Genomic DNA, 60,948 nt, shown 5'->3' with positions numbered 1-60,948 from the left:
TTTTTTTTTGGGGGGGTTGCAACCCCCCCAACCCCTCCCCTCTAGATCCGCTTCTGATATCATGTCAAAATCTATCACAAAATTGGATTTTTGTATAAAAAATGTCAAAATGTTTGCTCTCTCGCTTCGCTTCGCTCGCAACTTTGTTCTTTTTTAGATAAATTTTGCCTGATACGCAATGTCTGGCCCTCTAAAAATCGTCGCCTCATTACACCATTACGCCTGTTCATACCATGATATGACTGGGAAATTTTTGGCTCTTGCCCCCCCCCCCCCCCCCTGGTCACCGTTTTATTTTATTTTATTTCATTGATTTAATTCCTCATTCAAGTTGCCATTCAGTAAAATCCATGGTTAAAGCATTTTTTTGAAAACCTAGAGGTACATAGAAAGATTTTAAGAGAATTTTCAAACTGTACTTGAGCAAACTGAACTCAGTCTCTTCATTTTTTTATTGATTTGCATTTGTACCTGAAAATTAATGATACAATACTTTTCAAATAATAGAAGATATACATTTCGATGATGGATGATTTAAGTGAAACAAACATTTTTTTTCCAGAATAATTACTCATTATTAAGTAACACTATAGCGCATTTTATTTCGATGACTGATTATTGTGAAAAAAAATCTTTGAAATTTTTCAGATTAAGTACTGTTATTCTTTTTATATATTTCTTGTTCATATCCTTCTGAAGTTAACGTTATTGATGACATATCCGTATCACCCTCAGTTTATTTTAAAAGACAAAAACAACCTTTTTTAATGCTCGCTAACTACGCCAACCGCCGCATTTTCTCCCATAATTACAATCCCTTGAAAGACGAATTGATAATCATTCTGTTTCTTCAGACTATGAAAAATTTGCTCACTCGCTTTGCTCTCTCGCATTTGCATGCTATCTCGGCTGTGATCAAATCAAATAAATTGCTGGGCTTAATGAGGAGGTCTTTTGTAAATTTGGATGAAGATACAGTGAAGCTTATGTTTAAGGGTCTAATAACAAGGGCGGATCCAGCTTTCGCCAATAGGGGGGGTGGGCCGAAAAATATTTTCATCAACATTTTTCTCGATTGGCCGCTATAATCTGATTTTTTTGTTTGGGGGGGGGGGGGGTTCAGGGGGTAGTGCTAACTAGAGACTGAAGTTTTAAGTATATGTTAGTTTTTATTGTTATAAACAAGATAAGGTATCTCATGAGGTCTTAATATATAATGCGAGCGCGAAGCGCGAGCTCAAATTCTTTGATATTTTATGTCCTTAGACCTGAAGATTCTGAGGAGATTTTACAATCATGAAAAAGTTAAGTATCCAACTAAACAATGCGAGCGCGAAGCGCGAGCCGAAATCTTATCATAGTAACGTGAAAAGGGACTCAATTAGGACTGTTTTTAGTGATTAATGAAGATGATACAAGTACCACCAATTAAAAAATGAGAGTGCGAAGCGCGAGCTCAAAATTTTTGATATTCCGACCTGAAAACTAGACAGTCTAAGCGCGTTTTTATTTAAATACAGAAAAAGCTGTGTGTCTCAAACAATTAAATGCGAGCGCGAAGCACAAGCTCAATTTTTTTATATACTGACATGATAAAGGAGCATTTTGACAAATTTTGGTAAGAATTTCCAAAGAGGATAGGTAACTCACAAATCAAACAATGCGAGCGCGCAGCGCGAGCTGAAAATTTTGATATAAACTTGTGCAAATATAAATTTGTGTAAAACAAACAAAATAATTAAAGCTTGATGTGCGAGCTAAAATATTGTGTGCAAATTGATTTCAGATCTGGATATATAAGTGTCATTTAATCCTCTTGAATGGGATTCATTGGCATTGGCAATGCGAGCACGAAGCGCGAGCGAAATTTTTTATATAAAGTTCTCTTTCCAATTCTTCCCCTCACCCTTTTCTTGTTCCCTTTCGGGGTCGGGCCGGCCGTTACGAGGTTGTAAATTACACATCCTGGGTATGATACCTCTTTCCTACTTTTCTTTAGTGTTTTTCCTATAGTACACTTTTTCTGCAGGTTGTCAACAAAAAGGGGGGACCGGGGCCGGCTCGGCCCCCTCCTGGATCCGCGCCTGAATAAGACCGTTATTAGAATATGGCCATTCAGTTTGGTCACCTTTTAGAATAGGTGATCAGCAGCGAAGAGCTACCAAGCTAATCTCTGGACTGAGAAACTTGTCCTATTCAGAGCGACTGCAACACCTGAAACTACCATCTCTTCTACATAGACGTAGAAGAGGAGATATGATAGATGTTTATAAGTTTATGCATGATGGGTATCTATGACACTAGCATAGATCTACTTGTACGAAGTAAGGGAGGACTAGAGGCCATTCACAGAAACTTGAGAAGCAGACTAGTATGCAAGGCTTGATGTTAGGAAGTTCTTCTTTTCAAATCGAGTTATTAGTTCTTGGAACAGTCTACCAGAAAATGTGGTTTCAGCACCTTCTGTATATTCGGATGTTGTTTGAAGGTTTGCATGGTGGTATGTACAATCGCTGATGTGGTTTACGGTACACCATGTGAAGTGTTATAGAAACAGTGGATAGAAGAAGAGAAGAAATGGATAGGCGAGAAAGTGGAGATTTGAGAGTAGAGTATTCTTTCTTGAAAGTAGTCCTGAAAAGGACTGTAAACCAGGAAAGATTGATGAGTTGAGAACAGCTTGAGTAGTAGAGTAGAGATGATGAGTAGTAGAGTCTCTCTACTACTCATCATCTCTACTCGCCGACTCAAGCCAGCATCTCCTCATTAGCTCTACTACTCAAGCTGTTCTCAACTCATCAATCTTTCCTGGTTTACAGTCCTTTTCAGGACTACTTTCAAGAAAGAATACTCTACTCTCAAATCTCCACTTTCTCGCCTATCCATTTCTTCTCTTCTTCTATCCACTGTTTCTATAACACTTCACATGGTGTACCGTAAACCACATCAGCGATTCTGTATATTCCTTTAAGAATCGACCTGATAGTCACTGGAAGGATATTGCTTTTGTTTACGACTTTGAGTAATGGACTTTATATCTTGCCACATGCAACTACTTGCCACATTCTACTACTTGCCACATGCAACTAATTGAAACTAATAGTGTGGAGCATACTGTTTATTCCCTTGGATCGATGAACAGGCAAAGCATCGTTGGATAAACGTAAAAGTAAGTGATCTGGCAAAACCGTGTAAGTCATTTTTTTGTGTTTTTCTGTTTCTTATAATTTTGAATGTTCTCTTTCATCTGGCAAAATTTCAAGTTCTAACTCTAACCACTTTTTTTAGATTTGAAAACCAGTTTTTGTAAAGTTGTCTAAAAAATCAGAAGATTTAAAAGGCAGAACTACGTAAATCGACTTACAAAAGTAGTTTTTCAATTTTTGACGATAATGAAAAGGCAAAACTACGTAAGTCTATTAACATAGTTTTATTAGAACAATATCTTCGAAAGTACAAGTTGATTATCAGGCAAAACTACGTATCTCCCACATTTCTGCATTGAAACGGTCGGGAGAACCGCATTACGCGCAGTTATAGCTAATGATGCTTAGCGCAATAAGGAATCGCCATTTAAACTTCTCACAGTCACTGTGGTGCCATCGAATCATATTATGTAGGGTATCATTTAAGAGAATTAAATGATCTATTCATTGGTATCAATCACACATTAATATTCACTAAAACGGAGGAGGGATAATCGATCAAAGTCAGATTTCCAAACTTTTTTGAGGAGTTTAGAATGACAGCCGATAATTTGTTAACGCACTTATACATTAAAACAAAGGAGGCCCTTTCAAGAACTTTTCCTTATTCATGTTATTTAGCGAGGGTCAGTGGCGTACCTAGGATTTTTCACAGGGGGGGGGGGCAAAACTGTCCGCCAAAAAATTTGACAAGCAAAAAAAAAAAAAAAAAAAAAAGGTCTTCAATCACAAATGAAGGATTTCGTACCAGAAAAAAAATTTGACAAGCAAAATAATAATAATAATAATAATAAAAAAAAAGCTTCAAGCTCGTCAGGGGGGGGGGGGCAATAAAGGTCTTCAAGCTCGTCAGGGGGGCAAAAAAGGTCTTTCAAGCTCGTCAGGGGGGGGCAGGGATACGTCCTTTGCATGGGTTGTGGCTCGTCAGGGGGGGCAGACTGCCCCCTCTGCCCCCCCCCCCCCGTAGGTACGCTAGTGGTGTCGGTGTCACAGGGCAGTTTTGAGCCTCCCTTTTGGCTGGGATCTTTTAACTTAAGTGTATGTTCCACGTACCCACAGACTTTTATAAACTTGTTAACAGAATACCAATCACACAAATAATTAGGTTTTAGAAAACCTTTATTATAGTAAACTATTCTAACAAGGATGACAGGTTATAAACAAAGTATAAACATATGAAGATATTGACAGATTTATACGATTCAATGATTAATGATTATATGCTTAGCTATTTCTTCTTCTTCTCTGATTCCTGTTTTCTTTGCTTGAGTGTCCTGACGATGAATATCTGTCTGACATCAGCTCCTGTCTCTGGATAGACTGTATAGACCAATGATTATGTCCCGTCTCTTTAACCCAAGTTACAGATCATAAATCCTAAAAACCCTGTCAACTTAGATATAAACCAATTCCTAGTGAATTGTTCAAACCCCAATCATTTATAAATATGTCAAGTTGAATTCTTTGACAGGTTAAACATCACACAAAGAATATATTCATTCTTTTCCAAAATATGTTTTATCGCATCCATCAATATTTTATAATTGATGATGGTATTATCTATCAACCTTTCATACGATACTTACACAATATAATTGACATTATAAATCATGAATATACAACTTAGTAACAATGAATGCAATCACAACAATATTCAGCCAAGTAAAACTCAGAATGTTATGTTATACTCATTATACAATCACAATAGATAATATTCATAATAAGTACAGGTAATACTAAAATAATGTTAACTCACAACCCCTCGTTGGTGTTTACCGATTTATAAAGATTTCAATGTTATCAATGTGGAATCCCAAGATCCGGACTATCAGGCTCTTCTTAACAGCACCTTGTTGTATTCACCGAGAGCTGAATATGGTATTCAGATGAAAACTCGTAAAACTTTTGTGCAGCATCTCAAACAAGTAATATCTCTGTTGAATAATCAGCAGCTTCTGATTTAGACTAAAAAATTAGTCTTATTTATAATGATTTCTTCACATAGACCTAATGGTCAAGAGTTGTGGAACTCTAATATTCTTGGAAAGTATTCTCAGGTATATGCCCCTCTAAATATTATTGGCTAATGCCTGGTCACTTTGTCCATTGAATTTGATTGGTCAAGAACTTTTACTACCACTTCCACCAGAAGGAGTTGGAAACAAGACTCTATTCTTTCTGGGAAATGTCTGCACGTCTTGGGTCAAAGTTTACAATTCTACCCTATTCAACCTGGATCTTCTCCTTTTAGAGGCATAAGGCTCCCTTTTCAGGGATATTCCCAAGAAATCTAACTGACCGGTAGTATGACGTATGACCATCGTCATGATTACTTGGAAAACGTTCACCGGAAGTTCTCTTCTTCTTATGAATTTTATTCATACCTTAGGTAAGTTCTATATCTACATTATACTGTACTTACATTGATGGTACATATCGGAATTACCAATACTTAATATAAATTAAAAATGAAACAGTAATTTATCTTAAACTGCAATGACATGCATTTGAAAAAAAAAACATTTCATGTAGCATACAATAGAACAATCTGGTTATTACATAACAGTTATACAATAATTAATACACAATTATAATTAAACTTAACATCACATGATACATACAATAAATACAGTCATCTCTTTAAAGAGGGCCATTTCAGTTCTATAATGGACAAGTCCACCCCAACAAAAAGTTGATTTGAAAAAAAGAAGAAAAATCCAACAAGCAAAACACTGAAAATTTCATTAAAATCGGATGTAAAATAAGGAAGTTATGACATTTTAAAGTTTCGCTTCAATTTCACAAAACAGTATGCACACTCTGGTCGGTATGCAAATTGGCAGACTGATGACGTCATCCACTCACTATTTCTTTTGTATTTTATTATATGAAACATGAAATATTCTAATTTTCTCCTTCTTGTCAAATGAAACAAGTATTTATTTCTCCCTGAACAAGTGGAATTACCATAATTTTAAGAGATTATGGTTAAGTTAAGTTGGTCCTTATTGTCAAATCTGTAAAAATTGAAATATTGTATTATTCAAGCAATAAAAAACAAAAGAAATGATGAGTGATGGACATCATTGATTATCTCGTTTGCATATCGCTGAGTTGTGCATTTAACTGTTTTGTGAAAAATAAGCGGAACTTAAAAATTCCATACCTTTCTTATTTTACATCCGATTTCGATGAAATTTGCAACGTTGTGTTTGTTTGAGTTTTCTCTATCGATTCAAATAAACAATTTTCTGGGGTGGACTTGACCTTTAAAAACGATTTCGGACAGTGTCTATCATGTACGATTTGATACCACGTACGCTGCACTTTTATGTAATGCTTGAAATCTCTATAACATTTTAACATGTTTTGAACACTTATTTCCAAACACAATATATACAAGATAGTGATCACTGAAGGATGTCGTGTATACACCTGACATACTGTGTTTATCTGGATCAGTACACAATATTAAATCTTTTGTTGTTGTTTCAGAAGAACATATTACCCTTGTGGGCAGTGGCGTACCGTGGGTCACGGCATGGGGGGGGGGCACCAGCAAAAATTTTGGGTCACTTAGAGAGCGCGCGAAGCGCGTTCAGATGCAAGGTATACTGACATAATAGAGACATTTTAAGGACAGTGCCATTAAACGGATATGTATCTCACTGATCACATAATTCGAGCGCGAAGCGCGAGCTTAAATTTTTTGAAATTCAGACCTAAAAAATGACGTTATAAGCAAATTTTTGTAATCATAATACATACCTGTCTAGCTAAACAAACAATGTGAGCGCGAAGCGCGAGCTGAATTTTATGTATATATTGACCCCAAACATGCAGGGACATTTTTTAAGGACTATATTTTAGGAATCCATTAAGAGTATACATATCTCACCATAGTCATCTAATGCGAGTGCCAAGCGTTTGCTGATTTTGTTAGAATAATATACATCTAAACACATGAAGCACTTATAGACATTGTAATCGTGATGAGCATACGTATCTCACTCATCAAATATTGCGAGCGCGAAGCGTGAGCTGAAAATTTAGAAAATTCAGATCTGAAGAGGGACATTTTAAGGCTTGTTTGTAGGAATTCACGAAGATCATACGTATTTCACTAACCAAATGATGCGAGCGCGAATCGCGAGCTGAAATTTTTGTATATATTGACCCCAAACAGGGATATGATAAGGACTATTTTATGAGGAATCCATTAAGAGTACACATATCTCACCATAATCATCTAATGCGAGTGCCAAGCGCATGCTGATTTTGTTAGAATTACATCTAAATACAGGAAATTCAGACCTATAGAGGGGCATTCTAAGGCCTGCTGGTAGGAATTCACAAAGACCATGCGTATTTCACTAACCAAATGATGCGAGCGCGAAGCGCAAGCTGAAAATTTTTTATATTCAGATCAGAAAAAGGGACATTTTAAGGACTGATTTTAGGATTTCATGAAGAGCAGGTATCTCATCAATCCTTTCTCTCCCTTTCTCCCTCTTTTTCTCCCTTTCTCCGTTTTTTTTTTGGCCAGCCAATTGGGGGGGGGGGGCACGTGCCCCCCATGCCCCCCGTAGTTACGCCACTGCTTGTTGGTATGTCAATAAGTTGATGAAATGATAGCCAATACAATAAAGTACCGAAGTGTGACGTCAGTTGCCATGGTGTCATGGCGGGCTGGTTCTGAACAGAGTCGCAGCTGACGATCGTCTGTACACATTTGTATGACTTTGGCTCGTCTGAAAAATAGGTTGCAAGCTATCAAATTCCGATAGCAGCCATTTTCTTCTAAGATAAACACTCGCTTTCATTCGGCGGGTTAATTTGTTTAGAACCAGGCCGCCATGACACCATGGCAACTGATTGCTTCGGTACTCTATAAATATACCCATGCAATTGGAAACAACATGAGAGTTAAAGCTCAACTGGAAATTTTGTCCCTCAAAGATATTGTCCACCAATATTACAATTACAGGAAAAAGATCTGCTGTGACCCTGCATGTTTCAATTATTGATGAAGACGATGACGACGATGATGTCTAAATGAGGTCCGGATTCATTCACGACAGTTTTCGTAGATGCCCTTAGATTCCAAAGTTAGTTGGATAACGTTATGGATGAACTTATATTGAGCCTGGAAAAGGGAACATAAATCAAATTGGCAAAAGTCATACATGAGTTACAAGCCTTCAAAGTGCATGGAACAATTAAAATCAATAGGCATAGCTTCCCTTTGCATTGGATATATAAAATGGTTACATGGTCTAAAATTAAAATTAATAAGATGATTGCATTTTATTATTTATTATATCTATTTGAAAGCCACTGGAAGCAAATTTTCTATGTAATGCCTGCACTCATCACATGGACAGTAAATTATCTTGTATCTTGTCTTGTTTGTTTCATGGTTTAAATAGTGACGAATATCTTGATAACAATATCAATTAGAATGCTGGCATAGACAAGTTAAATGATACTATTATTTGAGTCTGCAAGTCGCTTAAAACAGAGTGCCTGCATCTGGTCTAAATAAAAAAAAACAAGAGGAACGCCTCTGGCAATCTCGCCTGCATTACGCAATTCGATATAGCAGCAGTGCTTCCTTTGAAAAACAGCTAATGAATAATTATTCACAGAAGAAAACATCAATAAGATAATAAAATAGTATGTCCATTGAAACAAAATGACATTTGACCATGATCATGTGACCTAAGGATTGTGCAAAACTATCATTCATACTTGATTACCCTTATGTCGATGTTTCATGAGCAAGTACCATAAACTTCCTAAGTTATGAAGCCAATTCAACATATACTCCCAACACGGCCAGAGTTCATTGACCTTTAAATGACAATTTGACCTTGGCCATGTTCCTGAAACACACACAGGGTATTCAGGGATACATTGCTCCTCTTATGCCCAAGTTTCATGAACTAAATCCATAGACTTTTAAAGTTATGACGACAATTCAACAAATACCCCCAACATTACCAAAGTTTGTTGACCCTAAATGATCTTTGACCTTGGTCATGTGACCTGAAATTAGCACAGGATGTTCAAGGATACATGGTTGCTCTTATGTCCAAGTTTCATGATCCATAATCTTTTAAAGTTATGATGACAGTTCCTCAAATAACCCCAACATGGCTAGAGTTTGTTGACCCTAAGTGACCTTTGACCTTAATAATGTGACGTGAAATTAGCACAGGATGTTCAAGGATACTTGATTGCTCTTATGTCCAAGTTTCATGAACTAGATCCATAAAATTTCAAAGTTATGATTACAATTCCTCAAATACTCCCAATATGGCCAAAGTTCGTTGACCCTAGGTGACCTTTGACCTTGGTCATGTAACCTGAAACTCGCACATGATATTCAGGGATACATGGTTGCTCTTCTATCCAAGTTCCATGAACTAGATCCATAAACTTTAAAAGTTATGATGACAATTCCCCAATAACCCCAACATGGCCAAAGTTTGTTGACCCTAAGTGACCTTAATCATGTGACGTGAAACTCAGGCAGGATATTTCGTGATACACTATTACCCATATGTCTACGTTTTATGAACTAGGTCTATATACTTTTGATGACAACGTTTCAAAAACTTAACCTTGGTTAAGATTTCGATAATGATTCCGCCAACATGGTCTAAATCCATTGACCCTAAATTACCTTTGACCTTGGTAATGTGACCTGAAACACAAACAGAATGTTCAGTAATACTTGATTACCCTTATGTCCAAGTTTCATGAACTAGGTCCATATACTTTCTAAGATTTGATGACATTTCAAAAACCTAACCTTGGTTAAGATTTCGATGTTGACGACACCGCCGTCGCCGCCGTCGGAAAAGCGGCGCCTATAGTCTCGCTCTGCTATGCAGGCGAGACAAAAATGGTAGCACACACAAGAAACAAGTGGAGCGGAATTTTAACATTTTGGAATGGCATGCATGGTGTCGCATGAAAGAATTTTGCACACGGAAAGCAGATCTATAGGGCCTGTAACACAAAGCTTAGCTATTAATGATTGTAGAACAGTTTCCTACGTTCGATTCTATTGACTATGATGTACAATCAATCTTAAAAATCGAGTCTGTGATTAATCGTTAAGTTTTGTGTTACCGGACCCTAATGTCGCGTCCTAGAGGTTTGCGAAAAATCGCTAGTCTCACCTGCATTACGTGATTCAATATAGCAGCAGTGCTGACTTTGAAAACTACCATGAAATAATTATTCACAAAAAACACCATTCATATAATGATACAATACTACGTTCATTGACCCTGAATGACATTTGACCTTGACCATGTGACCTAAGACTTGTCAGTGATACTTGATTACCCCTGTTCACAATTCAGAAACTATATCCATAAACACTGAAAGTTATGACAGCAGTTTAATAATTACCTCCAACATGGCCAAAGTTCATTGACCTTAATGACCTTTGACCTTGGTCATGTGACCTGAAATTTGCACAGAATGTTCAGTGATACTTGAATACTCTTATTCCCACGTTTTATGAACTAAACCAATACAATGTCAGAGTTATGATGGTAATTCAACAAATACCCCCAAAATGGCCAAGGTTCACTGACCTGAAATGGCCATTGACCTAAGTCATGAGACCTGAAACTCGCACAGGATGTTTAGTGATACCTGATTACTCTTATGTCTAAATTTTATGAATCAGATTCATAAACTTTTAAAGTTATGATGATAATTCAACAAATACCCCCAACTTTGCCAAAGTTCAATGACCCTAAATGACCTCTGACCTTGGTCATGTCACTTAGAACTCAGGCAGGATATTCAGTAATATTTTATTACCCTTATGCACAGGTAAAAAAAAGGTAACCAACATAAATTTTAGGGGGTCCGTCCCCCACCTCAAATTTAGGGGGTAGGGGGACTATAAAACGTTGCCGTTTTCCCAATAAATGACATTGAATTTAAAAAAAAAAACATATTCAGGTTCAGTGCAATGATCACCGGAATGATCATCATGATGGGGTGTCAAAATTTCATGCGCTGTTCAGATAAGTATTATGAAGGTTGTTTTCCATCAAGCGCTCACATTTTACTCCCGAACTGGCAAGATCCCTCAGACAGCAATACCTTCAATCCGAAATAAGTTGGTCAAAAGCTTTCGCCGGTATCGCCATGTCATAATTCCTTTTCATTCGATGGCGCGTATTGGGTCATGACTGGAGCAGTCGTCCGTCCACAATGCTTCTTCTTCGCCATTTCAAGTCCGATTTCATTTCTGCTTGCTTTATATGATAGTACTAGGTGGGGGATTCAAAACTTCTACACAGAATTTTGAAACTCATTAAATATGCTAATTTATGCGCATTTTTCAAAATTCACAAAAAATGCTTCTTCTTCTTTATTTGTCGACCGATTTTGAATTTTTTGCTTATATCTGGTAGTGCTTAATGGGATTTACCAAACTTCCACACAGAATTTTGAAATTTTGACTAGAACAATTTTTATGCTAATTTATGCGACATTAATTTATGCATATTTCTAAAAATTCACATAAAATGCTTCTTCTTTATTTGTTGACTGATTTTGATTTTTTTTCTTTCATCTTTTAGATCTTCATGAGGTTCACCAAACTTCTACACAGAATTTTTAAATTTGGAGAAGAAAATTATTTATGCTAATTTATGCGAAATTCATAAATCACTTTATTTGTTGACTGAATTTAAAAATGCTTCTTCGTCATTTCAAGTCTGATTTCAATTCTGTTTGCTTTATTTGATAGCATTAGGTTGGGGGATTCAAAAGTTCTACACAGAATTTTGAAACTCATTAAATATGCTAATTCATGCATATTTTTACAAATTCACATGAAATGCTTCTTCGTAATTGTTGACCGATTTTGATTTTTTTTCTTCCATCTGGTAGAACTTTATGAGGTTCACCAAACTATTACAAAGAATTTCGAAATTTTCGGTAGAAAAATATTAATGCTTACTTATGCAAAATTTATTCATAAATCACAAAAAAATGTTTTTTCTTCTTCATTTGTTGATCAATTTCAATTTTGTTGCTTTATATGATAGCCTGAGGTGGTGATACAAAATTTCAACACAGAATTTGAAACTCATTAAATATTCTTATTTATTCATATATTTTCAAAACTCACAACAAATACTTATTTATTTGTTGATTGATTTTCATTATTTTTGTTCCATCTGAGAGCTACATGAGGTTCACCAAGGTTCTACACCATGTACACAGAGTTTTAGAAATTTTGACCAGAAAATTATTTATGCTTAATTTATATGAAATTTATTCATAGATCATTAAAAATGCTTCTATGTCATTTCTTCATCAATTTCAATTCTATTTCCTCAATTTATGTCACCAATATAATTCACTAGTGTCAACTGGGCTGAAATTAAAATTGTGTTAAATTTCGTTGTGAGATGCCGGATGAGCTCCAGATCATTGATGTGCTATTTCTTTACATGCACCTGCAACGTTGATGGTAGTTTGGTAGTATTTTCAAAATTTACTGACGTAGCAAATTTAAAGAAAACTACATCATATTCCAGTTCAGAGCAGGTGATAGTGAAATAACATTGTCAAGATATCGATTACTTTTCGAAATATAGGAGCGTCCGTAAAAATAGACACACGTGATGCATTGACACACTGCCACATTGAAGCCCCCCCAAAAAAAAAAAATTCCGAAAGCAAAACATGCAAATATCAAAGTGAAGAATTGAATGGGTACGCCAATCTCTTACCAACGTTGCAACTGCGCCAGGTCGAATTGCCCTCAGTGCCTTACATTCTTCAAAGACGTCAATCAGTTTCTCAACCTTCAGTCGCTCCAAGACAGACGAGAGAGCACAGAATGTCCCTGTAGCCCCTTCACCATCCCTAAAGCAATTGACAGAACCATGGAGATTGAAATATTACCATGCGGTAATAAAACTTGCGGATCCATTGCAGTGCCACGGACAGTGCACCAGCTGCACTAGTGCAAAATCACCTGTATTGTCATGACCAATTGGACTCGGTCTTTACAGTTTATGCATTTACTTCAATAAATATGGGTAAAAGAACACAACTACTGCTCCTTACAGTATTTGAAGATGTCGAAACCAGGAATCGAATATCCAATTAGATGGAAAAAAGGTAAAATTCTGAAGGAAAACAAATCAGCAAGGGGAGTGGATGCATGCATACGCGTGGGTAAGTCGGTGGTGTATTGTGTGACGTCATCAATGAGACTGTTTCTGACCACGCTTTAACTGTATTCAGAGGCCTGAGAAGGGTCTCTAAAATTGCATTTTCGCTTTTCCATGACATCTATAAGACTTTTTAGTGACATAATTATTTGTGTATAACAAGACAAGACCATTCCATGCATGTAACTTGCCTATAATTTGGCCTATCACTTATAGTGAATTTTCTTCGGATGGCAACTTAAGTCGAAGTGACAAAATAATGCGCTTGCCACTGGTGTGTCCACATTCTCATACATTTAATCAAGAAGTCAATGATTGTAGACAATATAGGCCCTATGTAATAGAATTTTCACATGTAATAATTTTTCCCGGTGTAAGCCTGTTAGGGAGCTTATTTCTTTTTTCTTTTATCAGTATCTCACTCTCACATGTAGTTCCTTTCTCGGTTTTGTTGTCTCCCATTAAAAACAAAACTTATTGATAGCCACCGAACACACTATGTCCTTACGTGCAATGAACTAGGATTGGTGCATCCTCAGCATTGGTGTCATTCCATGCCGTTGCCCTACGATGAAGCTCCATGAAAGAGATTGCAGAAGCACATACTTCAGATGCCATCGGCCATGTCGTAAGCTGGAGTTGGTACACAGTGTGAACTAGAGACTGCAATGGACAATCATGAGAATAATTACACCCTAAAAACTTAAAGGGGAATGAAACCTTTGGAATAAGTAAGCTTGTGTCGAAACAGAAAAATCAAAGAAAGAGATCAACGAAAGTTTGAAAAAAATCGGACAAACAATGAGGAAGTTATGAGCATATGAATATTGCAATAGCTAATGCTATGCAGATCCTCCCATTGGCAATGCGACAAGGATGTGTGATGTCACATGTGAACAACTTTCCCTTTGATGGACTATAAAATACCCCCAAAATGTCTCTTCTTTCTTTTTCTTATGGTGATACAAACTCTTTATCCATGATGCATTCTTTAAAAATCTGTATTACATTCTTCCTATAGAAAGAACATATGATCTACTGATAGATTTTATAAAAGAGGCAATTTAAGTGAAATAAATACTTAAGTAATGGGGAAAGTTGTTCACAGGTGACATCACACATCTTTGTCACATTGCTAATGTGAGGATCTCCATAGCATTAGTGATCGCAATATTCAAATGCTCATAAACTTCTCATTATTTGTCCAATTTTTCTCAAACTTTCGTTGATCTGTTTCTTTGATTTTTCTGTTTTCACACAAGCTATCTTGTTATTAAGGTTTCATTCTCCTTTAACAAATACATACGATTACGGAGAATGTCTTTTTGAATACTTTCAAAAAAAATCTTAAAGTTTATTTGTTGTCATATTAATTTTATTCAATTTAGATTTTAGCCTATATTAATTTTGAATTCTACCTGAGAGAGAGATGGGGGTAGGGGGGGTGGGATAGGGGATTGGGGACAGGGGGCAGGTGGTGATAGGGGGGTGGGGGCAGGTGGGATAGGGGGGCAAGACGTTGAATTCAAATACATGCGCCATCTAATATTGTTATCATTATTATATTTGTATTTTGTTAACTTTTGGACTCCTGCCATTTACAAGCTTTTTTAAAAAAGCTTTCTACAGGTGTTCCATTTTCCATTTATTTTTATTACTTACAATATTAATTTACTATGCTTATGTATTTGATCTATTTTTGTATATACATGTGTATTTCAAATGTACATATTTTGTTGTTTTTTAATGGAAAAGAATAAATGAATTGAATTGAATTGAATTGAATACAACAAAAAATGAAAACTATGTAAAAATAATTCATAATGTCACTGATTTTGAATTCATTCATTCCCAACAGAAAATTCAAAGTGATTACAATGATTACATAGTATGGAACAGCTGTAACAGGAATACATACAAAGATTATTAATTAAATTCCATAAAGAGGGAATGAAGCACGATTTCGCGGTTCAGCGGCGTACCCAGGATTTTCCAAAAGGGGGGCCAATTTTTTGTTGGAGGATATTTCGTCCGCGAAAAAATTTGGCAAGCAAAAAAGAAAAAAAAAGGTCTTCAACCACAAATAATAAAGGATTTCGTACCAGAAAAAAATTGACAAGCACAAAAAAAAATCGTACCAGAAAAAAAATGACAAGCAAAAAAAAAGTCTTCAAGTTCAAAAGAGGGGGCACACGTCGGTTTTCTTTGCATATTTACATTACAAATTTTTGATTTTGCTTCTCAAAGGGGGGGGGGAACGTCCCCTGGATCAGTTGTGACTCATCAGGGGGGCAGGGGTACGTCCCCTGCATGAGTTGTGACTCGTCAGGGGGGGGGGGGCAGTCTGCCCCCCTGCCCCCCCTTAGGTACCCTAGTGTCGCGGTTTCTAAATAAGTTTTGTTGAAGTCATGAAGTGTCACATATGTTATTCGAAATCTGTTGGCCCTACAGCGCAACTATCTAACATGACAGTGTATGTTCTAGCAAAACCATACAAACATAATTGAAAATCCCTGCATTATACATCATTAGTGTGCATTCGATCTGCGACGGGGAGCACTCGGTACCGGGAAGTCAACAGACCGTGGCCATACCATACTCGAGCTACGTTTCCATTCTGTTCTTATTTAAAGCCTTTTCGTTCGCGCTATCGACAGGTACGGCGCCTTACGTTACGTCAGAGGGTTGTAGGACAATTACCGCCAGGACAACTACTCCCGGACAAATTATTCCCGGACAATTACCCCCTGAGGAAAACTACCCCCGAGGAATTTTACCCTCTGGACATATACCCTAGGACAATTCCCCCCGGAAATCCCCCTCCTCTCTGGTATCGATGTTAGAAGCCAAGCTGGACCCTTACTAAGTCTTGGCCGGTGGCACAGGTTTTCGAAATATTTTCTACTTTATCTTATCTTAATAACTTTCTCTTTCTCTTTTATATTGCTCTTTCACCTATCCTCTCTCTCTCTCTCTCTCCCATTTTCTTCTTTTTTTTCCTTGCTTTTTCCTATTTTTCTTTCTTTTCATCCCCTTTTCTTCCTTTTTTTTGTTCAGCGGCGCCTTCTACGGCATAATAATGGGGGGGGGGGTTGCTTGCGCCCAAAACCTCCAGTTTGGCTTCGCATATCTGCAGATGGAGCTCACTTTTAACAGCTTATGGCGTTGGTTTGATTCCAACATACTTGATACCTTGAGTATTTCTTCCCCGGGGGGGGGGGGGTAATTGTTCCTGGGGGTAATTGTTCCTGGGGGTAATTGTCCGGGGGTAATTGTCCGGGGGTAATTGTCTGGGGGCAATTGTCCATGGGGGTAATTGTCCAGGGGGGTAATTGTCGGGGGGGGGGGGTAATTGTCCAGGGGGGGTAATTGTCCGGGGGTAATTGTCCGGGGGTAATTGTCTGGGGGCAATTGTCCAGGGGGGTAATTGTCTGGGGGCAATTGTCCAGGGGGGTAATTGTCCAGGGGGGTAATTGTCCAGGGGGGTAATTGTCTGGGGGTGATTGTCCGGGGGTAATTGTCCTCGGGGGCAATTGTCCTTGTGGGGTAATTGTCCATGGATAGTTGTCCACAGGTAATTTTCCAAGGGGTAGTTGTCCTGATACGACGTGGGTCTAGTGCACAGAAATTGCCGCTCTGCGTTGCAGATCGGAGCGGACGCTATTTTGCTCGATGACGGTCTCGGATTACGCGGTTCGGAGAGACTTTTAGGAGTTCCGCATGCGCAGATCGTTTTTCGCCCCAATTTACCGTCAGTGATTTCTCCCGTCGCAGGTCTAAAGCACGCTAATAACACATCGTAAATATAAAATCTGTGGAAATTCGAGCTAGTATGGGGCTACCTACCTTGGATGAAGTGTTTTGAAGTTCCATAGACCTACATGATAATCCATCATAATGTTTCTCATTGACGAATGTGATAATGAAAGGACCGTATGTGACTTCACTTTGAGATGCGTCTGGCCAGTATTTCGCCATTGACTAGAGAAAGAAAATAGATTTTAATCCGAAGTTTATTCATAAATAACAGGCTTATATGTATCTGAAAATATACATTAACTCATATAAAATAGGTGGATCTTTATATCAAATATCTTAGGCCTATGCTAATATCCTGGAAAATATTAAATCAAACAAAACGTCCATGATAAAATACATGTAAATCTCCACCTTGCATTTTATTGCATTTCAATTGTATTTCATAAGTAAATGAAATTATGACCTAAGCCTTCATCGACCAAAGTATGTCTTACACTACAAAACACATACTTTTTTTACATTTCAATGTGAATGTTGTGAATATGGTCATTAATTATACATCAAAATGTATTTGAAAGGGAAATATACCAAGCTGAAAACTTACTGAAATGTAGCTCTTTACCTATTTTACCTGACAAATATCCCAACAATTGGAAATAAGTTTACCAAAGAACAGAGCATTTTGTAATGGCATTCTGCGTATGAATGAGGTCATTTGAGATAGCCTTTTAAATTCACTCACATAATTGTGATCTGATGACTATTCAAACATTAAAAAAAAATCTTTCAACATCTACTGAAGAGCAACAAACTGTTCCCACTGGTTGGTATCTGGCAGTTGCCATGGCAACCCGGATAGCCAATGTTCCAAATGTGGACAATGAAACAGACGATTTCCAAGTTTGATCAATGACGTGCTATTCTAGTCACCGGGTCTATGCCTCGTCCTCGTTTCTATCCTAGAATTGTGACAACCACCTAATATCATGTCAGGAAAGCTTACGCAACACCCATTTGAAAAGTGTTTGAGCTTATCCTAAAAATTAGAAAACTTGTTAACTAGCTAACTGCATATTGGCCTAGGGCTTATTATCTCGAGTAGGCCTATGTGATGATACGTACCTGATCCTCTGAGGCCATACCATTGAGCATGACAATGGTAGAAATCTTGTAATCAAAGATCAATCGCCAGAAGTCAGCAACAGTATCTGGGAGAGGGGTCTGGGTACCAATGAACATGTCCTTCTTGGTGTATCCCTATACAAGTGCAAGATTTATTTGTTGTATCATAACAATTATCTAAGACAGTGAATCAAAATTGAATTTGCTGTAAAAGAATTAAAGGAAACAATTGATATTCATACGGTCTACCAAAAGTTGTTCTAATTCCTAGATAGTAAAATACCACATGGACTAAACACATTCGGTCTATTATTAATTTTGTATAACTGTTGATTGGTCTACACTACACGTGGTCTGATATCCATTTAGCCTAATTCTCATCGGCCTGTATTTAACTTTTTTGTTTACATATTATGTTCCTTATATTTACAGTGCTCATTTTAAGTTTTTGATGGCGAAGAAAACTAACTTATTCATCTTTCACAAACAGTTAAGACAGTGTAAGAATGGTTTTAGAGTCAAATTAGCTGATGCATTGAACCTCTACTGTTAAGGATTTATGCAGCTATATTGGTGATGGTTTATGATTTTTTTATCGTTCCGCTCGCCGACCTTTACCCTCAAGTCTTGCGCATCTTTTGAGACCACATTTTGAATAATAAAAGCTGATCTTATAACGTTCACAAAATTCATTATCCCGAATGAATAGCGCAGACTTCTTTGCAAACTGCCTTGATTTTGGTTTGAAATAATGATGACAATTGGTGACATAATTGGGTCCGTGAACAAACTTGACAGATCAATTTAAGTCATAAACTTACTGGAAGGAAAGATGCGTTTATATAGTTACTACCATCCTCCACCTCTGTAATAAGAAACGGTCGATGTTTGTCCACTGATAAAAAACAAGAAAATAATGTGTGTACTGTTACAACTGTTTATTTCTAAGCTAGACCATGTAGACCTTATATTTCGAGAAAAAAAACATCAGCAGTTACAAGACACTGAATGTTTGCTCATTTTGTTTTACATGCTTTGTTTGTTGGTTCATTTACTTTGTCGCGTATCGTTGTAAAAAATGATTCTTTGAAGAATAAAGTTACTTGCTTGCCAATTTAACAAATGATTGAATGAATCATTGAACTTAATTACCATCCACCGGCAAATTTTCCTTTCGCTGGTGGATAACAAACACAAACATAACTTGTCTTCATATAGGGGGTCATGATGTTGAACCAAGTGCAAATATTTTGTTTCTTGGGTTATATATCGATGAGCACCTATCCTGGAAAAATCATCTAGATGCTGTCTGCACAAAGGTGTCTCGCAGTGTAGGTGTTATTTATAGGTTAAAATCAATTTTACCTGAAATGATACTGATAACAATATACAATAGTATTGTTCTACCTTATCTGACATATTGTAATGTTGCCTGGGGAAACACTTTTAAGTCTTATCTTGATAAATTGAGAGTATTGCAGAAAAGGGCGATACGACTTATAACAAATTCTAATTATAGACATCCAAGTACTCCGTTATTTCTTCGTCTGAAAATGCTACCACTTATAGTGAACTTGTGTCGTTCAATTGTGCATTGTTCATGTTCAAACTACAATCGATACCCCAAGAATGTACTTTAAAAAAATTATTTCTTCAGAATTCACAAATACATATTTATAATACACGTCAAAACGATCTTATTCGTCAGCCATTTGCGAGAACAAATGTCACTCTGACCTCCTTTCATATATCATGTATTAAAGAGTGGAACAATTTACCTGTTGATATAAAAAATAGTAAAACTCTTTTCATGATCAAAAGATTATCCAAAACTTACTTTCTTGACAGATTATGATTATTTTCCTTCAATATGTATTTTAAGTTGATGTATTTGCATTTAAGTTGATGACCTACTCAGAATTTATGTTTAGTATGTGCATATGTGGGTGAATGTGGTTGTGTGTGGGTGTGTGTGTGTGTGTATATATGTGTGTCTGTAACAGTTTCCATTCTATTTTTAGCATCTTAACCTTATATATATTTTTTTTGTCTCTCCTTTTGTATCTTGTAGATTAGTATATATCCTATGTTGTATGTTAATAATCATAAGTATTTCAGGGCCCTACTCACAAGCTTTGCTTTTAAAGGGGTCCTAAAACCAATTCGTCTATGCTATAATCTAATTGATGTATGTTTATGTACTCATTTACATTGTATGTATATCCATTCTGATTATGATGTGATGTTTGTTTGGTTTTGAATAAATAAACTTGAACTTGAACAAACGAATACAAAGGAAATTAAATTTACAATGAGATGGCAAATATCACACATTAACATGTCAGCAGAAATAATCAACTTAATTCAAAAACAGGTTAAATGTCTTATTACAATAATTATATCTTCGACGATTAATCAATTTTACAAAAAAAAATCAACAATGTTTACTATGAAAGTGGATTCCTGACAGGCATTCGGTCATACTGAGATATATGTCTTGTTTACGAAGAGAAATAAGTTATGAACGCATACAGGGGAGGGGTGCATTGATGGGGGGGGGGGGGGGGCAAAAAGACCCCAAGTAAAGGCGGGGTCATATTTTTTTCTCAATCGAAATATAGGAGTGTTATAAATTCTTAAACGAAGACCTCCCATTCTTAATACTTTTCTTAATTATTTCTTCTATTTTATCTCTCTTTTCCCCGTCAGAAAGAACACATAATCAACACTGTGTGTTAATCTAGTCAACACAATCCACTCCATAAACACAGTATGTACCGGCACTGAATTAATGTGTGACATCAATGACAGGATACTCTTAATTTTCTTATCATTAATGGAATTATCCTTTAAATTTGATTTTGATTTTATTTGATATGGATACAATCCGTTTTAAGGGTTTCATTCTCCTTTAAAGGGGAATCCAACCCAAATAAAAACTTGTTTTTATAAGGAAAAGAAAAATCAGACAAATCGATAGGTGAAAGTTTGAACAATATTGGACAAACAAGAAAATTATGATTTTTTAAAAGTTGTAAATATTGGTAATCACTATACCCATGGATACTTCAAATTGGCCGCATAAGGGATGTCATAGTGATGTAAGGCAAGGACTACTATTCCATGTACCTATTATGTACATATTATGGCTAAAATGTCTTTTTCCCAAAAGTTTTATTTCAAATTATATTTTTCTTTCAAGAGGACATAAAACAATATACTACCTGGGTTATATTTAGATTACTGCCCCAGGGGAATGGGTACTTAGGAGAAAACCACAAATCCCTGATAATAAATTAAATGGCCTATGGGAAAGTTGTCCTTGCCCTTTGTCAAAATTTACTTACCCAGTTGCCAATTTGAAATCTACATATTATTAGTGATCTCAATTTTAAAGCAGCTATAACTTTCTTATCGCTTGTCCGAATTTCTTTCAAACTTTCACCATTCTGTTTAATTTATTTTTCTGCTTCCCAACACAACATTTTATAGCCAAGGCTGGATTCCCCTTTAAGAAAACTATTTTCTAACAGAAATTCAGATAGAATGTGTATAATCATATCCAAATTTTATAAGGTAATAGAATTAACAACCATAAAGAGCCATTAACATGAGTAGCACAGCAATATATCCCAAAAAGTCACACAGTGTGACCACACTGTTTCACACTCTGGCCACACTGCATTCACATGGTCATTCCATTGCAATTAATTGGAACACGTTTTTAAACAATGCTACACAATGTGTCAACGCACTCGTCAACACTCTTAATACTTACAGACTATAGTATCTTAACCATCGTGAAATAGTGACGAACTTTATCGTATTGGAACTACCTTTTCTACGACAATTCGTCTTCTTATGTAATGTTAAATGGATTCTGTACAGATTTAATATAGGATGAGGGTGTTGTAAAGGGGGCCAATTTTCTCCCTATCTCTTTTTGATTACGAGTGAGATATTATGGATTTTGATAAGGCACTCTAGAGATATTAGAAATTATAGGTGTGATCCACACTTTGTTCCATCGAGCGGAAACAGTAGTCACGGAACAATAAGAAATCGTTGTAGAGAAGACAACTGTCTCTAAGGCTCTTTCGAAGTGTGTTTATCCCAATTGGGTTATTGATAGAGTTCGCAACTCGACGATCAACAAAAAGTCTTCAGTTAGAACGTCATCAACTATGAAAAGATAAGTCGTTCTGCCATACATCAAGGGTCTATCTCGCGCTAAAACGGAACTTTCGTAAACATGGATTTAGAGTGTGCTTCAAACCAACTAGAACTTTGAAACAGTTCCTTGTAGTCAGCGGCGTAACAGGGGTCGGTGGCCAGGGGGGGGGGGGGGGGGGGCAAGAGCCAAAAATTTCCCGGTCATATCATGGAACAGGCAATGGCGTCATAAGGCAAAAATTTTGAGGGCGCGATATGGCGTATAGGGGAAATATATCTATATATAAGCGAGCGAGCGAGCAAAAAATTTTGACATTTTTATTGCAAAAATCAAATTTTGTGATAGATTTTGACATAATGTTAAAAAGATGCTATCATATTTCACCCTCCTCTCTTTCCTTTTTTCTCTCTTTTTTTGTACGCCACGGTGAACAGGATTTTTGTTATGATTGTGAGCATCAGGGCGAAGTTCTATATGCTCTAGGGGGCCGAGTATGGCGCTTCTGGCAAGAAGTAGCTTAATATAGGTCCCGAGCGAGCGAAGCGAGCGAGATAAAAAAAATCACCTTTTCATGAGAATCTAACATGAAGATAGATTTTAACGTGATATTTAGAAAAATATAATACACTTTCCTTTCTTTCATCATTTTTTTTGTTTGGTTGTAGAACTTTCGGGGGCCATGGTCCAAACTCATCTATATAACAGTGCTTTATGGGTGGGGTCCAGGGCAGAGCTCCGGAAACTCTAGATATCAAAGCCATTTTGAACCTTACAGATGGCCACTTATTTAAATCAAATTGCGTGTATATTTATATAGCTTTAACACAACACATGAATTCAATGCAGTTGTGTATCGTAATCATCCAAATATTGTGAGGGGCACACCATAGCAAATGTGTGAACAATTGTAAAAAGTCGCCAGCGAGCGAAGCGAGCCAGAAAAAAAATGGCCTGTTAAAATGAAATTCTAATTATGTGATAGATTTTTACATCATTATAGCAAATATCATGTCATATATTTTGTTTCATTCATCTCATTTCACTGCCTCCTTTATTTTCTTTTATTTCCCCTTGGCTGTGGAACCACCCCCCGATACGCCAGTGCTTCAACGTAAAGCTTAATGCAGGAAGGGTCCATATAGGGGCCCGTTATAGAACCCATTAAAGGTTACAAATTAAGAGCCCCCACTGCACGGGGTCTTGACTCTTAATTTTCGTAATAGGTCCATGATTGGACAGAGCCTTTTATGATAGACTTTCATACGACATTATGCTATATACCATCCATTTTCTTCCCGCTCGTTATCTCAATCCTCGGCAGCCCGATAGTGTACGTTATCTTGTCCCTATTCTTTAATTTCCAATTTAGATTCTGGCTAATTTCATTCTGCATTTATTTCCCGCTTTTGTTTGCCTTTTTGTCATCTTTAATTTATTTCCCTGTCTTACTAATCATGTTAATGTATTTGTATATCGGGGCGAATTGTTCTTTCTCACTTGTTCTTTTTTCCTTCCTTTTCCCGTTATCTTCCGTTTTCCCTTTTTATGTTTTTTCTTAGTTTTCTTTTCCCTCTTCCTTTCCCTTTCCCCTTCCCCTTTTTTCTTTCCCTTCCCTTTCCTTTCTTCCCCCCTTTTTTTTCTTTTTCCCGTTTTTTTATATTTATTTCCCGGTGAGCTCCACCAGGGGGGGGGGGGCAGCTTGCACCCCTGCCCCCCCCCCGCCTGTTACGCCACTGCTTGTAGTCCCCAAAGACAAGACTGAAAATAAGAACTTTACTGGTGTAATATATAGGATTCCTTGCCAAGAATAACTTCGAGTGGTGTGTGAAAAGAATCACACAGAGGGGATACTGAATGTTCCCTGAAGACTAGATTTTTCGAGCATCGTCACGCGAGCTCCTTGTCGTCGGAACGTTCTCAGCACCATCATATTGAACTGCAGGGACATACCGTGGATGTCGACAAGGTGGAGATCTTAGAGAGAGAGAGGATAGATGGTTTGAGAGAGGAGTGAAGGAAGCCATCTACATATGGGCTCCAACCTTCGCTGAATCGTGATGGGGGCCGATACAAACTTTCAAGAGTTTATGACCCAATTTTTCGCCGCTACGTCACTTCCGGTGAAGACCAGACGGGGTATATCCCTGAAGAAGACTAAAGTGTGCAGTCGAAAATTTGGAGGTAAATGATTCATATGTTCAAAAAGATTATTCTCCAAAACTTTAATTTTCTCTTGTATATCCGTGCGAGAAATTAAGGGTAGTGTCACACAGTGTGTTCACATAGTGGACTATGTGAATATGTGATTCAGATTCAACATGCTCAGATTTAATAGTATAAAGATATGTTTACACTCTGGCTACCTTGAAAGTGTGACTGTTCACAGTATGTTGACATAGTGGACTATGTGATTCACACTGTCAACTTGAACAGCGTTAAGTTATGTTCACACTGTGGCCACCAGTGCGTCTATCCACAGCATGTCGATTATGTGAGGATGTCATTTACATGGTTAAAATGCTCAAACTCACTGTCGACAGTGAGAGTGCTCACAGTGTGTTCACATAATAGATTATGTGAAAATTGAGATTCACACTGCTAAAATGCTCACATTCAACAGTGTGAAGATATTTCCACACTATATGGAAACCTCCATAGTGTGACTGTTCACAATGTGTTCACATAGTAGACTATGTGAAAATTGTGATTCATACTGTTAGAATGCTCACATTCAACAGTGTGAAGATATGTCCACACTATGGAAATATCCACAGTGTGACTGTTCAGTGTGTTCACACAATGGGCTGTATGAAGATGTGATTCACATTGTTAGAATGCTCACATTCAACAGTGTGAAGATATGTCCACACTATGGAAATCTCCACAGTGTGACTGTTCAGTGTGTTCACACAATGGGCTGTATGAAGATGTGATTCACATTGTTAGAATGCTCACATTCAACAGTGTGAAGATATTTCCACACTATATGGAAACCTCCATAGTGTGACTGTTCACAATGTGTTCACATAGTAGAATATGTGAAAATTGTGATTCATACTGTTAGAATGCTCACATTCAACAGTGTGAAGATATGTCCACACTGTGGAAATCTCCACAGTGTGTTCACACAATGGGCTGTATGAAGATGTGATTCACATTGTTAGAATGCTCACATTCAACAGTGTGAAGATATGTCCACACTGTGGAAATCTCCACAGTGTGACTGTTCACAGTGTGTTCACACAATGGGCTGTATGAAGATGTGATTCACATTGTTAAAATGCTCACATTCAAGAGTGTGAAGATATGTCCACACTGTGGAAATCTCCACAGTTCGACTGTTCACAGTGTGTTCACACAATGGGCTGTATGAAGATGTGATGCACATTGTTAAAATGCTCAAATTCAACAATGTGAGGATCATTTCACACTTTGTTCCTTCTAGCAGGATGGGGTTATATTACTATAGGAGAATGGTGTTGCTCGACAACTTCTGTCATGTCTGTGGAATAACCCAAAATTGAAATGAATGGAAAGGGTGTTTGCTTCATGTCTTGGAATTTACGAGGGATACGTTTTGCTAATTACATTCTTCAAACAGATGGTTCTTTTCTTTCATACTTTGAATTACAGCGTAAGTTTCACATCGAAGCAAACTACCCTCAATAGGTCTTTGTGATGCAATGAGGTCAGGCTTTGATATTAGTACTCCTTGTTTATGCAGCCACATAACCCATCATTCCTGAAGCTTTGCACCTTCTAATGAAAAAAATATATTGTTCACATATATATCAATCTTTATCTGAAATATAAAACAGTAAAAAAAAAGCAAAGCATCATAGAGTGGAAAGGTATTTTGGATTTTAACACGAGGTATGGAGTTCATATTCCATTAAAAAAACAAAGGACATTAAGCTCAGATGATTAGAAAGAAATTAATTAGTTGATAAAAATGTATTTTTGTAATAACGATTGCTCTCAGCCTTATTTTAAAATGAGAAAATACATACATGTATGTAACACTAATCTTAAGGAAATGAAATTAAAAAGTGGTTTTTAATATTTCAGGACAATTTTTGATGGTGGGGGCTTTGTAGATTTGAATCAGTGATAGGTCAATACGCTATCACGTGACAATAGCTGCAAGGATCGCATTGGTAATATTCTAGGTTTTGGCATCGCCTCAGAGAATATAACTGCGTTGCATTATAAACTGCGACGTTATATTCACTAAGGTGACGTCACTCACTGCTAATAAGTTGCGTGATCAGGGGTCCGTTGCAGAAAGAGTTGCGTTTAAACGCAAGTCAAAAAATCAATCGCAAGTCCCAAATGCGCGCTGTTGATTGGTTGAAAATCAAGTTGCGCATGATTTTTAGAGTTGCGATTGATTGCAACTCTTTCTGCAACGGGCCCAAGGTAGTTTACTTATATACGCGCTTGTGTTTACGAGTCGATTGCATTTAGACCGCGCTTGCTGTATTTTTCCAAAAAAATTCTGTTATATCATTTGATTGGATTGGATCAAAGCTACAGTAAGCATTTCGAATTAATCATGAAATAAGGTGATGAATGCAGTCTCTGATGGCGAATCTACAAAGACTATATAATATAACAGATATTGCCTGGTCTATTTTTTTTATAAACAACATTTCAAATCCCCTCCCAAGATTTCCCTTTCGGGAGAATATTTTCCCTCAGCGATGCGCGCTTCGGGCAAAATATAATCCCTTGGGAAAAAATATAACTCCGTCGGGGAAATGAAATGTTATATTCACACTCTGGGTAGGCAATTTCTGCACAATATGCCTATCTCATGTATGTTTTTTTTTTTTAATTCTAATGTGTAAAATCTTTCCTTGAAATCCTTGCCTCAAACTATGTAAATTATGCCAATGTTAGTAACGATTTTTAACATTCAGTTTTCATATTCTTTGGTCATTAAACAAAATGTGTATGCAGATGAATTTATATTTATATGATATAATTATCTTTTGAAATTTGTTTTTAAAATGATGAACCCTGTGGAAGAGAGAGAGCAACTATGTCAACACATTGTGATGAAAATCATGTTTCATTCTATGGTTAAGTCACTGTGTGTAATTATTCACAATAAATCACAGCCCCTCACGTGTAATGAGCTATAACATAGACCGGTTAAATAAAAAATGATATAACAGGACTAACTTGGTATCTTGTCAATGTGTCTGTTCTTAGGGACATTCAACGGGTTGGTGGCATCCTTCTGTTCATCTTCCCTTGGAATGGTGTTAAATAAATGAAGGATCTACAGGAAACAAACAGAATATAAAAAGAACGAAATACTCCTTTGTCATATGTGACGAAGAGGCCACCGGAGACCTTCAACTTCGACATATTTTTTCGTTTGTTTTACATCAAAATGAAACTTGGATAAAAAAAGTCCAAATTTGTTTTTAGTAGCGTTCATGGTTTAGCATTATGTTAGACCTAGTTAAGTCTGTATCTCTTTAAAGTTGGGATTGAATAAAATGGGCTACTGCGAACGTAGAATATATGCGAGAAGTGTGCAGTAAAGCTGTTCATTAAATTACAAACGACTTAACGCACGGCTGGAAAATGTTCTTAAGCGCTAACTGATCTGCATAGGGGTAAATACTTTAGCACAAAAAATACCAACAGTAATATATAAAGTCATTCGTAACTTATGAACAGCGCACCAGGAATGAAATATACTGCAAAAAGACGAAACTTTAATTTTTGAAGATTCTAATCTTTGTTTAATCGCTGTATGCAGCAATTTTTGTTAAGCTAGCTCCCCTCAAACTGCACAAGGCTATATCATTGGATTGGATTTCAATCACATTTTAATCCTGACTATATATTTGTTAATGGTACCTCATTATATAAATGGAAATAAAAAAAAAATGAAATGAAATATAATATTCACAGGAAAAAGGTTTTAAGAGAGTAATTGATTTCTCTAAATACCTTTCTCATAAATTTATGAGTAAGGTAACAAAATCGAAGATAACTTACTTGGAATTGCTCTTGTAGCACAGTACATCCTTTAACAGGATCAGGAGTTAGGAGGTATGGGTATCGCTTGAGGTAAAGCTCTTCAGCTATGCTGGTATCCCCGCAGACAAAGGTTTCTAACAAGGCTTTGTAGATGAACTGATATTGTTCCTGGAATTACACAGGGCATTGTTTCAAATGGGCAAGTAGTAGCTTTAGTAAATCATTTTATTAAGACTGATATGTGAACATGACTGTCATTTGAATATCACCAAATTCTTTGTTCATAAACCGGGAATGGGGGCTCAGTGGTAAAGTTCACGACCCATAAACTGGAGGTCATGGGGTGGATCTGCAAGACAGACCCATACCAATCTTGTAGGCAAGTGCCTGAGCTTTTGTCTTTAATTATTTACTATTAATATACATCTTGATACTGTATTTTGTGAATCACCGATGAGCAATAACTTGTGATGATTAGCATATATATCCCCCGGATATATCCTTTTGTATTTTTGGGACATTGATTCCGATGCAGTCTCAATATAAAAACTGCCGTACTTTGGCAAAAGGAAGCGAGTTACAAAAGTGTCATTTGTTGTAAATGAGCAATGTGTATTCGTCATTTACACTGGCATCAATGCAATATAACAGCAGCATATTTCTTCAATATCTTTCCATAGAACGATCATTTCTTCACCAAATTTTGCCTGAATGTGCAACATACAAAGGGTGTTTTAGAAACAACAATTATGCTCCTTGAGCACTCTACAGAATGGATTTTGCGCTTGACAAGTCACATTATAATTATTATTATTAACTCAAATTTGACTGATGTTGCACTTGCTTCCTTTTGCCAAAAATGGGCAGAATAATTAACAGACAAGACATTTTGTATTAACATCGTCAGTCAGACTCACAGCTACTTGAACCATCTTAATCCGATTATTCCTCATGCTTGTGATGAAATTGTAGACATCTATGGCATTCTCTGCCTCAGCCTGATCCAACATTGCGTCTAGTGTGATGAAGGTTCCTGTGCGTCCACCAGTACTGTAAAAGGATGAAATAAAGCACTTTATTGATCTACTTAGATCAGTAGAGCTACATTAAATAGAGTTTACCTTTAAATACATAGGTTAAAATCCAAGACTCTTATGCATGATGTATGTCATATTGTTCATAGGAAGAAAAGGGGAAAAATAAAAATCTAATTCGCGCAGACTTTTTTAAGATATCTGTGACTGAAAATTATTTAATCTCCTGGGTAGCCTAATAGTATCATATGTAATATGTGGAATAGTATTGGGAATGTGTTACCATGCAGTTACTTTAATCATGTTAATTTTTACCTGTCTTAAGCACTATAGTCATTTTATGTTTAAGTTTTTTAGGACTTCATGTTTACAACATATCGCAGATGCAGGTGACGTATCAGACCTTGCATCACATATTTGTGGACATTAGACAAAATGGGTCATATGGAATATAGACCAGGTGGTTGATGGATGAATTGGACGTACTGTAGACCAGTCGCAACTGACCCTTTGGAACAGTTTAACGACCGCAGTGACGTTTATCTTATGTTTCATAAGATATTTTATATGAATCTTTGTCATTTGATGAACCATCTTCTCAAACCCATGATAAGTGATCACAGGTCACCACCAGTTATTAGTGTTTGGCCACGTGTGCAAGCACAACCAATTATTGTGGGGGCGTCGTGGTCCAGTAATTATGATTCTCTTCTGGGATGTGGGTTCAATTCCCAGCCAGTGCGTGTTTTCCTTCAGCAAGATATTTACCCACAATGTGCTGCACTCAACCCAGGTGAGGTGAATTGGGACCCGGTGGGAAGAAATTCCTTGAATTGCTTCAGCGCCTGTATGGCAGCACAGCTGAAGCAGGTGTAATAATAGCAGCACTTTGTATCCTCAGGCAAAAGCGCTTAATAAATCCAGCTATTATTATTATTTCATTATTATTATTATCATATCATTAGCTTGGTTAGGATCCGCTTTGAAATCTTGTAGTGTGTATAGAAAGTATTACCTGCAATGAACAACGATTGGTCCAGAACTACTGGTGTGGTGTTGGTTGACTAACTTGATGAAGTTCATAAGAGGTGTGGTGTACTTGGGTACACCCATGTCAGGCCATGAAGTATAGTGGTATTGGACAACTTCACGGATGTTATTATCAATCTGCAAATAATATTCACTTTTATTTTTGCTATGAATTAATAATAGTTTCCATCACTCACGATTCGTGCCACGGTTGAAACCGTAGCATAGATTGTAGAGTAATGGTCGTGATCGTATCAGATCTTATCAGATCTCCAAATGATAATTGTGGCATTTCGTTTTGATTGTAGAAACAAAAATGAACGGATGTATTTTTTTTGTGTGATTTCTAAAATGCAAATCATAATGGATCGAACGACTGGAATGAGGCATCAACGCACATAAACTTTGTCTCTTTTATGAGGATTTTCTAATTTCACTTATAGACTTGCACCTCACTTTAATCTTAAGAACAATCAAGAATTTTGCAATTCTTTGAGAGAAAGTTCGTGTAACATGTAATAGAAAATATTTCTTTGTGACAAAAGTCATTAAACTACTAAAATAACAAAGAAGATAAGATATATTTTGTTTACAGCAACAAATATCAATTAATAATACTCACCTTTAGATTATATTTCCTGACCGTGTAATGTGTGTCTACTTCAGTACTATCTAATGCAACAACAATCTTTCCATACACCATTTTTCTGTCTGGCCAGTACTTTTCACACTTTTTCTATAAGAATATAGAAATATACAGCAGAATTCGATATAAAAAATGTTATTATATCAAGATTACAGCATTACTATGGTTTACAATTATTATGCACATTATAATAATTATGGTCTCACACACAAAATATAACCCTCACCCACGTGCCAAATATCAGCCTCACATTCACTAACTCTTTCATCGCCACACGCACATGCACTACACAGTAACACCAATATACATCCCCATATCGTAACTCCAGTGCACAAATACTCACACACCCACACACCCAGGAAACAGCCCCTTCACTCTTTGCAACATGCAGACATCAGTATGTGAAGCACAGATATAGGCTTTTTAATATTGTATGAATTACATGTATCTTAACTACATGCAACACAAGTCATGTTAAAGATTGTCACATATGAAATAATTATGAGTTTCTCTGTTAATTTCATGGAAAATAGTTGATGATTTGCATATTTTCGTTTCCACTAGTAAATTTTCGTATGAACTATTTACATTGAGTAGCAATAACATTGATTAACCTGAATTTAAATAATTGAAATGTAGGGGGGGGTATTTTTCCTGTATTGTAATGCTGATTGAAATCTAGATGAATTAACGTTACTTCCCTACATTGTACTTATGTACCATCATCTTTTTTCCATGTATTCACTTCTGATTATTTTGCATGTTCTATTTGTTTTTCCTTATGTAATTTGCTTGTTTGTTATATTGTAAATATTTGTTTACAGGACCCCCTGGAAAACAGTACATGGCTACTGATGGGGCTACCCTGTATAAATAAAACGAAATAAATAAATAAAAAAACCCTCTCACACAAAGTAACATTCCTCCTGTGGATTATTGCGTAACTGCAATGGAATGGATTTGTTTCTACTTCAATGCATGCATTAGATGAATTAAAACTTCTCGAATGAAAAATAGGACAAAATAACCTTATCATTCTCTATCAAGTTGGTGAGCATGACAATCTTCCCACAGTCCTCCTCCCATACCATTCGCCAGAAATCCTGAACCGATGCCGCGTTGGGTCCTGCATGTACAATATTTATGTTATCATGTTCAAGGCAATATAATAAATTCAGCAATACTATCATATTGCTAAGATAAAATTTTGAAACAATATTAACCCTGATAAGACTGGGGGCTGATTCAGCCCCCACCCTCCCCACCCCGACCCCTCGAAATTTTCGTTATAAATCGGCAACGCGAAAAAAAATCGTGTCGCGGCAATTCCTGACCTTTTCTATCAAGTCTAGCGCAACTTTTATTTTAATACCAAATTTGCGATGCGAGGTACATGTTTCCGAAATTACACAACATTTCGTAAGTGCATGCAGATCAAAACTTACTCAAAAACGTGAATTTGTGTACAAATCCAATGCAAATAATGTTTCTAGCCAAATTAATTTATGCCTCATTATTACTACTTTTACTGATTAAACTCTTTTTGTTTATGGTCAGAAAAAAGTCCCCAACGATTTCATTAAAACACAATAACAACAACAAAAAATACATAAACTAACAAAAAATAATAAAATATATCAGAGAATTGTGATAAAAAAGTTTTTTATAATACATTTGATCAGAATATTATAAAATGTCAGTGAATAAATATAGTACTTTAGTCCTTAGTAAACTAGAGCAATGTTCATTTTAGGCATAAATTAGCCTAATTTATTCGTAATGAGCTCTTTGGAAGAATTTGATTGTACAGATTTACTAGATTATGCCTTGGGTAACGCGCTTGTTGATTTTAGTTGCAATCGCGCCGAGAATGTAAGTAGATGGGGAGGGGGGTAATTCAGCCCACCGTCTTCATTATAGGCATCAAATTTAGCCCAGTCTTTTTGGTGTGAGACTGGACCTGTCTAAAAGAACAAGAGAAACTGAAGGGGTGACTATCAAACGAAAAAATCTTTATGACTTTTGGTCAATAATATTTTTATTCTATAATCCCCTTTTCCTTGCAAATATTTAGATCTGAATACTGTGAATATCATTACATCACAGTCAATAAGACATGTTCCCTTTCTGCAATAAGACTTTCCTCTTTCTAGCTGGTATAGATGAACTTAATTTATATTTTGTCTCATTGTCAGAAACATGAAATTACACTGTAACATCTGGGGATTGTTTCATGGCAGTTTTCCGCGGTGGAAATTTGTTATGCTTTGACGATAACCGTACAACTACAAAGTGAGAAGTTTGTATCGATTTTGATGACAATACTGTTGTGTAGTCTACTGCTGTGGTATTACCAGAAGACTTATACTCAGTTTTCTTGCACCTTTCATTGATAAATTTAAAGTAGATACGAACCAAAAGCGCCATCTCGAGTCCTCAACTACTCATATCTGGCCAGTTTCCTGATGCATAATGCTAGTGCAGTCTAGTAATATAGACCCACTTGAATGATATCATGCTTATTGACTACTCAATACATTTATACCGCAATAAGTATGTTACCAAGTAGCAAAAAACAATAACTTTTCCTCTTAAAACATTTTCGTTTCTCTATACGAATACAATAATAGGTCAATTTATTCTCTGTAGATATCTGAAAAACGTATATTTTAAGACTATGTATTTATAACACACAGTCAATGAGAGACCACACACAGTTCACTTCCCCTTTAAAAGTACAATTTTGTCCTGTACTTGTTGTGAACGCAATTTATGATATAATTACCTTGGGCAGCAATGTACTTTCTGGAATAATTGTATCCCTGTAAAATAAATCAAATGTGTGATGAAACAGTAAAGCGGTATACATAAAACTACATCAATTTCATGGATAAAAATATGACCCCTGTCTAGCTTTAGTGGAAAATTACATAGAAGGAATAGTGACACAAATTATTGGATAAACACAGTGTATGCAATATACATGCAATCATGATCGATTTCCTTCGTAGATTTTAGTTCTTATACACACACACACCCTCACCCACATTCTTTTCAACATAATTTATTTTTTTCAAAGATTTCATAATAAATCAAAAACATAAACTCAAGGTAAATAATTACAGTCTATAAAACGTCATTTTGTGCTTAAAAAAGACTACAAAAAATATACCAACGACTGAAGAAATGATGGTGGAGTGAAATGCTTAAAATATACTATTATACCATGATACCAAACCCACAAACACACATATAACAGGCCGGAATTCGCTTTTGTCTGCTTGAATAAATCCTCTTTTTTATCGTTATCATGCTCTTACTTGATAACAATAATGATTTTAAAAATGGTAACATTTTGTATAAGATGGTTTAGCAGAAAGTGCAGATAAAATGAAAATCATAAATAACGCAAAACCTAATGAGATATAAATCATCGTAGCAAGACATTTATGAAAAACATTACGAAACATGAGATAATAACATAACTTGCAGTATACATAGATTTGAAATGTGTATTTTAGTATATATACTCACGTCAATGAAGTTCGCATTGATATAGTCTGAATGCGGATCGTTATCAAGGAGGGGCAATTTGACTCTAGAGTGGTCATCTAAAAAGATAAAGAATGCAATCTTGATGATATAAAGCAAAATATGGGAATGAACTGGAAGCCTAAGTAATTTCAGTAGGATAGAGGCAGAGGCGTTGATCCTGGGGGCAGGGGGGGGGGGGATTGCCCAACCAAAGAAAATATTGGGGGGGGGGGCAAATATATCGTTTGCCCCCCCCCCCAATAATTCCGCATGTGCAAAAATAAAATAAAAAAATTGAAATATTACACAGAAATCAGCAAGCGAGATTTACATACACAACTCGTTATTTATTTAAAATCGTGCTCAAAATGTTCGCTTTTCAGATTGTAATATAAAAACTTTCAGCTCGCGCTTCGCGCTCGCATCATTTCTGTAGCAAAAACCCATACTTTTCATGATAAAATAGGTGAATAGAATGTCCCGTTTTCAGTTCTAAACCCCAAAAGAACACCCGCTTCGATTTGCGATAATCTTTTGTTGGATATATATCTTGTTCTTCATTAAAAACGTCCATTAAACTGTCATTTGCTCAGATAGAAATATCAAGATTTTCAGCTCGCGCTTCGCGCTCGTATCTATTATTTTTTTAGATACCAAATACCAAATATGCTTAGAATATCAAGCTTTCACGTCAGAATATAAAGAAATTTCAGCTCGCTCTCGGCACTCGCATTATCTGTGTAGTGAGATGTGTATCCAACTCATGAGTTACTACAAACAATCCTAAACAGGTACCTTTTCCCGTTTTCAGGTCAGGATACTAAAAAATTTCAGCTCGCGCTTCGCGCTCGCATTAATTTGTTGGTGAGGTATGTGTCTCTTTCTCCGAGTGAGTCATATATATATAGGCCTATGTGTGTGGGGGTGTGTGTGTTTGTTTTGTGTTATCGAGCGCCTTTTGAACGTTGATTCATGATTTTGCCCCCCCCCCCATCTGAAAAATGGATCGACGCCCCTGGACAGAGGTAATTGATTTATATTGTCAGGTATGAGTAACTATTCTTGCCGCAGACTTTTGGATAGCTTGTACTTTTTTCATTTATCGTTATGGTAAACCAAAAAAGGGGTGTGTGTGGGAGATTATATATGAATTCTATGGAACTTTGGTAAGGTAAAATAACTGTAGGTATTTGTGAAAGAGGTAAGGATATGGAGTGTAATCACGTTGCTCTATATTGAATGCTTTCGATATCCATACATGTTATAGCAGTTTAAGTATTTGGAATATCAAAGTATGTTACCTTCGCGTTCATGGCTACCGTTCTCAAATGAAAGACACAATGTAAATAAAAATTATAGGCCTATTTACAGGCAATGATGTTCCGGTATCTGTTCTTCTGTGTGTTTCCGGTCCTTTTCGCCACGTTCCAAGGGTGCAACTGCCCAGCCGGAATGGTCTTGTGTTGAAAAAAAAAAGTGGAAAACAACACTGATGAAGTTATAATTTTTTCATAGATTAAAAATCATTTCTACCACTACATTTAGAACTCTTTTGAAGCACTTCATTACAAATTGTAGACCGGAATAAATGACACAGGTAATGATAATAATGTTACGTTTAAATATGCCAAATTGAATCTCCCTATAAGGATAGGATTAGCTCTGCTTTACCGAGGAAAAATATAATGTGATAGATATGTGAAATATTTATTTGAAACAGTGGTAATTAACAGTATTATTTTAAAATAATGTTTTTATATGGCTAAGAAAAACTTCATTATAATTCTAAAACAAAAATCTGAAACATTTCTTGTATTGAGAGAGGTACATGTAAGGGTTACAGGGTGGTGAATAAAAAGAGGAGAACAACAAAACTTGCTTGGAAATCTTCCTTAAAACCAGACTCTGAATTAGTCTTCTTTGTCACATATGTGATAAGTTGGTCGAGAACGATGGGCGTATGTGTGTTTTCGACAGACGGCATGTTAGCGTAGGTTCCCACTTCTGGCACTGCATCAATATCCTCATACAAGGCCTCAGAGGAAGGGGTAGAGGGAAGTGCATCATGTGAACCTACAAAGAGATTATTCAAATAGGAAATTCACGCCAAAAAGTTGATTTAAATAAAGTGAGAAAAAATAAGATAAACGCTGAAAATAGAATTTAGGATAAGAAAAAGGTTTACAATGCAAAGTTTCGATTAATGTCACAAAACAGTTATTTGCATATCGGGATGCAATGAAAAAACGATGACGTCACATACTTATTTTTTATTTTGTGTTTCATTTATATAAAATAATAATAATACATACAATATTTATAGCGTCTTTTCCGTTTTAAATTAATGCTGAAGGCACTTAGAAAACAAAACAGCAAAAAATAAATATAAGTACAAGAAATGGCACGTTTTTTAAATATATGAAATATTTCAATTTTCTCCTCATTATAATGTGATGTTGATTCTTCCTTGAAAATGTTGATTTGACGTCATTGTAACCTACTATGATTCAATCAAGAGCTTCCTTGATATAAAATCTTAAAATTTTAATATTATGTAATTCTTATCATGAGATAGAATACTGATATTTCCAGCATTTATTTTTATTCGAATCAATTTTCTGTTGATGTGGACATCCCTTTTAAAGGGACTAGACAATCAATGATCACGACAACGTCATACTCCTCTGTTTCAAGCAATTAAAGGTCAAGTCCACCCCAGATAAATTTTTATTTGAATAAATAGAAAAAAATCAAATTAGCATAACGCTGAAAATTTCATCAAAATCGGATGTAAAATAAGAAAGTTATGACATTTTTAAAGTTTCGCTTATTTTTCACAAAACATTGATATGCACATCTCAGTGACATGCAAATGAGACGGTCGATGATGTCCCTCACTCACTATTTCTTTTGTTTTCTATTGTTTGAAATATACAATATTTAATTTTTTACAGATTTGACAATAAGGACCAACTTGACTGAGCCATATAGTATTAAACAATGCTAATTCCACATGTTCATGGAGGAATTAATCATTGTTTTACTTGACAAAGAGGAGAAATTTAAATTATTTCATATTTCATGTAATGAAATAAAAAATGAATAGTGAGTGGATGATGTCATCAGTCTCCTCATTTGCATCCAGACCAGGATGTAAGTATAACTGATTTGTGAAATTAAGCGAAACTTTAAAATGTCATAACTTTCTTATTTTACATCTGATTTTTATGAAATTTTCAGTTATATATGCTTGTTGGATTTTTCTCTTTTTATTCAAATGAACTTTTTGTTTGGGTGGACTTGTCCTTCAAGTATTGAGGCCTATTGAAAGACAGATTCAAACTTGGGTGAACGTTTACTGACATATACCAATGAAAAGGATTGAGTGATATCGTTCGCCAGGTATGACCCCAGAAAATACAATATAAAATTTGAAGAAAAATATTAAAAAACGCTGCCACGATAGCCTTGAAAACCGATATAGGTTGTTTCCAATGATACCTTTCACATATTCAATAATGCCGAAATCTATGTCAAAAGAGATTCTCATCAGTCTTATAATTGCTATATAAAGATGAATGATTTAATCACTGATTTAATGAAAAAAGTATGTACAATCAAGGGTCACTGTCACTATATGATTGCAAAGTTGCATAAACTGAACTTTGTGAAATAAAAAACTCTGAAATCTAAGCTAAAAACTGGTCACACTGAAGATCGCCAATCACATATATAGGCACATGACATGCATGAGAGACGGTGTATCATTATTGCTGGCTAGAATGCCATGTTTATTTTGCTAATTTCTCAGCAATTATATCAATTCATTTATAATCCTTTGTCACGTAATATTTGTTATAAAGGCACTTTAGTGGTCATTTTGTTGTATTATGTACGCACTCATTTTTATATTGTTACAAGTGGGATTTATATCTAAACTGTCATTCATATGTCATTTGCAATCGACGAGATATCATCTCTTTGATTATGTTGACACTGATTCTACGTATTGGCACATCAATGTATATTCTCATGAACCATCTTTCAAGGGTTTACATGAAAGTGGAAAATCACTAAAGGATTTCTTCATATAAATGGCTTGCTGATGGCAAAATTACACAAGCTCGTGTTCATTACTTCTTTCTCTTCATATTTTGAAAACCAGGTAAATGTAAAACTTGTGAACTTACGTTGACTTTGAATATGTTTCAGTGGCATGTACTCATCTGACCTGAATTAAAAAAAATAAATAATAGACAAGACCAATATGGGGAGAATTTGAGTTCAAGGAGCATTTTGGGGTAAAAGTTGGGAACCGGTCTATTTCACCTAATTTGAATGTGCTGAATTTGATAAGACCGGTCCCCAAGCCAATTTTTCATGTTTTAACCACCTAATTTGCATAAACAAAACGGCTGCCAAATTGACCATTTATAATCTTATTTCTACAATATTCTTTTATAATATTCGCTTTCACCGAAATGGATACTGCAAAATCCTCCATACATAACATGTACCATTCGGGAAAATTTGTTATTTCTGTTTGCGGCTAATTAATTAAGCAAATTTATGCATATTTTGCAATATTATGCTATAATTTGATAATTACACCTAAAATGTTTATTATTTTGGGTACAAATAGCATTTGTATCATTATGATAATTGTTTGGCCCTTAAATATAATATTCAAGTCAATTTTTATATGTATCTTATTGTTCTTTGATATTTATTTTGTGTTCTTGTATTTTCTGCCATTTACTTTGTATATGTATGATATGAGATCTTTAAATATCTAATATCAATGGCAGACAAATATTAAGCTTCAATTATTGAATCATTTGAAAAAATTATTTTGCCACAACTGTTATTGTATTCAGGAACAAATACACACACATGCTCCCACACCCACACCTGTATATAGAAAGTAATATACTTGCAAGGTATAGTAGACATGCCCATTATAAAAACATTGATGCTGATACTATAATCATGACAATTACCAAATTCAACATGTTCAATGAACCCGTAAGAAAAAAAGAGTTTAGAAGTTGGAAAACCTGTAATCATGCTGAACTTAAATTTCTTGAAATAGATATATTAAAATGTTTTATAACAGATCTGTAGTTTATCAATCGGATATAAGTATCAGTACATTGTTAACATCCTTGCAGCAAAATTATATCTTTGATTCAGCTCCATCAGAACTGCAATCATGGCAGTTAACCAAAGAATAATTTGTAATAAATGCAAAGGGTCTGTATTACTGGATCACTTACTAATTTTTTTTGGTCATTACCGATTTATTTATTTATTTGGCAACGATACATTTCCCCCAAGTCGACCATCAAAGTGATAACTGAAAACCACAGCTTCTATCCAATCCTTGCCTCGGAAGATTCTTTGGCGAACGTTACTGAATACAGAAGAGGAAATGATAAAAACAAGGGGCTAAACACAGATTAGCTCCATGGTTAAAACATGGGCAAAACAAGAAGGTTTCCAGCCCGTCACTGCCCAATGCAGAACAAATTTTCACAGTGTGTCCTATGGTTAAAAAGGTAAACCAGCATAGAGACAGTTGAAGAAGTCCAGAGGTTATGCGGTCATGGATGATATTTTCCGCACCACCTCATGTAAGACAATGTCTGATCTCAGCAATTCTGTGGAGCAGGTAATATGCAGATTGGCAGACATGTGATGTGTGTTTCTTAATGCTCATTGTTCTATCAAAGACTACGCCAAGAGATCTAGCCTTGCATACTGGAGATATATAGCTTCCTCACCTATTAAGACTGGAGTTGTAGTCATAATAATTACGCATATATGGAGATGACAGAACAAGATACTTCGCTTTTTATTGTTAAGCTTCAGGAAGTTGACCTTCATCCAACATCGAATCCTCAATGGCAGCACCAACAACAGCATCTGCACGAACCTCTGTATCTTTAACTTTTGGATCAAAAGTGAGTATACAGCTGGATGTCATCAGCATAGAAGTGTATACCAAGACCATGTTGCCACATTATAGAGCCAAGAGGAGTGATGTACAGTTTGAAGAACAAGGGACCAAGGACAGACTCCCAAATGAACTCCATATCAAAGGGTAGTCACAGGAGACTGCATGCCAGTGATGAATACAGCTTCATACAGCTGTTGGCAAGGTAAGAGGAAAGCCATTGGAGTGCAGAATCATAAATTCGAAAACAGATTGTCAGTCCCCCAAGAAGAATGACATGTTCACTGGTACCAAAACCGGTTGACAAGTCAAACATAACTTAGGCAACTGCTTTCCTCATGGAAAGAGAAATCCTGGCTCTACAATCGAAGAAATTCTCGACCTAGACTTTGATGGTGATATCTCAGACTCGCATGCAGCCTATTAGAGCTGGGTAAGCTATTGGATGCTGTTGGGTTTAATACCGATCAAAAGAAGTGGATTAACAATCACCTACAGGAACGCCAAACATGTCAGGAACCCACCATCCTCTGAAAGATATCTTCGTTATCAATTTGAAATAGTCTATCTTATGAAGATATGAAGATGTGTGACTATTAGAAGTTCGATAAATGGCCTAGAAGACATTACACAATTCACTGCGGTATTGAAAATGTGCACTCCGATCATTTTAACACCTGAAACAAGATCTGGTAAGACAGCAGATTCTCTCAAGACAAAAGTTTAGGTTCAGGATTTTGCAGTATTCATGTCTGTGAAAGCGAATATAATTAAAGAACATTGTCGAAATAATATTCTGAATTGTCAATTTGGCAGCCATTTTGTTTATGCAAATTAGGTGGTCAAAACATGAGAAATTAGCTTGGGAATTGATCTTATCAGATTCAGCATATTTGAATTGTGTGAAATAGTCCGGTTTCCAACTTTTACCCCAAAATGCTTCTAAAAGTTTATAAATGCCTCTTCTTCCAAAATGGGTCTAGTCTATAAAAAAGATCAGTATCTATATCTGAAATTCATCTGCACTTACGTACACACGCTGTATAAAAAGAAGGAATCTGGTACTTGAGTGGCTGTATACAAGGGCGGTGAAATAAAGGGGATGCAGGGGGTCGGGGTCAACCACCACTTACGATTTTTCAAGGAGTGAAAAGGGGGAAAGAGGATATAACTTAAGGAGAGAAAATTATGAATACTAGGAAAAAAGGAGAATCTTAGAAATAGAGACGCATAATTCATAAACCTCTGTATAACCCGTGGACCATAAAGGTAACACGGCATTTGCATTTACAACAATTGCTCCTCCACTAATTTCTTTCAAAAAGAAAGATGAGGGTTACAGTTGTGATAAGATTTTTCGTTCAGAAACATGCGAGGATTGGGATTTGAATCTCGGATATTTTTGGCTTAATGTGTGCATTTTTGCAATATGAGTAATTGTTGCAGGAAACCTGATAAAATAGAAATAAAAACGTCACCAAAATGTTGTCTTGTTCAACCCTATGAAATAATTTCGGCGCCGCCCATGGTTACATTGACCACTTCGTTCAACAACAAATTCGCAGCACTGTTTTATTTTGCACCCAATTGATTACCAGCTAGGAATAAGGAATTCTCATCGTCACCAACACACATTTGGTACTGCCTAATGATCATTTGTACCAAGTGTGAACACAATTTAAGCAGAAATAAAGAAATGAGAGCAAATTAAACAAACACTCATTAAATTGTACTTATTTTCAAATAAAAAAAAGATCTTTCATGATCGAAACACTCATTTGACCTTTTTGACCTCTAGATGACTTTACCATATTGTATTACCTAAGGATAATGACTCTTGAAATATAAATCCAAACAATAGATGGACTTACCTGTCTCGGTTCCCGTTTCGGTTATCAGGTACGACATAAATTGGCGTGTTTTCACGTATTCCAAAAGAGGCCGACAATCTACTGAAAACTGATGTTTGCCTTCTCCTGTTGGAAATAAATGAATGGCAACACGTTTTTCTTTTTTTGCCCAGTCATTGGTGATGTTTCGTTGGTGATATATCCCAACACACTTTTATATCAGAGCTCTTTGCAATTACGTATCAACAGCATTAGGCTATTAGGGCATTTGAGCAACCAATACGCTAACTTTGCAGCCACGACGGTGACCTTATAGATCTGTGGTTCGTGAGTAAAATTCAAGTTGCTACTATGGGAGCGAAATGGTTGATATGGGACGATTTTTCGCAACCGTCTTGATCCCAATGGGTTTCTGTCGTATAGAGCTCGAGAGCGCATCTGTACTGTATGAGCAATAGCCAATCAGACGACTATAGGCCTAGATAGATTTTTACACTCTGTATAGGCCTTAAAAATGAATTCTTGATTTTCCCATAAAACGTATAGACATAAAAAGGCAATCTTTAGAATACCGATTTGTGAAAATCATAGCGGTGTTACATCTCGGAGTGAAATGACAAAATCCAGAATACGACCCCAGGATTATCCGTGTTCTGTCCAATGAAGATGTAAAAGCCCCTTTATTACGAGAAAAGAGGAGAAATCATCCATCAATGGAGACCTTAATTATTTGCTTACTCTTTTCTCATTTGGTACTGCTGGTCAATTTGCTTTGAAAAGAGGCTCATGAGAATTTAAGTAGAGCTAGCAGTGCATCAGAATTATTAGGAGAAAGTGGAGGTATCCCGAACACCTTTTTAATCTGTGGCGGCCGCACAGAAGCGTTGTTCCCGACCTTTCGTTGCAGAACGCGAACGCTAATTTACACGTTAGTTGATTTTGGAAGAGACTTTTGGGCCCGTCGTCATGGTCGTAAAACTCTGTCCTGCAATGCAAATTGTGTGACATGAGATTTTTTTTCGTTTCGCATCTGCAACGGAAACATTTAATATGCGTTTCGTGTGCAAAATTCTGGTTGCTACTATGGTAACAGCGATATATCCGATCTAGGACGACTTTCCAAAGCCAGAAGCTTAGCCGAATTCCTAATAATCTAACAATAAAAGGCCCAGCAGAAGCTATCAGTGGGGCTAATGTTAATACAAATCACAAACAGTGCCAAGGGCACCAATAGTGACGACGTTAGGGATGTTGATTAGTGCCAAGATATGATCCTTTTCACCAAGATTTTTTTCTTCCAAGATATATCATTTTTTTAGGTGTTTGAAGACATTTTTTATGAATAGACCCTACATTAGAACGAAGAACAATAGCTGATGAAATTTATCGCATGATGATCATCATTGGAAAATACTCTGAGCATGATCATGAGCATGATGAGTGAAGTCTGTGAAGAGCATTTTCAAACAAAAGAAACTGATGAAAAGTGGGATTGCATTTTTTTTTACAGAATCTCCATCGTAATATCATGATAGGCTAATTTTCTTGATCTTTTTAAAGCTTATTTGATATTTTTTTAAATTAAATTAGTAAATATATATTTACTTCCTGCTGTCATTTCATGTTTAAGATGTAATAATAAGGAAATTTTGTAGGCCTATGTAATAAAGAATTACATTCCTTTACCCTTTCGTAGACAAGATGTTAAACTTGTAGGATGTGCAAATAATCATAACTAAATCTTAAGTTAAATCTAGATCACTATACGCACAAATTATATATTTTGCCTAACTTTAATCCCCTAACAACAGCTTTCTGTGCCTTCTGTGCGGTCATTCTACCCATGTTGTTAGGAGCTGATTTGTTAATGAATAATACTATACAGATTGTGATGTCAAGCGTTGATCCCAGATGTAAATAATGCATTACTTTGACATTAGCCATCGCGGCGACATTACCGGTTGTAACAGGGCCCTTTTAGCGCAGTGTTAGCGCAGTGTTACGCTAAACGTTTCTGTGCGGCCGATACAGAGCAATAGCAAGATTCAAAGTGAGCCTTATTCCAAGACTAGTACATAATTTGAAAAAACACACCATATATTGACCGTAACAACGTCTTTATCCAACATCCAGCATTTATAAGTTATGATACAAAATGCAGATTTTCGTGATTACCCCGCACTCCCGAGCCACGGGGGTAATCTCGAACGCCATTTGTGGAAACGTAAAAAAGTAATATGTCACTTGCATTCTTTTCGATTATTCTTTGATCGGAAGAGAAAAGTCAACAGATCCGTTGCTGCACCACAAATTGTCGTCCCGCATGCAGCACAATTTGTGGTGCAACATCCGTGCACAGGAAGTCAGACACCATTCTTCTTTAGGGTTATCATGTCGCGAGAGCGCCACGTCACCCCTCCTTTAGACGGGCCAATATACGACCAAAAATACCGATTACCCGGGACAAATTGCAACAAATGATTTTCAACGGTTTCTTGTACTATTTGACCTCAGGAATAACATACTAAAAATCTACCAAAATCCGCATCCGGGAAAGTGGTTATTTTTAAGATGGCCGCCATTCACTGAACAAGTGGAATGCCTCTGGCCGTCTCACCTGCATCACGCGATTCAATATAGCAGCAGTGCTGATTTTGAAAACTACTATAACTCGCACAAGATGTTCAGTGATACTTGGTTACTCTTATTTCCACGTTTTATGAACTAGACCAATACACTTATAGAGATATGATGGCAATTCAATAAATACCCCCAACGTGGCCAAAGTTCTTTGACCTTACATGACCTTTGACCTTGATCATGTGACCTGAAACTCGCACAGGATGTTCAGTGATACTTGATTACTATTATGTCCAAGTTTTATGAACTAGACCAACACACTTATAGAGATATGATGGCAATTCAACAAATACCCCCAACGTGGCCAAAGTTCTTTGACCTTACATGACCTTTGACCTTGATCGTGTGACCTGAAACTCGCACAGGATGTTCAGTGATACTTGATTACTATTATGTCCAAGTTTTATGAACTAGACCAACACACTTTCAAATTTATGGCTGTAATTCAACAAATACCCCAATTTGGCCAAAGTTCATTGACCCTAAATGACCTTTGACCTTGATCATGTGACCTGAAACTTGCACAGGATGTTCAGTAATACTTGATTACTATTATGTCCGAGTTTCATGAATCAGATCCATAAACTTTCAAAGTTATGATGGTAATTCAACAGATACCCCCAATTCGGCCAAAGTTCATTGACCCTAAATGACCTTTGACCTTGGTCATGTGACGTGAAACTCATGCAGGATGTTCAGTGATACTTGATAAACCTTATGTATAAGTTTCATGAACTAGGTCCATATATTTTCTAAGTTATGATGACATTTCAAAAACTTAACCTTAGGTTAAGATTTTGATGTTGATTCCCCCAACATGGTCTAAGTTCATTGACCCTAAATGACCTTTGACCTTGGTCATGTGACATGAAACTCAGGCAGGATGTTCAGTAATACTTGATTAACCTTATGGCCAAGTTTCATGAACTAGGTCCATATACTTTCTAAGTTATGCTGTCATTTCAAAAACTTAACCTCAGGTTAAGATTTGGTGTTGACGCCGCCGCCGCCGTCGCCGTCGCCGTCGCCGCCGCCGTCGGAAAAGCGGCGCCTATAGTCTCACTCTGCTATGCAGGTGAGACAAAAATGGATACAACTGACTCATTATCCAACCTAGAATCCTATTTCGGTTCATATTCCATGGTCTAGGGGGTAAAAAATTGTTGATACATGCAAGAGTGAATTATAAGCCCTCTATAGTGTACCTGGCAAATCCAAGATGGCGCCCAAAATGGCTGCCGTAGGCTAAAAATCCACAATTCATCTAAGTGGTTTTAATTTGTTTTTTATTCAATAGTTTAAAGGGTGAAGTAGTACATTGGAACAAGTCTATACCATGGTTGAATGGCTCAAATAATACATTAGGACAATTAAGTTACACGAAAAGTCAGTGGTCTGGTATGTGCAAAAATCCGCGATGGATAAAAAAAATGATTCTGAAATGTCTGCTAATACTTAAAGCAGGCATAGCTCATTCCATTTTTGGCCAGGGAGATGTGATTTTGATGTCGAAACCACTGGTTTCAAGGGTCAAATATTATATTAGGATAAGTTACAAGGACAGTAAGTGATCTGATATGTCCAAAAATCGAAGATGGCTTCCAAAACTTGATCTAAAAAATTGGCTGCTGATACTTTAATTGGATATAGTTAATTTCATATCGGCCTGGGAGATGTGATTTTGGTGTCTAGACCAATGGTTTCAAGGGCCAATTTATACATTAGGGCAAGTTACGAGGGCAGTCTGTGGCCTGGTTTGTCAAAAAATCTAAGTAGGCTTCCAAAAATTGATTCTAAATTGACTGCTGTTACTTATAGCGGACATGGCTTATTTAATATCGGCCTGGGAGATGCGATTCTGGTGTCTAAACCACTGGTTTCAAGGGTCAAAATAATACATTAGGACAAGTTTTAAGGACAGTCAGTGATCTGGTATGACCAAAAATCAAATATGGCTTCCAAAAATTGATTCTAAAATGGCTGCTGATACTTAAAAGTGGCATAGCTCATTTTATATCCGCCTGTGAGATATGATTTCGGTGTCTAAACTATGCTTTCAAGGGTCAAATTACATATTAGGACAGGTTACAATGACAGTCAGTGATCTTGTATGTCCAAAATTTCAAGATGGCTTCCAAAAATGGAGTAAAAAAATATCTGACGTTACTCATGAAAGGACATAGTTTGTTCAATATCTGTCTGGGGAATATGAGTTTGGTGTCTAAACCATGGTTTAAAGGGTCAAGTAATACACTAGGGTAAGTTACAAGACCAGTCAGTTGTCTGTATGTTAAAAAATCCAAGATGACTATAAAAAAGCATGGGGTGTAAATTGACTGTTGTTACGTAAAAGTATACATAGTTTATTAGAAATACACTTTGGAGGTATGATTTTGCTGTCTACACTAGAGTTTAAAGGGTCAAGTAATACATTGGGTTAAGTTGAAAGGATAGTCAGGTGTCAGGTATGTCAAAAAATCGAAGATGGCTCCAAAAATGGGGGTCTTAAATGACTGTTGTTACTTAAAAGTAGATATAGAACAGCACAAATACACCTTGGGGATATTATTTTGGTGTCTACATTAGGGTTTCAAGGGTCAAAAATACTTTGGGATTGGTTACCATGATAAGCAGTTATCCATTTTGCCTTAAAATCCAAGTTGGCTTTAAAAAAGTGTTCTAAAGTGACTGCTGTTACTTAAAAATTGACATAGTTCATACAATATCCACCTGTGAGAAGTAATTTTGGTGCCTACACTTTAATGCATGGGGATAAGTTATCATATTGTTTCATGAGTTGGTAACAGCACCCATTTGATGAAATTTTAGAATCCGCCATGGATTTTTTTTGACAAAATGGAATACTAACTATCCTTGTTACTTGTCCGAATGTATTATTTTACCCTTCATACCACAATTTAAACACCAACATTATGGCTTAAAGATAGATGTTGTAGAACTCTGACCATTATTGAGTGATATGAGTCGTTTTAGATGCCTTAAAAAAAAAACCTCATAGATATTTAGGCAAACTGGACAACTGCATATCAATGTAACCAGTCCAAAAGTATTATTTTAACCGTAGTGTGGACACCGAAATTATGTCTCCTTGGTAGATTTTAAATGAATTATGTCCATTTTTAAGTAACAGCAGTCATTTTAGACTCCGATTTTTTGGAAGCCGTCTTGGATTTTCGACATACTGGACCACTGACTGTCCTTGTAACTGATTTTCTTACTCTTAAAACCATGGTATAGATATCAAAATCACATGCTCTTGACGGATATTACATGAACGATGTCCATTTGTAAATACAAGCGGCTAATTTATACTATTTTTAAAGCCACTGTGGACTTTTGGACATACTTGACCACCCATCCTCCTTGTAACTTATCCCTAATGTATTATTTGACCATTGAAACCATAGTCTAGGCAGAAAAATCATATTCCCGGATATTGAACAAACTATGTTTTTTTTTTTTTTTAAGAAGCAACAACATTTTTTTACTCCATTTTGGGAAGCCATCTTGGATTTTTGAACATACTGGACCACTGACTGTCCTTGTAACTTGTCCCATTGTATTATTTGACCATTGAAACCATGGTCTAGACACCAAAATCATATCTCCTATGTGGATATGACATGAGCTATGTGAGTATTAACAGCCATTTTAAACTCAATTTTGGAAGCCATCTTGGATTTTTGGACACACCAGACCTCTGGCTGTCCTTGTAACTTGTCCCGATGTACTACTTTACCATTAAAACCACCGAATAAAAAACAAATTAAAGCCACTTAAGTAAGAAATATATATATTTTTTTTTTTTAGGCTACGGCAGCCATTTTGGGCGCCATCTTGGATTTTCCTTGTACCCTGGGGAGCGTTTTATCAACATTTTTGTCCGACATGTTGTCAGATCTGACAACTTTCCTTGATTTTGATTGGCTGATAAGAAATTTAACTATGGTAACTGTCGGATAAAATGGGACTTGTCGGATAAAACGTCTGAAAAATCCTTTCATGAAACGCTCCCCTGGAGTGCTAATATTCACTCTAACTTGTATCAATAAATTTGTTTACCCTCTGGACCATGGAATATGAACCCAAATAGGATTCTAGGGTGGATAATGAGTGAGTTATATCCATTTTCAGTGAATGGCGGCGGCTTGGACGCCATCTTGAAAATAACTACTTTCCCATATGCGGATTTTGGTAGATTTTTAGTATGTTTTTCCCGGTGAGGTCAAAAACTGCCAGAAACTGTTGAAAAATCATTTGTTTCAATTTGCTCCGGGTCAAACCATATATTGACCCGTCTACTTGTAGATATCCGGACCTTTCGCATTTTCTCTCTACAACGCACCAATTCCTTTGAAAATGCAAGTCAAATCACAATAGAGAGCTGAGACGCTTTTGTCGAAAGTTGATGGACCGAGACAGCATCGGAATCTCTTGACTCTGGACAACGACATATTTGCTATTGTTCTTTCGCGGCAAATCATAGGATTATCTGCTGTCCCAGCCAACAACCTTCGACAAAAGAATCGATCATTGTGATTTTAATTGCATTTTCAAAGGAATCGATGCGTTGGAGTGAGTTTCCGCGTAGTAAAAGCGAAAACTACCTATATTGAGGTGTCCGGGATTGTTCAGGATTCCCCCACTACGAAGCTTGAACAAGATATACAAAATCTACATCCACATGAATTCATTATCAATATACGTGATTTATGATGCATAAATCACTCTGCATAATCCAAAGGAATGCGAGTAGCTGTATTTTTTAAGCATGATTTTTTTTAAACTAGTACTTCAGGCCTATTTACCCGTAATGAAGCAAAGGGGTTTGTGCGAAAATACCTCATTTGTACATATTTTCTGTACCTGCAAAAAAATACACCGACTATCATTAGAGTCAGAACAGCACCAGTCAATGTTATTCCCAGAACCATTGGAAGCACTTGGACACCTGCTGAGCAAGAAATATATTAAGCATGTGTAAAAAATAATTTATGGTTTAAAAATATCACAGTTCAGTCATCATCGTATTTATCTTGAAACAATATAGCATAGTAAAGAAACCAACAGTATTTCACCTACTGTTCATCTTATGCTTCTCAATTTCTTTCTTTTTTGTCTACCGTTGGCATTTGATTGCTTGCCTGTTTGGTTTATTTGACTCTGCTTTTGTGAGAAGTACAAATATAGCACACAAAAATAGGACAAGATTTACAATTTTTCACAATAGATAAGTAAAGTGACACAAATATCGAAATGAACTTCGAGAAATACAACCGAAAGGGTAGAATTTAATAAACTAAATATGTATTACTTTACCAGCATTACCTAATTGCCAAAAAAGGACAAGCAATACTATTCCTGAAGGCTTGGCAGCCTAAAATTTTTACTTTTAGGCTAACCTCTTAAACAAGGAACAGATAGTTTAGATACTTGAAAAAACAACCTACGAATGCTCTTTAAATTAGAATAGCATACTCATGAAAATTAAGAATATAAGATGTAAACAAGATTATATGTTTCACGATGGCACTATTGAATAACTATGGGCAATGATGAAACTGCAGAATCTTATCCAAAGTACGATATAATTAAGTGCGAATTATTTTCATAATGCAATTTGCGAGTATTAGATGAATGGGTTGATGAATGAATGTATATTTTCGTATCGCGGGCAGTGTTCCATCATATAAAGCTTTTCGTAAGTTATGCTCAAAGATCTGAAGATACGACTGCTAAACGATCGTCTACGTTCGCGGAGTGAGGATGGAGCGGGGATGGCCACACCCTTTCGAGAAAACCGGGGGAGCTTTTCTCGAAAGGGTGGGTTGAAGGTGGGGAGTCAAAATAACGCACCTTTTCGAGACAACCGGGGGAGCTTTATACGAAAGGCAGTACTGAGTAGTCTCTTGTACCAGATGTTTATTTGTGTGTATGTGTAAATTTGTGTGAGGGTGTGGAGGCCGCATATGGGGTGAGGTTGTGTGTGGGTGGGGGTGAGTGTGGGAGCATGTGTGTCATTTTGGAACACTTCGACAGACATTTGCATTAAAGATCAAGTCCACCCCAGAAAAATGTTGATTTGAATCAATAGAGAAAAATCAGACAAGCATAATGCTGAAAATTTCATCAAAATCGGATGTAAAATAAGAAAGTTATGACATTTTAAAGTTTCGTTTATTTTTCACAAAAAATTGATATGCACAACTCAGTGACATGCAAATGAGACAGTCGATGATGTCCCTCACTCACTATTTCTTTTGTTTTTATTGTTCGAATAATATAATGTTTCATTTTTTACAGATTGGACAATGAGGACCGACTTGACTGAACCATATAAATCCCCCAAAAAAGTTTGGAAATCTGTGTTTGGCCATTAATTTCTCCCAACTCCCAATTCTACACAATGCATATTTGACATCATTCAAAAGATCATTTAATTTTCTTTTAAATGATACTATGCTTGTTATGATCATGCCATCATGAAAAGAGCAGGATTCAAAAGTGTTGGATGAGGTCTGAATTTAAAAGCTGCAAAACGAGCACAAAGTTTGGAAATCTGAATTTGGCCATTAATTTCTCCCAACTCCCAATTCTACACAATGCATATTTGACATCATTCAAAAGATCATTTAATTTTCTTTTAAATGATACTATGCTTGTTATGATCATGCCATCATGAAAAGAGCAGGATTCAAAAGTGTTGGATGAGGTCTGAATTGAAAAGCTGCAAAACGAGCAGAAACAGTGATGAAGGGTCAATACAGAACATGATTCTTTTGTCTGTGTCAATAGAGATGAAAATCCATTCAAATCAAGCCCCTGTTTCTTCATTTTTTGTCTCATCTGCATAGCAGAGTGAGACTATAGGCGCCGCTTTTCCGACGGCGGCGGCGGCGTCAACACCAAATCTTAACCGAAGGTTAAGTTTTTGAAATGACAGCATAACTTAAAGAGTATATAGACCAAGTTCATGAAACTTGGCCAAGTATTACTGAACATCCTGCATGAGTTTCACGTCACATGACTAAGGTCAAAGGTCATTTAGGGTCAATGAACTTTTGCCAAATTGGGGGTATTTGTTGAATTACCATCATAACTTTGAAAGTATATTGGTCTAGTTCATAAAACTTGGACATAAGAGTAATCGAGTATCACTGAACATCCTGTGGGCATTTCAGGTCACATGACCAAGGTCAAAGGTCAATGAACTTTGGCCGTAATGGGGGTATCTGTTGAATTACGATCATAACTTTGAAAGGTTATGGATCTGATTCATGAAACTTTGACATAATAGTAATCAAGTATCACTGAACATCCTGTGCAAGTTTCAGGTCACATGATTAAGGTCAACGGTCATTTAGGGTCAATGAACTTTGGCCAAATTGGGGGTATTTGTTGAATTACCATCATAACTCTGTAAGTATATTGGTCTAGTTCATAAACCTGGACATAAGAGTCGTCAAGTATCACTGAACATCTCATGCGAGTTTCAGGTCACATGACCAAAGTTAAAGGTCATTTAAGGTCATTGAACTTTGGCCATTTTAGAGGTAATTATTAGATTGCTGTCATAACTTTCAAAGTTTATAGATATAGTGTATAAAATGTGGATATAGGGGTAATCAAGTATCACTGACAAGTTTAAGGTCACATGATCAAGGTCCAATGTCAATGAACGTAGTATTGTATCATTATATGAATGGTGTTTTTTGTGAATAATTATTCAAATGGTGTTTTTCAAAGTCAGTACTGCTGCTATATTGAATCGCGTGATGCAGGTGAGACCGCCAGAGGCATTCCACTTGTTATGTTTTGTTGTGGTTTATGTTGTGATGGTTCTGTGAGATAACATGGTTTGAGTCGTGGTTTGAAAAACCCATGCATGTTTGTTTGTTTGTTGTGTGTTTGCTTGTGCAGAGGTGTGTTTGATTCCATGTTAATGTTGATGTTAAGGTGCATGAAAACAAAAGAAACCGCTGAGAACTAACTGAGTGACTTTCAATATTGTGCCATTTTCCATCTTTTTTTAATTTTGACCTTGCCCCACATTTCAAGGCACTGGACCTCCATGTGAACCATAATCATATCATGTAGGGTATCATCTTAAAGAGAATTAAATGAGCTATTCATTGTTATTAAATACACATTGATGTTTACTAAAACCGAGGAGGGATTATCGATCAAAATCAAAAGAAACCACTGAGAAACTCAGAGAAACTCAAACGGAAAAATAAACAGTGACTTTCAATAATGTGTCATGATTTTGCAACTTTTGAATTTGGACTTTGCCCCACATTTCAAGACACTGCACCTCCATGTGAACCATAATCATATCATGTAGGGTATCATTTTAAAGAGGATTAAACAATATATTCATTGATATTAATTACACATTGATATTTACTAAAACTGAGGAGGGATTATCGATCAAAGTCAGATTTCCAAACTTTTTTGAGGAGTTTAGTATTGAACAATGCGTATTCCACATGTTCAGGGGGGAATAAATCGTTGTTTCACTTGACAATTAGGAGAAAATTAGATTATTTCATATTTCATACAATAAAATACAAAAGAAATAGTGAGTGGATGACGTCATCAGTCTCCACATTTGCATACCGATCAGGATGTGCATATAATTGTTTTATGAAATTAAGCAAAACTTTAAAATGTCATAACTTTCTTATTTTACATCCGATTTTGATGAAATTTTCAGTGTTATGTTTGTTGGATTTTTTTCTTTTTATTCAAATCAATTTTTTGTTGGGGTGGACTTGTCCTTTAAAAGGGAAGGAAAGAAGGAAAAAGCTAAAATTTTGTGCATTTTCATTTAATAGGCTTATTCATTTGCAATAGTCTCGGTGGTGCATGCGTCGACCGGGTTCTGCCGTACATAGTAACTATTATATTAGTACTAGCTAGCAGCTTGCGAAGGGATGCCAGTTACAACGTAATTGCTTCATTGGGGGTACAGATGATGGAAAGGGCACTTCGGGCGCTCGCCCCCTCCCCAACCAAAAAAATCACGACCAAGAAAAAAAAGGGAAAGAGAGAAGGGTGAAATATATTTATTCTGAATATTACACCATGTATAATTTGATTTTTTTAAGATAAAAATTTCTAAATTTTTGCTCGCTCACAACTTTTTTTTTTAATTTTGCCCGATGCACCATATCTATCTCCTTCGAAATATTTGGCTAATTACGCCACTGATTTGTTTCATCACACTACTATGCAAATGCTAATTTATTCAGAATAGAATACGCTATTTCTCCTAATAATTGTATTGGTTTATATGGCTTTGTGGAATTCTTGGGGATCTAGAATTCATTAATATGTAGTTTCATTTAAAAAATGCAAGCTCTCTTCTTTTCTCTTAATTATCAGTGGCGTAATGAGCCCAAAATTTTGAGGGGACAGAAATGTCATATCGGGCAAAATGTACTGAAATTTGTGAGCGAGCAAGAAACAATTTCGACATTATTCATAAAAAAAAAATTGTATCAGATTTTGACATAAAAATATTCAGAAAATGAGATCATATTCACCTCTCTCTCTTTTTTCGCCCGTGCCGCCGGGCTAGCTGCATGCACGTTTGCCCGTTCTATAGGGATGCATACGCACTGTACTCACACGCAGGCGACCAGTTCCAAGGACCCCCGTTTTCACAAACATTTGTAATTCCGAAGCCCGTTCGGAGGACCCTCCTTTTTACAATAAGCCCGCTCCAAAGCCCCCGTTTTTGTCTCGCCAGCGGCACATACCAACCACTTTTGTGGTCGAGCCCCCCTCCCGGAGAAATTAAGATTGTAGCATTTTGGTAAGTTGTGTAGAGGTAATGATGTGAGTGTAAGAGTTGGTATGTGTGCGTGTGAGATGAGGTTTAGGGTGTGCTAGTGTCAGTGGCGTAACAGGGGTCGGTGGCTAGGGGGGGGGGGCAAGAGCTAAAAATTTCCCGGTCATTATGGTATGAACAGGATTTTTTATGATTGTGCCCCGAACATAAGGGCGAAGCTCAATGCGTGATAAGTACCCCCCCCCCCCCAAAAAAAAAGGGGACACAGCGTGCATGGCGCGGTCAAAAATTTTCTTAATATAAGTCCCGAGCGAGCGAAGCGAGCGAGAAAAAACAATCAGCTTTTCATGAGAATCTAACTTTGAGATTGATTTTGACATGGTATTCAGAAAATAAAATCATATCTTACAGCTTCCTTTCCTTTTATCTTTACTTTTTTTTGTTCTCAGTTGTAGAACTTATGGGGGCCAGTGTTATGCGGATCGGGACCGGGGCATTGTTCTTATCTACGTCATGTTCTCAAATTGGTATTCTGAAAACGTTCTTATCTTTTTCTTATCTTTTGTTCTTATCTTTTGTCTTATCTTGCTTTCCCTCCTATGCTGAGCGCGTAAATTTATAACTCGCGCATATAATACAAAAGCGCGCTAAAAGATAAGAACAAAATAAAGATAAGTGGTATTCTGAAAACGTTCTTATCTTTTATCTTTCTTATCTCTTTACGATATTTATGATAATATTTAAGATAGCTAGAGGGTTATCACATCTCAGGATGTCCGCGTTCTTTCTTTCTCAAAATCGATGGCCACTGGTAGTAACACGTATTCTTTCCACCCTTTCTTTCATTCACCCTTTATTTTGCCAGTCTCTTTTTCTATCTCTTATTTCTTTCTGTATTTATTTTCTCCTTTTCTTCCTTTCTGTTTGTCTGTCTTTCTTTCTTCCTTTCTTTCATTTTTCATTTATATCTCTTGTTTTATTCTTTTGAATCTTTTCTTTTCTTCCTTATTTTTCTTTTTCTTTGTTTTCCTTTTTTTTCTTTACTAAGTCTTTATTTTTCCCCTCTTTCTTTTTTTCTTCCTTCACTTTATTTTTTTTTCATTATCTTTTTTTTTTCTTCATTCTTTTTCTTTCTTTCATTCATTCTTTCGTCTTTATATTTGTTTTATTTATTCATTTTGTTTGTTCCTTTTTTCTTCCTTCCCTTATTTTTTTTCCTTATTTTTCTTTGTTTTCCTTCTCTTATCATCTTTTTCTTGTTATTTTTTATTCTTTTTTTTCTTTATTCTTTCCATCAATCTTAATTCGTTTCTTTTTTTAAATTCTTTCTTTATTTTTCCCGCCTTTTTATTTTCCTTTTTCGTTTTTGTTCTTTATTTCTTTACCGTTCGTTCCTTTTATCTTTCTTTAGTCTTTATTTTTGCTTTAATTATCCTTTCATTTTTCTCTTTCTTCCTTTTTTTCTTCCTTTCTATCCGAGTCTCTCTCTCTCTTTCTTTATTTCTGGTCTATTTTCCTTTTTTCTCTCTTCCTTTACTTTTTACAGTTTTTTAATTCCTTCCTTTTGTCTTTTGATTACTTTCTTTCATTCGTTTTTTTCTATTTTTTTTTCTTTTGGGGTTCTTTTATTCTTTCATTTTATCCTTTTAATCTTTTTATTTTGTCCCTTTTGGTTTTTTTTTGTAAAGTTTCTTTCTTTTTCCTTCTTTATTTTCTTTCATTTATTATTCCTCTTTTTATCTTTAATAATCGTTCTATTCATTCCTCCTTTTTCTTTCTTTTATTTTTTATTTTTTTTTCTTTCTTTTAATTTTTTATTTTCTTTTAAGTTCTTTTTGCTTGCTTTCTTTTGTTTACCTTTTCTTTTTTTTCATTGTTTTCTGCTTTGTTCCTTAATATTTTTTTTGGCTTCGTTCTGACCCTTTACTGTCTTCTTTCTTTCTTTGTTTTTATTCTTCCTGCTTAAATTTTTATTCGTACCTGCTTTATTTACCCTTTTTCTTTAATTTCTTTCTTTATTTTGTGCACGTGTCTCGAAATAATAATCAGTCATTGCGTATAAAATGCCTATCTCGCGCAATGCGCCAGAAACAGTGTACGCGCAGCGCCCATGATATTCTCTTCACATAAGGAACGCTTCTATTGGTTAAACTTACAATATAACACGCATTTTGATTGGTAATATCCTAAAAATGGGCGTGTTGAAGATAAGAAGGAGGCAGTCCTTACAGAGATAAGAACGCGTTAAGAAGATTTTCAGAATACCGATTTACAATGATTTTAGCGTCTTCTTATCTCATTGAGATAAGAACAAAGATAAGAACGTTTTCAGAATACCACCCCAGGATTTTTAACCTCGGGGGAGGCAAGAGAACATTTGGGGGGCGGGTCAACACACAAATATTTTGCCTATTTCTCAAAATCGAGCAAGAAGCGCGAGCTATTTTTTTTTTAATGTAGACCCTACTGACTACAGGACTACGTTCGTGAGCCGAAATGTTTTGACATCCTGAGATGATAACTGGACGTTCTATAAGCACTTTTTGTAATCATGGACTGGATGGCTAACTAATTAAACTTTTAATGCGAGCGCGTAGCGCGAGCTGAAATGTTTTTATTTATGAAAATTATGAGTACGCAGGATGCGTATCTTGCTAAAACGAATAATGAAAACTTAAATCGCGAGAAGCATATTGACTTGAACATTGGATTTTTAAGCCCCATTTGAAGAGATAATTTTCGAATCTCAGTCAACAGTTACTGCGAGCGTGTATAGCGCGGGCGATATTTTGAATTTCATATAATGACCCGAAAGATTTATATTACTGACAAAAATTATTGGGAGCTAACAGTGTATGGATGAGAAAATTTTCAAAATTTAAGAAACGAAAAGGCTGTTTTGGGGCACTATACAGCTTTAGTAGGATGCTTATGACAACATTTACTATACATTTTTTTTATTTTTCAAAATTTCGGGGGTGGGGCCAACTCACTGGGGGCAAATCCCTCTCGTACCTCCACCATGGTGCCGCCACTGGTCTGGGGCGGAGCCTCCGGAACCCCGTGATATTTTTAAACATTGCAGATGGCCACTGTTTTATCAAATCGCGAGTACATACACAACACATTGACTTCAACGCAGTTGCCGATAATAAACTAAATATTTTGAGGCAGCACAACATAGCAAATGTGGAAAAAAATTGTAACAGTTGCCAGCGAGCGAAGCGAGCTATAAAAAATTGGCCTTTGAAAATGATTAAATTCTACTTATTTGATAGTAATATTATTTAGTCAAAGTAAACAGGCTTGTTACGGTAAATCTAGCCAGCGCAAAGCTTTACTTAGGTAAGGACATAATATCGGGGGATATAACTAGCCCTTGGCTACTTTGGCTAAGGATTTTCCCGGGGCTGTTTGTCCTGACTGTGACCATCATTGCATAAAATTTAGCAAGCTTATAATAAACGACATCCACCTTTCTTCCCGTTCTTTATATTTGTCAATCCTCGACAACCTGGTCGTGTTATTAAGTTATTTTCCTTTTTTCTCGTCCCTTTTCTCTATATTCTGATTTTCCAATTAAGTTTTTAGTTCTAACTTCATTTCCCGTTTCTTTCTGCCTCTTTCTCCCATTTTCCCGCCATTCTTGCCCGTGCCATTGAGTCATATCTTTTGATTTTATATTCCTCTCTTGCTAATCAGGTTAATGTATTAGTATTTCAGGATATTTGTACTTCCTCATATGTTCTTGTTTCCTTTTCCCGCTTTCCTTCCATTTCCCCTATTTCTGTTCTTTCTTTCACAGGGGCCGCGGAACGGTTTTCAAAGTGGGGGGGGGGGGGGGGCTGAGCCAAAAGTGGGGGGACTGACCATGCAAAAAATCACAATCATATGGTAATTTTTACGTTTTTGTACACGGTTTTTAAAAAAAAGTGGGGGGGGGGGCTGAAGCCCCAGCCCCCCGCATCCGCTGTTTCTTTCCCTTTCTTGTCATTTTCCCCTTTCCCTTTCCTCTTTTCTTTCTTTCCCTTTTTCTCCCCCTTTTCTCTTTTTCCCGTTTGTTTTTTTTCCCGGTGAAATCCACCAGGGGGGGCAGCTTGCCTCCCCTGCCTGTTACGCCACTGGCTAGTGTTACAATTAATGATAATTGTGTTCTATTTGGGGTAAGGGTGTTTGAAAATTGTGATTTGAAGCGGGTGGGGTGGGCGTGTATGCACTTTGTTAAGATGAAGGTGTGGGTACATCGGGGGGGGGGGGCAGTCAAATATATTGCTTTACACACGCGTGACCAAAAAAAACGCGTGTAAAGGGGTGTTTGTTCAGTTTTGGACGCGGGCCGCGCGTGCATTCGTTAAGGGTATCAAAAACGCCGAATTAAAAAAAACAAGGTTGTTTTGAGAAACTGGTCAATCGCAGGGTCAAACGTATGTAGGATATGTTTTCTTTCACAGCTTTTTTTTAAAGACTAGCCAAACGTGTTTAGGGTATGTTTTTTCCCCCAAGCTTTTTCCTCGGGGTCATGATCTGGCGACAACTTGTTTAGGGGCAAAAATGTGTAAATAAAGCCCGCGAAAAACTTGTCAAGGGGGTTATTTTGCACACAGAGAAAAACTCGTTTAGCGGGTGTTTCGAAATAATTTGGCCACGCATGTGTACAGCAATACATTTGACTGCCCCCCCCCCAGGGGGGTACATGTTTTGAAAATTTGGGTATGTGCAACTCCCATGCAAGCACCCTTGATGGTTGCTACCCACAAGCACATACACACAACCCCACACACGGTCACACACATATACATACCCACCATCGCCCTCACTTCATTACCTTACAACCACACGGTAAAAGGCACACACTGGCTGCTGCAACTTATAAGTACACCCTCATGTACAAGTGTGAACACACCTTCCGACACACACAAGCACACTTGTATTTTTTCATTATCTCCAACACCATTAGCCCCCCCCCCCCGAAAAAAAGAAATGCGTTTGGTGGTTGCAACTAAGCAACACACAAGCACACCTCAAGGTTATGGTAACACACACTCATGCATACACAAACTCACCCACATCTGGTGGGTGTTTCATAAAGCTGTTCGTGAGTTAAGAGCAACTTTAAGAACGACTGGTGATCCCTTCTTGTTGTAAATGTGTGTGGGGGGGAGTGGGGTGGGGCGCAATGCACTCATTGGCGATGGTTTAGCGTGTAAGAAAGGGTCACCAGTCGTTCTTAAAGTCGCTCTTAACTTACGAACAGCTTTATGAAACGGCCCCCAGCACACATTGTTTAATTTTGTACCCTGCATGCATGTTCACTGCTTGATAGTAGTCTAAACTTGGTGAATCGAATTGAAACAGGCTAGGCATTCAAAAGGGGGCTAATTGAACTGATGGGGTCAGCGTAATTCTATACTGTACTTTTTTAAATCAATTATGGCTAGTGACTTCATATGTACCCTAAACCATTATTTTATACAGAATGTAAGTTTAGAATTAGGCTTAGGGATAAACAAAATCACCAATCTATACTTGATAAATATCATATGGTTTCACCACACTCACTCCAGGGGAGTGTTTCATCAACATTTTCATCCGACAAGTTGTCAGATCTGACATCTTTCTCTGATGTTGATTGGCTGAGAGGTACTGTTACTATGGTAACTGTCGGATAAAATGGGACTTGTCAGATAAAACGTCTGACAAGTCCTTTCATTAAACGCCCCCCAGATATATACAAAAATAGACGTTGACTAAATGTTTTTTAAGATAACACCTTCTGCGAAATACATCTGCCACACAATTATACATATTTTATCATTGTATAAATCGTTATTTTCGTTTGAATATGATTACGTACTCTTCATATTATTTTGTTCCTAATTTTAGGAGATGTGGAAGAAAATGTAATCTGACACAGATATGCATATGACTGTTTGATGTAATTGATGTAACTAAAAAGGA

The 60,948-nt window shown here is 36.4% G+C and overlaps 2 protein-coding genes across 2 annotated transcripts; both read right to left on the bottom strand.

The window, feature by feature from the left end:
- Positions 1 to 7,772: 7,772 nt before the first annotated feature.
- Positions 7,773 to 34,773, bottom strand: LOC129272060 (receptor-type tyrosine-protein phosphatase mu-like). The gene is made up of 14 exons (XM_054909298.2): positions 34,728 to 34,773; positions 33,979 to 34,015; positions 32,222 to 32,319; positions 31,170 to 31,283; positions 30,534 to 30,685; positions 29,402 to 29,534; positions 28,503 to 28,652; positions 27,672 to 27,771; positions 19,132 to 19,205; positions 18,311 to 18,445; positions 17,276 to 17,410; positions 13,938 to 14,092; positions 12,983 to 13,118; positions 7,773 to 8,352 (listed from the first exon to the last, which is right to left on the bottom strand). The coding sequence occupies exons 3-14, from the start codon at positions 32,282 to 32,284 to the stop codon at positions 8,275 to 8,277; spliced, it is 1,425 nt and encodes a 474-aa protein (XP_054765273.2). The 5' UTR covers positions 32,285 to 32,319; positions 33,979 to 34,015; positions 34,728 to 34,773; the 3' UTR covers positions 7,773 to 8,274.
- A 1,783-nt stretch (positions 34,774 to 36,556) lies between these two features.
- LOC135155896 (uncharacterized) lies at positions 36,557 to 50,131 on the bottom strand. Its single transcript, XM_064106242.1, has 4 exons — positions 50,061 to 50,131; positions 42,555 to 42,659; positions 38,918 to 38,958; positions 36,557 to 36,800 (listed from the first exon to the last, which is right to left on the bottom strand). Exons 1-4 carry the CDS (start codon positions 50,126 to 50,128, stop codon positions 36,565 to 36,567), a joined length of 450 nt encoding a protein of 149 aa, XP_063962312.1. The 5' UTR covers positions 50,129 to 50,131; the 3' UTR covers positions 36,557 to 36,564.
- Between the last annotated feature and the right edge of the window lie 10,817 nt (positions 50,132 to 60,948).

The sequence above is a fragment of the Lytechinus pictus genome, chromosome 11 (genome assembly GCF_037042905.1).
Source record: "Lytechinus pictus isolate F3 Inbred chromosome 11, Lp3.0, whole genome shotgun sequence".
Classification (NCBI taxonomy): domain Eukaryota; kingdom Metazoa; phylum Echinodermata; class Echinoidea; order Temnopleuroida; family Toxopneustidae; genus Lytechinus; species Lytechinus pictus.
Note: the sequence above shows the minus strand (reverse complement) of the source record. Positions and strands in the feature narration are given on the sequence as shown.

Bases quoted from the DNA above. Each gene is read 5' to 3' on its own strand.
- LOC129272060 (XM_054909298.2), bottom strand. From the start codon at position 32,284: ATGGTATGGGAGGAGGACTGTGGGAAGATTGTCATGCTCACCAACTTG. The intron at 30,686-31,169 runs GTGAGTATTATT...TATTATTTGCAG, and splicing joins TCAGGAAATATAATCTAAAG to ATTGATAATAACATCCGTGA. The intron at 28,653-29,401 runs GTGAGTCTGACT...GTGTAATTCCAG, and splicing joins TTAAGATGGTTCAAGTAGCT to GAACAATATCAGTTCATCTA.
- LOC135155896 (XM_064106242.1), bottom strand. From the start codon at position 50,128: ATGGTTCTGGGAATAACATTGACTGGTGCTGTTCTGACTCTAATGATA. The intron at 38,959-42,554 runs GTAAGTCCATCT...TTTTTAATTCAG, and splicing joins CGAAACGGGAACCGAGACAG to GTCAGATGAGTACATGCCAC. The intron at 36,801-38,917 runs GTAAGTTCACAA...ATCTCTTTGTAG, and splicing joins GAAACATATTCAAAGTCAAC to GTTCACATGATGCACTTCCC.